At 28.7% G+C, this 72,089-nt stretch overlaps 1 long non-coding RNA gene across 1 annotated transcript; it reads right to left on the bottom strand.

Moving 5' to 3' along the window:
- Positions 1–22,346: 22,346 nt before the first annotated feature.
- Positions 22,347–58,646, bottom strand: LOC139905736 (uncharacterized). Its single transcript, XR_011780763.1, has 2 exons — positions 57,513–58,646; positions 22,347–22,641 (listed from the first exon to the last, which is right to left on the bottom strand). It is a non-coding gene; the product is annotated as an uncharacterized lncRNA (long non-coding RNA).
- Positions 58,647–72,089: the final 13,443 nt, after the last annotated feature.

Genomic DNA, 72,089 nt, shown 5'->3' with positions numbered 1-72,089 from the left:
GTTAAACAGACTTTAAAGGATCATAATATGAGACCATTAAAATTTGCAGAGGTCAAGTTCAAAGGTCAAGGTTACACAAAGCTTAAAAATTGCATAATTGGTCATAACTTCGAATCAAGTTGAAAAAAATAACTCAATTTGATTTTAGGTGGAAGTTTCTTTTTTATCAACAGAGTGTCCATTCTAGTTTAGATTATGGATTCATGGTTATAAAATATCGAAATCATATATAAAAACTATTTGGATCAAATACAGTTTTATATTCCTAAAATAACAATTTTAATATTAAGGTGGGTAAACATCACAGGGAGGTACACGTGTTAGGATTTGAATAGATGTAACAGAAGTTTAAGTAATTAATTATAGTGTTGGACAGGAAAACGTGGGCTCGAAAAGTTACTTTAAAAATACTTTAATATTTTATAAATTTCAATAATAAAAAAATGAAAACAATACTAAATAGCCCTTTACGGCTCTCCTGGTGGTCCTTTCAGCTACGGAGAAGTCGTGGGCGAGGCAATTCATCTATTTGGTCCGGTCTTACTTGATTTTTTTCTCCATGCTGGACAGGAACTTCAAATCCCCCTTTAAATTGTATCTTAAATTTCCTAATTTCAAGGAGAGGCATTTTCCATCATTCTTCATTCTGGCCACTTAAAAACCAGGCTCCTGGAGCACTTCTCAATGTTCATAATCCTCACCACCTCAACTTAAGTATCTGGGAGATATGAGATGAGTGGTTTTTTAGCTTCTTGCTCTCTCATGATGACGAGATAAAGAAATATTTATTATGTTTAATAATTCCTATATTAAAAAGAAAATTAGCATTATTTATTTGTTCCTGTTTTGCTGCCCAAACCCTCTACAATGTATAAGAGAGGAATGAGTAGGGAAAAAATATTTATTTAATTATAGAATTTTAAACAAATATTTTCAAATTCTGATTTTTTTTTTTTTTTTTTTTTGCAAATGTTAAGAGTTAAAAAATTTCTTTAAAATCAATTCAGTTTCAGTTATTGATATTTTAAAAAAAATCTTCGTCTATGATTAATTAACCCATTAATGCAGATAACTATCCTTAGATTAAACTTTTAATTTAGCTAGTATTGATGTAAATAGGAGAAAGAACCTTTTTTGTTGAAAGAAAAAAAAAAGAAAAAGATGGCGCTCATATGATCACAACAGGTTACTTATTATAATACCATAATGGAAGCGTATTTCAATTAATTTGGACAAGATTTATGAATAATTCAACCTATAGTATAAAATAAGTATTTTTGAAAAAAAAAGTGGTCGAAATAGATGGATGATTAGAGCATTTTGTATTCATTGTTAAACTGGAAAAATTTTGCGTTCGATTTCAATGTCTCATTACGATTTATGATGGAAACAGACAAAATTAACTTTGGGATCTCTTTCTCTACAAAAAATATTTAAACTTTTCTTAACTCTTTTTTTTAATTAATGGTCCATTTATTAGCACGCCATAGGAAGAAAAAATATGTTGAATAAAAAATGAAAATATATATCTACTAGCACATATTTATATAATATGTACAATGATTTTATAATTAATACTATTTTTTGTCAGTTTTAAGAAAATATTTTATTTTCATTTGTAATTAGATTATATCAAAATTCATATATTTGAAGGTATTTTCTGTAATGATGGATATAAATATTTATGGATCAATATGATTGGTTTATATGTAATATATAGTAGTAGTAATAAAACCTAATTGATTGCCGACATAAATAATAAATAAAGCAGATAATAATTGAAAATATAAATATCCATAAAGAAACTGCTATATCATCCAACAAATAACTTCATTTCAATACAATGGCCAATAAGAGCGCCCTTTAATTGTCATGATGTATCTTTTTGTTGATGTAACAAATATAAGAAAATGTAATACCAAATCCATGAACCGATGATAAAAGATACCAGATGTAGGAAAAAGTCATTAAATTGTTAGTCAGACACTTGCTCTCAAATACAACTACAGTAAATTTTCTTATTTTTATCGAGTCCAGTTCAAGTCCTCAGGTTTACTTTGAATTAATTTCAAATCCCTAATTGTAATATTGGGTCCAAAATAGCGTTAAACCCTTTCATCATTTAATAAGTATAAGGCTGCTTTAGATTCCAATTTGAGAGGTCAGTTTCAACTATCTAGTTCAAGTTAAATCAAAGACTTTGAGTCGAAAGTTTTCAAGATATGGAATCAAGTACACGCCGAGTTACAAGTCTTGAGTCCAAGTCTTCACATTTGAAAGATACCTACAACCATAATTTTTACCCTACAACTACATACATATTATAATCTATACATGAGCTTTTAAATCCTAGATTTGAGCATTATGCCAATAATTTTTTTGTACAAAAATTTCATGGATGCAGTTATAAATAAAATATGTCTTTAGCCAAGGGTCATGAAACAGAAAATATAGAAAAGTTTTTAGTTTTGTAAATGTATTGTTTTTGTAATAAGGCTTGCTTATATCAGTAATTTACTAAACTTACAAGTTTACAAGTGTATTTTGGATACATAAAGCTAAAGCTGATCTGATGAAACGTCATGAAAGCTAAGCTGTTTTCCTCCAAAAACATATTCAAATTGTTAGGGTTAATATGACTGTGTATCATTATATAAATCATAAGTTATGAAAATGTCTTTATTTTTTTGCTGACCTTTTTTTTACAATTGGTAATCTGAAAATGAATTTTCTTTTCCTAAGCTTTTGTTATTATCTTTTAAAACATTTGTTTATTCTCATAAAAGAGAAGCTCCGAAACACAAACTGTATGATGTCACTAAATATCCCACTTCAAAATGAGAATGAAATGCCCCTGGAATAAATTTACTGGGAATAAATTGCCACGGATGAATTTACTAGGAATGTAATTATCCGTCACGAGATAAACAACCCACGGAAGTAATGGAGGGCTTAAAATAAGTGAAAAAATTTTTCAAAAGAAAGAAAAAGTTATTTTTATTACAAAATAGGAAGTGATGTTTGATATATCTACCTAACTAGCGATCGCAGCTTAGATAGTTTCTTATCCTGTCATTTATAAAATTAATTTGTTGAGTCTATCTAATGGCAACAAAACGTTTTAAGATGTAGAGCAATTTTAATTAGTTATAAAAATCAGAAATCTTTTTCTTAGAGTACAAAAAGCGTTATTAATCGGTAAATATATTGTGCGAATTTAAAACGTGGAACAATATAATCATTTATTTAGACTTTTTGTCTTTTGTTTAAACATGATAGCATCGTTGACATCCTTCCTTTTTGATGAATGGTCAATTCTTTTATGTGAATATTAATTAAAATTTTAATACATAAAAAGATGCTTATCGAGTTCGTGACACAAGAATTGATACATATGAATATAATCGTAGGGGAGACTGGGTTAAGTTCCAATACTACTTTGAGCATGTTTGACTCAAATGCACCAAAATTTGACACAAAATACTTAGTGGAAAAAATAAGTATTTGATCCCTTGACGATTTTGTAAGTTTCTACTGACAAAAAAAAGCAAAAAAAAAAAACAAAACAAAAAAACACGGACTATAATTTTAGTTGTAGGTTTATTTTAACAGTAAGATAAATTTAATGAACAAAAAAAGTGTTTGAAGGTAAAAAATGTTGACTTTAACTTCAAGAACCCCACTCCCACGGCAAAGGATTATAAAATTATTTTGTATAGGATATTTTTTTCTAAGGAGAAAGGACTACTTCATCGCATCTCATCTCCATCCTCTTGGGAAGACACTGAAAATGAGTCGCGTAATGTGTCTTTCAGTACTACAATTTCCAAAACATAACGGCCATTGAAACAAAGTAAAGTGGCTTAGCCAGTCTCTGCATAGAGATAGGACGGATCTTAGACTTTGTGCCGAAGTACCCAGGTACAATATAAGTGAGCATGTATTATACAAAAAGTTCTGAGATCCAATACCCAAACCCGTTTTGGGTTCTCGAAATTTCAAAATCTTGAAAAAAAAACTGAGGGATTTTCTTGATTTTAAAAAGCTTAAGGTATTGCTTAATATTTTAACTAGTTTAAAAAAAGAAAATATCTATATCGAACAGAACATCTTTATTTCTCTTGATTGGTACTTGGTGTGATATCTACATAAGAATTTGTATTGCATGGTTATTTCAATAGTAATAAAATTGGATAATCATTGTTTCGGCATCTGTAAAAATGTAACCTTAATTTAGACCCCCTATTTGGTTTTGCTGCGAACTTTGTGTAAAATGTCAATAAAATTCGAGTTAAGTATCTGTCTAATTTTGGCTTCGGATCTGGATCTGAAAGTTGGGGTACCCAAGCTTAACTCGAATATTTACGTCTAAAGATCTGATCGGACCTGGATTCGAGAAAATGTGAATCCGTCCTATCTGTATTTCTGGACCTCAATCCCATAGAAAATATTTATCAGAGGACAAACATAGAAAATCGTTAAGGTTTCTGAACTATATATATTAACAAAGGCAAGTCTGTCTCTATGTCGGTCTGTTTGTCTGATATATTACTCATATATTATTCTTTTTCTATAAGATATATATTATTAAACCAAAATGTGAATATTTTTATCATTATATTCATGGACGCCTAATAACTCAAAGCTATGTGAACGATATGTCTGCTAGATAGAATATACAATTCATTAGTTTTTCCACGAATTACATTCAAATGAGATCTGCCAAATGTTGCAATTGTTCCTAAAGCAAAAGATATGGCTGCAACAGTTTAAAAAACTTGAATTCGAGTTAGAAATAACGGAATAGAGTCACCAAATAATATTTCTTGAGTAACTAATTTTTAAGGATTTGAATCATCAACTTCCAATTTGTTATAGTTGATCAAAGAAAAATAAGATTTATATTAAAAATCACTGATCACTATTATTGATTTGAGAAATTAACTCTAAAGAATACGAGGAAAATTGCAATACTTGTTGCAACTGTCCTCCTTGTATTGATCCCTTCAATAATGCCACAAATTCATGCCCAATGAGTGAGCTTGGAAATTCTTTAAAGTTATACATTGTAATAGAAAAGTAATCCCTAATCCAAATAATATTAGTTGCAGGAAAAAAAAATTGAACACAAAAAATACGCTTATTCCTAAAGTTGACCAAAATATTTGATTTTTTTCATAATCATCTGCATTATATAATATACAGGGTGTTAAGATCAAATCGGTATAATTTTCTGAAATTTTTAATTTGTGAATGATGTCATATTTTCCTAAAAAATGTATTGAACAGTACATAGTAATGATGAAAAGAGGCTCTAGCATGTAATTGCTTCCAGCATCAATCACAGTTTGGATCCGGGCCTGGTAGGAGGAGAAGGCTTTGACGAGGTATTTCCCTGGCATGTTGTTCATTGTATCCTTGTTGAAGGTAATCAGAGAGTCCTTGATGGCATGAGCTGTTTGATTTGGTTTTAGATTCAACGAAGCCCTAGACAACATAATCTACCACATAAAGATCCGGAATGGTGGGGGACAATATTTCCTTCTCAAAGAAATCATATCAGAGCTCACTCAGCAACTATAGTGAACTGTCTGAGACATAGCAAGGTGGTGAGTCTTGTTGCCAGAACCAAGGATTGAGATACTAGTGACATTTGAGACCAGGTTATTTGAAATCTCTATGTTTTTGTGGTCAAAAATAATCGTCACAACATCGCTCCTGCTGTTAAATTAATCTTCTTTGTATCTGGAGCAGCTGTCACCATGATGACCAAAATTTCACTAAATTTTTTTCATACAAGAACGTCTCTTGACACCATCATACAAATACATTATAACAAAATCCCTGGTGCACGCAAGCACCGATTTGATATTAACTCCCTGTAATTGTGTTATAAGCATTTTGCCTATAGATATTTTGATGTTCGAGAATGTGTACCTATTGTAACCTTTCCAAGCAGAAGTTATATCCCTGGCATCCCCTACTATGAAAAATGAAATTAAAATTTACATTAATTAATAATTAATTTATGATTACATACCTCTACCTAAGTAAGTAATTGCATGGATACTGATCTATGATCTCATCTTTAACTACTTTCATTTCCTTATACATAAAAGTAATTATTTTCCTTCGTGTGAATTGATATAATGTTTTACTATAAGTTTTCAATTCATGGAAAAAAACTTTAAATATTTAGTGCTTTTCATGGCTTTTACACTTTCTTATATGAAATGGAAATTTAAGCTATGAAGAAGGTAACTACACAATTTGATGTTTCAATGCTCTACTAATATGTTAGACTGATGAGATTTACCAATGCATACATTGTTCAAAGACTTTATGAAATCATTGCTTATTCCTGTTATTCCGGAGGCCTAAAAACCAAATTTTAAATAAGTAATTATCATTTTTTCTTTAAAAATGAGTGAAAACAGGGAACTATAGCTTTGTATTTGGATGCTAAAAAAAGATTGGCAAATCAAAGGGTTAAACTTAAACTTTCTTATGTCTCACTCTACAGACATAACGAAATTTTTTGTTTCATATAAAACTAATTTTTGATAGCCAACTGTTTGTTTTTTTTTCTTTATATTTCAGTAAAAATATTTGAAGATAACGATATATTTTTTTAAGAAAATCGTCTGACAAAAGAAAAATGGACACCATGGAAATCATTCTGGCTCTGTTAGAAATCTTAAATTGAATTTCAATGCCTTGAAAAAGGCTGTCAATACCAACCTACTGAAAAGTCTGCAGGCCCATGCAGTTGACTACAATTTTTACAAGATTGTTTTCGACTCTTTTTAAAACATGGACTAAAAAATCCTGGGCTTAACAAAAAAAAACATGTTTTTTTTTCGTTCAAAATTGGCTATTTTTATATAATTATTATTTTTATTTGCTTTATGGAGCAGAGTCCCCACAACACTTTTCAAGCCATTGCTTACCTTGAACAGAATTCTCCACTGTCAAGAAGTAGTGTAAAATTGAAACATGTAGTTGTTTTTAATCTATTGCATTTGAAATAAAAAAGTAGCGTCATACTTAGTACAATAACTCACAAGCTAATGAATAAATTGTAATGCAATTTTGATAGTTGTTTTTTAAAGGTTAGTATAAATTGAAAATGTGGTGAAATAACAGAGCAACAAAAATAGCACCATCTATGTGTGAAGCCTGGCACTTTTCAGCCCATGTGTTAAAAAGTAAAAAAAAAATATAGATTACGTATGACCTCATCTTTTTATACTTCAATGAATAATATTCGAATTCCTCATTTGTATGATAATTGTATACAAATAACGGTACGTAATGTACCCTTTGAAATGCGCCAAAACTCTGATACTTGATTGTAGCGGAGTCCAAACAACACTAGTAAATATTTAATTTTATAATTTCAGTTAGTTTTTTATTGAATCCGTTCAGTAAAACCTCAAGTATCTTTTACAGACGATAATACTTTGCCTCGGGAAACGGATCGGCCTTTTTTCTCACGATATTTCTTTTTATATCATTTTCCAAGTCTCCAAGATTTTCATTTCCATTTTCAAGTTGATTTTCATTTGAATTCATATCAAAGTCAAACTAATAATAGGGAACGACCAAAAGCAAATTTTTAGATCCAAAATAAAAAAAAATTATATTTTATGTTTGCTTATATTTATTTATGTCAAAACCCTTTTCTAAATCTCTAAAACCGTCATCGATAGGGCCGTTTGTCCCTTTGTTAGGAAATCAAAGTAAGTTTTCTCTAAAAATGACACTATTATTTATTAAAGTATTTATCATTCTTATAAGTAAGATAGTCTTACTATTACTTATAGATTGAAGATAATGTCACTGGCTCATATAAATTACTAGCATGGGATAGTTTTTGCTTCCGATTAAGACAAAGCCGTACACATTTTGGGCTAGATACATCCCTATTTTTGACAAAACTGATTATATGACAAATCATCGTCTTCCCTGTAGACGAAATATTCTAAATTATCTATTTTATTCTTAATATAAGCCAAAGGTATAGATTAAGTAAGGCTTATTTTGTAACAAAATACAGCTTAGCTAGAAACGATTGAATGTAAACCCCATTAGTAGAACTTAAGAACTCAAATATCAAGGTTATTTATTAGGAATATCTTCATAATAAATATCAATGTTAGAACAATATATTAATTAATATAATTTCATTTCTCCTGGTAACTATAATTTTTTTTTTTGCTGGAATTCCCAAATAATAACATATACACAATAAAAAATCCCTTGGGGGATCAAAATGAATAAGATTGTTTCACATTTGCGCATATTCTACATTGGCAATCTTACAAATCCTCTTACCTAAATGATTTCAAATATACATACAATAAGGATTAGTCTAGTCCGGGTATTAAACATACCCGCAACATCAATCTAATAGAAAATACCCTCATATTATTCACAAAAACTGGGTTTCTGCGAGTAATTAATCATAGATATAATTGATAAAATTAAAAAAGAAGTATTCGGATATCAATTTATTAACGGGTAATTTCGAATAGTTCTCATTTAGAATAAGTACTTATATACAAGTGATGACTACATAAGCACAAGAAAGTGACGTCATCATCTGTTTTGGCAACTCAGCAAGAAATGCTCTTGATTACGTCACATATGACTCTAAATTGTTTGTTTTCCGCCGTCTTAATCATCACCAAGGATCCTGGAACCAATTCAAATGTAAATGACCTATGTTATAAAAAGGATGCCGTATATAGATAACAATATTATCACGCAACTTCGCCCTGTTATTTTCTTTCAGAAAAAAGGTCTTTAACACAAGCCTTGATATGGCGCATATGAGTGACTTAGTTTCATTTGTGCATTATTATGTACTTGTTAAGTTACCTTGTAATTAAGGATTAATAGGTACAAACAACTCTAGTATTGTGCTAGCCCTTATTTATTCGATCAAGTCCAGTGTAGTCGTAAAACCAGTTCTATCTGTCCTTATGACTATTCCTTAAGACTGTTGATCCTTACACCAGTAAGTAATAAAACTGATCAAAAAAAGAAAAAATATTGTGGTGTAAACCAAACTTTATAAGTCTTAGTACTCACATACAGAACTGAACCGTACTGGACCAAAATTGAACTGGACGGGACTACAGTCTTCAGTTATAAATACGGATCAACACTATGTTTCAGGGCTCATTTATTCTCTTCGATCCAGTATAGTCTTAGGGCTGGTCCTATCAGTCCGTTGGACCGGTCCTTAGGACTGTAAGTAACAAAGTTGATTATGAAAAGAAGGAATAATATTAAATGACGTCATCGACGACTTAATTTTATAAGTTATCAGGACTGATATGCAGGACTGGACTTGACCTAACTGAGACTGAACTGGACTATAGACTCCAGTTCTAAATAAGGCCCGACACAACACTACTCGCAGATATTACAACACTCGGGCAAATACTTGGTTCTACCCGAGTGAAAAGTTCAATTACCCGTGTCAGGAAGATATGGGTTCCAAGAAGACAATAACCGAAACCCATCATTAATATACAATGATTCATTCATCACCCTTGAAACCTTTCATATTCAGATTTAATCTCTTGAACCCCATTCCTTGTCAACCCCCATATTTTCAAGTCTCTAACTAGGTATATAATATCTAAAGAAGCTTTTACTACCTTCTAGTACGACCTCAAAAAGTCTATTTATTTTCCACATGATATATAATAATAATAGAGAACACACCCACTAACATTAGTTACCTGAAAATGTATTTTTTTTTTTTCCTGAGACCAATACAACAATTATCATTAAATTACTTACCCTAATATCTTATAATATTTTAAAAAGTATACACACTAAATGATACATTATGATGATGGTCTGTTTCGAAAACTTTAAATTTTTTCGTCAAAAGCGTGGGGCTTGAACAGCATAAATATATTTTATCTTTCTACTAATTATACCTGGTTACAAATCTTGTTTATCAGTAGTTTTGGATTCGATTTATGGCTATCGAGTGCAGTAGAGTTCGAATTTTTTAGTATTTAGTCAAGTCATGGTGGAGTAAATGCATCGGCTAAATAAATATATTATTTTTTTATTGAATTGATAAAATCTAAGATGAACAATTAAGTCAGTTCGACTTTGCCATGTAAACTTGTTAACATTACAGCTGCATGATCAATATTAATTATATTTCTTCTTTTCGATCCAATGTCGATTTTTGGATCGTCTAAATTTTTTAATGTTCCTTTAATTGGTCAGATATAGCATACAATGATTAGTATAAGTTAACATTATATTAGTTCATATACTCCATCTAGCGGCACTGGAATGAACTTGCAATTGGGGCCAAATTATATAATGTTGACATCAGTGCGTCCGTTGGATTTACTTTATATTTTGTTGGGGGACACTTTTGTCATAATATTGTTTAAATCTAGTGTTGTATTGGTCTTTATTTAGCATTCAAGACCGTGGTCCAGTCCAGTGCAGTTTCATCCAGTAACTTTCCACTTGTTGGTCCTTAAAGATGGTAAAATTGATCCCTCGTGACTTAAATGAGGGTGTTTTTCCACCTTTTAATTATTCAGTTAAATAATATAATAAATTATGTGCAATTTTCTTCATATATGTCTCATACATCTATGTTTGGGTTAAAAAAATATTGATATATTTATAAAATAATTCCAAAGGCAGGCTTTAAGGACTAGCAGTCCTAAGGACCAGTCCTAAGACTTGTCTGGACTGAATAAAATTTACTAACACAAGTCTTGTTTAATCTTTATAACAATTACTTTTTTTAAAAAGACAAAAAAACTTTTTTGAAATATTATAGTTACATTTTTTAGGAAAACTACGCTTGAAGAAATTACTATCTTTCTTTGTCAAACTATAGACATGAAAGAGACTAAATTTGAGTGAATAACATTTTTTTTAAAGACAAATTGAGAAATATGTACTTTTTTTTCTTTTGACAAGACCAAAATTTCGTATAAAGATTCTACAAAAATTTTGTTAATGTTGAGGGGGAGGGGATTCCAAGGGCCCTATGGTTCAGGTGCCACTAACTTAACATGACCTAGGAATGGTCTTTGAAGCCCATATACATATTTCCTTCTCTAGGAGCGACAGTGAATCCAACCCTATGCAAATTGAGTTAAAGAGATTAATTTCTCCCAAGTACCTTGTCCGCCTGATCTTTTTGATTATATTAATATATACTTAAATATTCAGAGCTTTTATTATTTATATCTGAGTTTAGTCGAGTTCTTTTTTTTTTTTTTTTTTTTTTTAATTCGTGTATAGTTGATTGTGTTTGTACTCATATTTGAGTATAGTCTAGTTTTCATACTTCAAATTTGAGTTTAATCGAGTTTTTTAGATAATATTTCGCTGTAGTTTGAGTGATTTTCAAAAAAAAAAATCGTGAACTTAATCAAAGATGATTTTTTTTTCCGAGTTGGATTCATACTTGAATCCAACACTATTTGTAAGTAAAGCTAAGTAATACAAAAATAATAGTTATATAAGAATATGTAGGTTGGTACATTAAGTTAAACTTAATGCATTAAAAAAAATTTGTAAAAAACAAAAAAGTCTTACTAGACGTTCTTACTTGTACAAAAGATATTCACAAATACTTACTTTTCAGTACATATTATCCGCCAATGGCATAGTTCAATAGCCTCTTCATATGTATAAAATATAGCAAACTTGAAGCCTAGATCCTTTCCCTGCAAAATAAATAAATAGTTCCCCTTTTACTCGCATTGGATAAAGAGTAGTCAATATGGTCAGCGTCATCTAGCGTTCAATATATGCATTATTTATAAAAATATAAACTCAATATATATTTTGGCAAAGCCAGTGAGCATATGTATTATTATATTAAATAGATATTCAAAGCAGATATGATTTTATAACTATATAAAAATAAAATATATGTTCGTTTTTGCATCAGGGTTTTATCTACCTCTATTAGTTCAATAGACCATGATTATGTTGATCCTATAGACTGATGGATAACCTCAGCGATAGGCATACAATTAATGATGAAAAATATATATTTTTGTAAGACATCTACAACAAATTTTAATATATGGTAAGGTAATATAAAAAGAAAAATCAAGAAAAGGAGAAAATCCCAATTTATTATTTTACTTCATTTATACATACAGTTCAATATTTTACAGACATATTTAAGTCAATAAAAATGAGTCTTTCTATTCAAATTTATAGGATGAGTTAATATACCCTAGAATATTACCTATAGTTTAAAACATTTATTTGATGTAAGAGACTTATAACGGGCCCGATATGGCTTTTCAAATAAAATATATCCATTTCTCATTCTTTTATTGTACAAATTAATTTAAAATGCAATTTGCAACTCTTCCAAAGGACTAATAATGATAAATTTGCTTATAAAAATTGACGATAATTCGTGGAAGAAGACAAAGGTAATCTAAACTCTATTTTGAAAAAGCCCATTTTGGCTTGCTTTTGTGTTGACGGGCCAAATATATTTTAAGTGAATGAGTAATTTCCTGAGTGTATATTGTACATATTTTTGGGTTATTTATTGTTTTATAGACCCTACGCTAGAGAGCACTAAAATAAACTGTTAAGATAGAAAGAGAAATGAATAGCTGTTGAATAGAAATATTCAATCTTATTTCTTAACCCTTTTCCAATCATTCAATGAAGGCTTCGAGGATTTATGAGGGCTTTAATAAATTTTGACCCTGGAAAGAAGTGGATAAACATCATGCTTTGTACATTCCATTCATAGGTTGAGGTACAACAGAGTGTTGTAAAATAAAATCCCAAGTAGATAAGTTAGTGGAATTCAATGAATATTGAGTATATACTCCAAAATGTATATGTAAATATGGTGCAAATTTGCAGAAGTCGAAAAGTCCATATACTGTACGTCCAAGTCGAGTCGCATGTCGTTACAGAGGAGTCAAAGTCCTTGAATATTTTCATAGGGCCCAATTCAAGTCCATAAGACAGAAAATATATTTTAAGGAGTATCAAATGACTTTTGAATATAAATAAGTTCTAAAGTGATTGATTGTGTTAAGTTCCCCCCTCGTCCAAATTGCCATTGTACTTATAATTTAAAAAAAAAACCTTTATATTGCAAGTTCAAAATCTATGATAGCAAGTATTATCTTACTAGTAGAACTCCTTAAATATTTTTATCGATCCCTGTCATTTATTTGGAGCTCATTTATAGTTCATAATTATCTATTAGTTTATTTATAAATTAAGATTTTTCTTGATCCAAGTATGTATTCGTTATCAAAATCAAATCAAAAGTAATGGAAATCGCAACACAAACACAATTTTAAGAAGTAGCATATCATTTTTCCTTAGTATTTTGCTACCTTTTCGTACTCGAAAAGGGTTTTTCCCCTCTAAAATTTACAAATATTAGTACTTAAGGTATGTCTAGTGAAGATGAAGTAATAATATCGGTTACAAAGTGATTGCATGTCCAGTAAAGTCTTGAGACTTTCGAGTCCTAGTAAAGAAAATGTTCTTAAGTCAAGTATAGTCTCAACTTTTAATTTTCGAGTCTGTGTATATTCTCGACTCTTTGATTCTGAGTGTAAGTGTAGTATCTTTTAGTCTTCAAAATAATAATACACTAGTATAAATCTCTACCTCTCTTTATACATAAGTAATTAACAGAAATAAGCTTCGTCCAATAGCAACGACTTATAATATCTATTATATTTTTTCATTGAATAAATAATTGATATAACTAAGTTAATACAAATACTATATAACAAGGTCAGTCTTCATAACTGGGATTATGCATTATACATTAATTATTATTCAATGCTTCAATCAGGTATTGAATTACAATCTGTTCATACTCACATATTACGAACAATAACTACATTTTGGAATATTTCTTCTTTCTTACTACTCCTAATATGTAATAACTAGAGTTGGATTCGAGTTATTATTATCAAGATCGGTACAGTAGTTCTATATTGATTCAAGTTCAAAGTTTTTGAGTATTGAGCAAGCCGGATGTAAATCAAGGCATCATACAAAAGAAAATATTATTTCATTGAAATCATAAAATCTAATTTGAATAAATTGAGTCGTTATATTAACTACATACTTTAAAAAGGCAGTTAATTATTATTCATCAAAGATCATTATAGAGAAAATATTTATTTGTATAATAGGAAACTATTTGAAAATTTGTACCAATATAAGCAATTCAAAGTAAAAAGTAAATTAATTTACTTTGCATATTGTAAAGCTATTATCATCGCATGATCACGGCCAATTATATTTCCTCTTTGAAATATAACTTCCCCAGTTATAGAAAATAGTGTTGGGCTTCAGTCTGAAAACCTCAGACCGGTCTGAGAGTATAGATATTTTTAGTGGACCAAACTAATTATGTTTTTCAAAGATTTTGGATCTGGGCCCGTCTCAAAGGAAAATTCCGTCTACATTTGTAACATTTAAATTTTGGTCTTACTGATTGTATAGATGAATTTTTGATGATGTCATGTTTACTTCAACATTGTTAATCTCTGCACAATAACGTCATATGAAGCTAAATTTATGCACAAATAAAATTTGTATAACTCATAAGTCAGGATAAGGGAGAAAATTAGTTCATAGATTGAGATTGGGAAAAATTGGTCTATATATTTAGAGCAAAAAAATCAATTTACAATTAAATTTCTGTCTATGGTCTGAGATCAAAATATCATTAAAATTGTTGTAGAAAAAATCACATAAGATCCTATTAAGGAACAAAATTCGTTGTTGGAGTGAGTCTCAACACAAGTATAAAATACACTTTGGCTCCGCAAAAAAGTTACCCGAATAGATAAGTATTACATGTATTAAATTTAAAAAGAGTACCAATCTCTTCACTGAGTGTTCCACCACTTCAATGGAGATGAGATATATATGACTATACTGTTATATTTAAATTTTTGACAGTTCAAACTCAAGTTTAGTCAAGTTTTTAAAATAAGATTTAGTGTGAGTTGGAGTAATTTTCAGGAAATAGTCGAATTCATTACAATATTTACATTTTTAGTCAGTAAGTGTGCAACACAATGTAGTATTCGTGATCCTATTTCTTGTAAGAGAAGAAAAAAGGAAAAGAGGTTGCGCGATTTCATATCTATCTTTGCGAAATAAAGTCGTTTTTTTTTAATGGCCCCTTGTTATGTTTCTGCGGCATATAATATTATAATATGTATGAAATTAGTTGTAAATACTGTTATTTACAATAAAAAAATTATTGATATTTAAATACACATTATGCACATCATAAGTGATTATTTGTTAATTTATCATATAATAAGTGAATTTTATTCGATTTACATATTATTAAGTGCCTAAAAGAGGTAAGTATGTATGTTAGTTATAAACGAAGATGATGGTTTCATTAGATAGTTCTATGATATTAACAAAGGGAGTTTACTATAGGTATATTTCATGTAGATAATATTTACATCTCTCTTTCATTATAAAACATGGGATAAAAAAGCGCAAAAACAGGGGTCATATTTGTGCGTGATGCTATTACTAAAAACAATGGAACGGCTCGTAACTTTCTTAATAGATCTTTCATAAATATTGTATACATCTGTACACATATATACTCAAGGAAACACTGGCAGACAGGTTTAAATCTTGCTCATAAATAATATTTTGAGTTTATGATTTAATATAAATATTAAGTTATTTGGTGTATTTTTAGAGATAGTTCAATGTTTGCTCCTTTTAAATGTTCTTGTTTTTTTTTTGGTCAAACTAAAACTTTTACCAATTTTTGTACTGGGTGTTGCAATAACTCATGTATATTTTCGAGCCAGAAGGTTAAGTTAAGGTACAATGATTGTTGTGAGTTATATTTGTAAATATTTTAAGAGATAATTAGGAATATTTATTTTGATGTTAGGGAAAATACCTTTGAGTCAATGTAACATGCACAATTGCCAAAAATGATTAAAAAGAAAAATAGTTCTTGCAGACTTTTTGAACACATTTGGATTTACGTAAATTCAGGTCTGGTGGTCATAAGTTTTCAACTCGTAAGATTGTTTGCAGACTTTGGACTCTGCGTGTATCTAAATTGAAAAGATGTACATATATTGAAATCTGGGCTCTGAGGTGGGCATAATTACCTTGTTCAAAGTAAAACTCATTAGCTCTTATATTAATACCAATCACAGGGAGATGCTTAAGGTCGTATCCCACCTCCAGGCTCTTTGATTCATTGTAGATTGTACTCTAGGAAACTCCAGTTTGCTCTGAAATTCAATTCTAGGCAATCTCAATCGGATGAGGTCGGAAATCTCAATACGTTTTTTGTATTGCTCAGGGATATATTTTTTGAAACAAGATAAATTAAGTGTGTACCAACTGCTAACAATCAGTTCTATAAGTTTATATTTGAAAAATATCTTAAAACTTAGTGACAAATATAATTGAAAGATTATGTATACCCCATATATGTTATTCCAACTTTGCCCATCATTTCAGTTGCACAAACTTCCTTTATCGAAGTCACTTATAATCTAAGTAAGGTCCACAATGAAATAAATGTTTATTACAATGCAATTCTATACATAAACCATTTAATTAATGTATGTATGTCAGAAGACAACAAACCCATTGCACTGATGAAAATACTTTTTTGATGTATTGTTATACTTGTTATGTCGTCTTCACATCTATTTGAGTACATCTTCAGCTAAATAAATGATGATTAGTTTATTACGAAATGATAAATAGAAACATCCATCAAATCAACACATTCTTCACTATATTTCAAAAGAATTCCATGTTTATATTTAAGTATGTCTTTGACAGGTTTTTGCAAAAATAAATTATCGTATGCCATACAATTCTAATTGACGAAAAAATCATTTGATTGTGCAAAAACATTGATATTTGCTCCCCTTATCACTCCATTTAATCTATATCCCCCAATATCTTCAATGAATACTTTTGTGTACATGTTTAGAACATCTACTTATGGTTTTGTGTGTACAGGATGTGTGCGTTTTTCATGGGGTTGTCCATGGAATGAATACACACAACAAAAATTCTAACTTTCTCTCTTTGCAGTAGGAACAGCCTCTTTTTCTTTATATATGTATATTAGTGTTGGATTCAATAAAAACTTTTTGAGTTCGGTAGAGTTTTAAAGTTCTGCGTTGAGTTAAGACAGGAAACTATATCAGGTGGAATGGGAGCTTTTGAGTTCTGTATGGAGTCGGCATGATTGAGAAGGGACAATATAGAAATTTTTGAATTCAATTGATTTCGAGCTTTGAACCTATTTGTCTACTCGAGATGTTGTTACAACAATTTACCAATTTTCTAGATTACGGGCAAGCTTCAATTTTAAGTTCTGCGTTAGAGTCCACATAGTCGTGTGAGGAAAATTTTGAAATTGTGTTCGACTCTACTTGTTTGTATGAGGAAGATTTCCTAATTGAGTTTGAGCTTTTGAGTTTTTGGACAATATAAATTTTTTTGAAAATGGTTTAGTTCGAGTTGTTTTTTTTGAGAATATCTAAAACACATAATTTATCTAATGTGGCAGTTTCTCCTTTTTAATAGAATATTTACTACTGGAAATTTGACTAATCATCGCTGAAACTTTAGATGTTTCGATTATTAACTATAGTTCGACTTCAAGTTAAGTCGTATTTTCTAAAAAAAAAAAAATTGGGGGCAAGTTCCAGTCTTTTTGATCTGCTGCATCCATACGAGTTAGCAATAGAAGATATTTTAACAATATAAAGGTTGAATTAAATATTTATTTCTTTTTAAGGGCAGGGAAGTTTTTTCTATTAATTTTAAGATCAAATTAATTTTGTGTATAAATTTCTATTTCTTAAGTATTATATTCTTATATATTTTTCAAAAATTTGGAAGATCAGTAAAATATTTTAACCATCATATCATAAAATTTCATGAATCTGACATTAACCATCTATATAATATTGTATCCCGAAAAAGCGTACTAAAAAATTAAAGGATCGGAGAAAAGGAAATCGTAATTTCTGTCGAAATATTCAAATGACTTCGTTATTTAAAATTAACAATTGCCCTAAAATATATTTGTTTTAGAATCGTTTAACATATTGATGTATCAAGACAATATACTTATCTTCGAAAGTTTGGTCTAGTTCAAGTTTTTTCTGAGAATTTTTACAACATATTTTGGGTGTCTTCTCTTTATTTCTTTTTTAATACCATCAACTCACATTTCAATTAGACATTATGTAATAATTATAACTCAAATATTTCGAGAATTATAATAATAATTCAAGTCTATGTTAGGTCGAAATTACTCCCCGAAAATATGAATTAAAATAATTTTCATAAAAATTTCGACAAGGTAAAATCGAGCTTTTTTAAGCAAATCTCGAATCCAACACTAATATATATATCTATGTCTTCATCCTCATTTTAAACACTCATTTATAGACATATATACATACTCGCATTATGTGACTAAAATGATAAACTCAAGGGAAAGAAAACCATAAAAAAATATAATAATATAATGAACACCTTTTTCATAAGTTTCCATGGGGTCCACAACCACCACTAGGAAGTCAAACAAAAATGGAGGCATCTAGGTACATGTATGCTTTGCAATAAACTTAAAGAATGATAAAAACAAGAGTGGTTTTTTTTTAAATATTATTCTTCGTCACACTACGCATATACAGGGTGGGGATTTTAAATCTGCAATGTTTATGGGTACTATATATTACAAATATTTTCTCAAAATTAATGGATCAATTCCCAAATGTTTTGCTCTTACATGGCGTAGTCCAAAGTGAATTCAAGCTCTAAATGTAACCCCTTCCATCTTCAACCATACCCTCCAACCCAGAATCCAACAAAGATGTAGCCGTGTTATGAGCACGTCTTTCTCCGCGACGCCCCTTACATAGTAATCCAAAAGGTTCATTTCCAGGAAACTAGGAGTCCACGTGTTCATTCATTTTAATCGTGGATTCCATTAATTTATTATCCGTTATTTAACTCAAAACGAGCATTCCTTGTAGGTTTTCCCGGCCAGTTAGTCGCCTTAAAAGGCTAGGAAAATTAAGAATCAATTGATTTGGGCAGCTTTTCAAAATCAATAATCTTTTTGGGCGTGCGCCCGGGATAGAAGAACATAATAAGTACAGCACAGCGTTCATAAGGAGAATATCTCAATGATTTTGAATATTTTTTTACACAGTTTTGAATGCTGAATCTGAAGAAAAAACTTTCGTAAACGTAGATTTTAGGGTTGCCACGATATTAAGCTTTAAACTTGTTCCAGATTGAAAATTCCCACCCTGTTTATGTACTTATCAATATTCATTGTCGCACAGCATTTGATGTCTTTTTGAGATAATATTTCCTTTTTAATACCATTGGTTTTTTCTTTTTGTATTTTCCTTATAGAAAAGGGTATATGAAAGCTTGCACTTTTTATGCTGATCAAGATTTAATATTATATTGTACAAAGATAGTAGCACATATGTAAGTATATTGTGAATAATATGTGCGAACAGAGAAACCAAGATTGAACATGATTACATTTTGACATATTTTTAATCGAAATTAAATAAATTCAAAAAGTATTTATTCAAGAAGGCTAGAATAATTTATTGGGTGAGTTAACACAAAAACAATCTGGAACAAAAAGAAAAGGTAAAATGTCAAAATTATTTTATATTAGCGCATAGTAATGTCCTCACAGTATAAGGATAGGTTGAAAATTTAGTGGCATACATATATCCAAAATACAACATATCATGGGTCCTTGCTTACGTCTCTCAAACAATTATTCTCTTCTACTTCCTCTCCGTTGATGGGAAATACAAAATGTTACAAATAATTAAATCAGAACTGACTCGAGATCCTCTATTCTGGCCTATGCACAGTGTGGATCCTAAATAATGTAACAAATTAACTTCAAATTAAACTTATATAACTCAAATAAATAAATAAATGTTATAAATTATTAATTAATTGTCCACAAAATTTGGTTATTACTATTATTATTTTTTTTTGGTTAACCTTCATTTCCAAGAGAAAAGAGAGAATACAGAAGCAGTACATTCCATAGTTTGTTGAAGTGTGTCACCCCTCCCAAAAGTGCATTAATTTTTTTCTGTTGATGTTCTACTCTACCACTCAAAATGATTTGATTTTGGTACAAAAAAAAGAAGATTCGCACTGTAGGATCTATTAAATGCACAAACCAGAGTCAGGTATTGATTGTCATTAGCTGGTCCAGTAAGGTGCTCATTACCGTTGTGCCCTCAGGGGCTCAAAACTAACAGCATTGAAAATGTGGACACCATCCTGGAGAAAATTATCACTCTTTCACGTCTAATATGATGCAAAAGTTGTATGAAACTCATGGAACTAAAAAATATGTTATAGGCATTGTACTCAAGTTTCTGCGATGATTTAAGATACCCAAGAATGTTAGCTGTACTTTAAAAACTAAATTTGATAAATTTGAAGAGAAGTTTATTTATAAATTTGGTCTAGATGGTCTCTCAAATATAATGTATCACTACTGATCTTTTTATTGTAATCATAAATTTTAGCTGCTTTAAGTACAATTGTAGCACAACAAAAGGATTAATCAAAATGATCTTTTTTTGATAGAAATTGAAAATAATTATTCGTCGAAGAATGCAAATATCTTCTAAACTTAACTTCGAGAAAAAGATTCTACATTAATTTTATGTTGACCAGCCTTATATATATATATATGCATATACTTTTAAATAATGTATCTAAATACATTTTCTTTCTCTTTACAATACTCCTTCAACCCTTTAATGAATATTTAATACTTCATCTCATTTTTTGGGTATTGCAACTTGTACAATTTGCTTATTTAAGTTGAAACTTTTTATATTTTTAAAAACCTTTATTTATAAGTTTTTTTCTCATTTTATTAAGATTACAAATATACTTCAGGGTCATTTCTGAAATAAAAAAATCATGCTAGCTTACTTTTGTGTTGATCGCCTTTTATATACAATATATATATTGGTACGTCAATATAAAAACAGCCTTGAACAAAAATCAAGGAAAAGAGTAAATCCCAAATAATATTTTTTACTTCATATAAATACATTTGATTCAATAATTCATAGGCATATTTGAGTGAAAAACAGGTTTTAGATAGAAATTGCTGGAATGAGATAGGATAATCAAAATTTTTAGCTTTAGTTTAAAACCTATATTTTATTTCAGAGACTTATATTGGCTCCGATATGACCCCCTCAATAAATTTAAATTTTGTTTATTTTAAAATTGCAATTTGCGACACACTCAAAGGGTTAACAAGAATACGTTATCAATAGAAATCGACGATAATTCGTCGAAGGGTTCAAATTTAATCCATAATCAATTTTGGGAAAAAATTATTCTAACATCCTTTTGTGTTGACGAACCGTTAACATATCGTCAATCAAAATTACATACACATATTATGTAGATATATCCCTTTTAAAATCGTCTTTGGAATAAAGCCGACAACTTATCAAGTCAATGGAAATATTGAATTACATAGCACATACAAATTAACAATAAATTATTACAAATGATATAAATTGATAACTATTTAATCCTTAGTATATTAGTTTATTGCAATGTTTCTGCTTATGACGTATAAGAAAAAAAAATCTATTATATTTTAGGAAAAACTTCTTGCCCTTTTTAAAAAATTTATATATATATATATTTATTTTTACAATGACTTTTAAAAAACAGAATCCTTATCTCTTTTTTTGCGCTATTTTTATCAAATTACTTCTTTCTGTATATATTTAAAAACTGTATCCAGCACGGGGCTTCACATTATAAAAGGGACCCCTAAAAAAAGTGCTCCCTAATAAGTGGTGCTGATTGCAATCAAAGAATATAGTTTACCAATATTTTAATGATGAATATTGTATTTTGACACAAACTAGAGTATACAAAATGGAAACATTTGTTTGACAACTCCCTTGGATTACATCCGAAGGTGTCATCCAATAAATTTATAACAATGGGATAAATTAGTGAGGTTATATGAATAATACGTTTTTTTTTCTATTTCCAAACTTTTAGATGTTGTATCATTTAGTATATTTGCATTATTAAGCAGCATACTCCATCTTTCTTCAAAAAAAAAAAAAAAAAAAAAAGAACAAGAAAGAATAACGATAATGCACTCATCCCATGCTGCCATAGTTTATCAAGAGTCTAATCTATATCATATTACTTTATTTCTTCCTTACACACATTACTAAAATGAGCACGACACTTATTTATAAATTCATACTATATTTTATTTTATTTTTACTTTTTTTCTATTCACAGTGTTCGTAACGTTGATAGACGATATTTGAATGAGCTCTTACTTAAAAACTTAGAGCAATTATAATAAGTGTTCTGAACGTTGACTGGTTGAAGTTGGAGGATTTTTAGTTAAGTTGTTAACAATTTCCATATTTATTCTATAGTTGAGAACTATCAATGGTTTTGTAGTCTTTTTTTCTTATGCCTTGTTGGAGAAAAGATTGGGAGACTCAATAAAAATAATGACTTGTGAGGATTTCGGATCTGAAATAAAGAAAAAATTGTTTATTTTCAAATAAATATTCGATTTTGATACAATTAACAAATATTCAATATACAATTACAAAAATTAGAAAACCACGGATACTAAAAGACATATTTTTCAACATATTTTTAGTCCTTCCGTCTTGAATCAAGATATATAAACCCTAAAGTATCCAACGTCGTATAATTGACCATGAATTTTTGTTTTTCTTAAATAATTGTTGTACATCAACATATAAACAAACTTGAGCAAAATTCAAGAAAATGAGAGTATCCAAATATTTTTTTTAAAATTCATATTAAGTTCAATAATTTACAGCATATTTTTAGTCAATGATAGGCTTTGTACTCCACTTTGTAGGATAAATTAAGATGGCAAAATATTTTCAGTATAATTTAATATCTTTATTTATTGAATTATGATTTATATCAATATGACAATTTAAATAAAATTTATGATTTCTTATTTTTTTTTTTTTTGCAATTTTAGGTACTTTAAGTACAAAAATGATCCCTCAAAGGGTAATTAAGAATAGTATGTTGATCGAAGTTGACGAATATTCGTCAAAAGTACAAATGTAATCCAAATTCAATTGCGCGAAAAATCATTTTAGCTTCCTTCTGTATTGAAATGCCATATCTTTCTTTTTTTGAATATGACGCGTTGAGTTACACAGCCTTGTTGTTACTAAAACATTTAGACAAACATAGCTTTATTAATAAAGGTATAAAAAAACCAATGGGTCGTTAAAAAAGAGGCTCAATTATGATATCACAATCTATTCAAGGCGTATGTTATTATATATGTATGTATATAAAAAAATTGCATAAAATATATTCATATATACATATATGTACCAATATCAATTCGCATACAAGTAAATTTATAAACCATAGCAAAATGAAACACACATACAATAGATACTTTGCTATTTTTTTATATGTAATTTAATATATAAAAATTTAATTTAGGAAATAATAACATTATTTATATATGTACGTATAGAGAACGACGAGGCTCTCTGTGGAACAAATTCACGAAATAAAGTCATGGTGATAAATTAAATTTGACAATAAAGATTTAAAAAAAAAAAAAAAGTATATACATATATCAGAATAATATATTTTTTATTGAAATATTCAATTTAATAATTTTTTCCTTCTTTTAGTCTTTAGGTTTATATTCTATGATGTATCATTTGTAAAATCTGTCTTTTTTATAAGAATTACATTCCAATATATACTACAGTTTTCTCTCGGAATACCGTAATATCTCAGGGTTTCACATCTACGATAAATCTCACATTAAATTATTATATAATATACTTTCATAAAGGACTTTTAGGGATGGACATGTTGGCACACAGCATACTAGATGTACCTCTTTTGCAATCAATTGAAGAAATTGATTGATATTCCATGGCTTAAGTTTATCAAGCATGTAAGGTATCATCCAATTCTTTTTTTATGAAATCCATCTTTTCTAAGATTGTTCATCCTTATTACATGCCTCGGTTTTAGAAATAACTCAATGAGCAATCCTACAATGAGAAATCGAATTGCAACGACAATGCCTTGACCTAAATTTGAGTTTATAAACTTATCGTAGAATGATATGGTAAACCCAAAATAAATATGGAAACTAAACAAATTGAATCATTGATCACCCCTTCCTCACAGAGTTACAACTTAAGGTTGTGTATCCCAAAATTATGTAACAAACAACTCTATCAAAGAATAGCTCGTTCATCACTTACTATTTAAGATTCTACGTTGCGAGTCAGATTGGGTTAAATAATTCAAAAAAGATAACAGTGTTCGATTATAAAGAATGATAAAAATGAAGTTTATCGAGAATTAATAATGGATGGATAAACTAAGCTAAAAATTGATAATTTCTTCTCTGTTAGTGAGGTATTACACAACCTGGAGATTTATAAAAATGTTTTTTATTCTTATGAAACTAAATTTTATTAGCAGTGATTTGTTGTGATTCTATGCCATACTTTATTTATTTTGATAATGCCTCGTTTAGGAATTATTCGTGTATTTAACAATTTTTTGTCAAGGCTTAGTTAATTTAATTTACTGTTTTGCTTAAAAGCCGTTCCTTTGTTGTAAATACTTCCCAATTTTTCGACAGTGACCTCCAAGATAAAGGTTGGTTGCCATTGTTTTAAACTTGATTTAAATACAAGTCTTCTTTCTTCATTAACTCATTTAATTTAAACAAATAAGGATCAGTAAACGTCAAGAAGACAACATTTGGTGTAGCAGATTATATCTGTTGCATCTGAAATTCATTGGAGCGGGGTCCGTATGATCAAGGTTTAACTGTACTTAAATTCCAGAGTATTTATTATTCATTACCGGGATCCCATAATATACAAAGAATTATAATATCCCGCTCAAAGACAATTTCCTTTGGGAATGGGATACTTTAATATACACAAGACTGTCCCGTTTTTGGGCTAGTATTTTTTTCCCCATGCTCAAATACCTTTTTTTCTTGAGACAACCAAAAACGAACATTACCAAAGTTTGGAGTCTTTCAGACCATTTTTGACGTAGTACAGATCACATAACATAGCAATTTTAACCTAGTTGAAGCAATTGAATATACTATACTAAATGGGAAATGCTCTCTTTTCTTCTTTTAATTTTTTCTTCCATAGTTGTTCAAAATAACGGTGATTTTGTTAGAGTGGAATAATTATGAAATAAATCAAAATAATCGAGTAATGATTGTCTTAAGAAATAATAGATTTTTTTTTGTCCATATTTTCTGTCTTTAGTGTATAAATTAATAAAATAAGTCATTTATTTTCCTTAGGAAATTCATTTCACGTTTGTTTTAATTCAATTCATGTTTCATTTAATTTCTATTCTACTAATAGAAAAAAAAACCATAAGTTGGTATACAGAAACAAAGAGAAAAAAGGAGTGCATATTCCATGTATAGATTATTCCTTGGTTGAAGTGATAGTTATTAAACAAAAAGGAGGAACTTTCATGGAGGTTCGTTGAAGGTGGCAGGAGAGAATTATAAATAAATAATTTTTACTATAATTTTTTTGTAAGGGTGAAAATTATTTTCCAAAAAATAGATCTTAAGATTTTTTTTAAAAGAAAGGTCATTCGGGCAAATTATGAAGAAAGATGTCAATAAATTTAACATTTGAAATTTTTTTCGAAAAAAAATACCTTTATTGTAAATAGCTAAGGATTTTGAATTTATTTTACAAAAAATTTTATATTTGAACTTTTGTTCCAAATTTTGTATTTTTTTTGTGAGCATCTGTCGATTTTTGAAAAAAATAGATTTTTGAAATTTATCTCTTAAAAATGCAATATTTTATTTTTTTTTACGAAAAAAAAAAAAAAATCCAAAACCCAACCCCTTTTCCAAAAATTAAATTATTCAATACAATCTGCTCAATATTTTATTACTGATAAATCTAACACTAAAAAGTACAATTGTTGACTCATAGCATCCTATTTAGAAGGGTACCAGAGGCTTAAAAAATTACCCATTTAAACTCAAAAATAAAAATTAAACGGCCAGTATCACTCCAAAAATGATCGGAGAGGTGTCAAACTTTACCAACGTCAGTTTTACTGTTGTCCTCAACAGACAAAGTCTTTGGGCCGTGGAAAAAAAATATCAAACTTAAATCGGGACAGTCTAATATACATATTAAATAAAAAACTACACTTTGTCACTAAATAAATAAAACCCGGTAATAAAGTCATCATAAAAAAATTAAGTTACTTAAATAGGTGATTAATTTGAGGAACTGAGTGAGGTACATAATAAAAGATTGTGTGTTTTTTTTTAAAGGTGCTATAAATCAAATAACTCAAATTGATCATAAAACGTAATTCATTACATCGTAAATAAAAAAAAAAGTATATAGTATACGAGAGAGTTGTAAAGAGAAATAAAATATTTCTGTTAATTCACCGTTGGATGGATGAAACGATTATAACTATTAGATAATGTGACAATCTGTCAATCAGGGTGTTATATGTATGTAAATGCTTCTCCGGACGTTCTAAGAAAATATCTAAATTGATTAAGAAATACATTAATTACTTTTTTAGGTAGTAGTATTTATCTATTCTATTTATGGTAAGTTATCCATAGTAACTCCAATATAGCATGATTAAACTAAGATTACTATATTATCCGCAAGGTGGTGTGACAGCCTGTAGTTTGGGAATGTAGCATCATTTTTTTTACAGCTATATTTGAGTAACATGCACCTATATTTCATATTAAATACCAAATATTATTTTTATCATTCCGTAAGTTGTAACATGTCTTGGTCTCCACGACAACTTGTGTTGGATTTCGGTCTAAATCGGTCCGACAAACCCTTAAGTTTGTTCTTAATCGGCCTCATATAAAATTTGTTTTTAGTCCAATTTTATAGAATTGTTATTGATGTCGTGTATTTCCAAATTGTGAACATCAATAAGTATATTTCAATTTGATAGTTTTTTATTCATTAGGTCCATACACAGTACAAAATAAAGGCTAAGCGTTATTTTTATTGGGCACCATCCTCACTCAAATGATGGTCATATAAGGAAATACTGACGCTGAACCTTTGTTTAGAAGAGCTTCAACAAAGTCGAACTTTTTTGTATGTAAGATGTCCAACTTTTCTCTATAGCCAATTGACAAAATAACTTTTTCATTCAACTCTCTCTCTTTCGTTATCTCAAATATATATTTTTTTTAGCGGGGAGTAAGACATAAAATTATGCATGTCTAATGAATAATAATTTGACCAGCCATAATTATTGTTAAGGTAAGTTATAATAATAAACGTGATAATAACATTAAAAAAATAAAGATTTGACTTGAGAGTATAAGAAATGGCTATTAGGAAAAGAAGAAACATGGTTTAAAAATTGAACCCCAAGGCAGATACTTTTTTTCATCATTTGACTCTCTCTTTTGATTGGTTATACGTAAATAGTATGCTTCATATTGAATTAAATATGATTTTTATTTTCTTTCTACGATATGTCAAAGAAACCGCACTAAATAACAATAGTTTTAAAATTGTTTACTGCACTAAGTTCATATTTTTTCTCATGTAATTACATAAACATTTTATTCTCCTATAAAATCTCAGCCCTATTCCTTTTTATTTTAGGTATTAACTCGAGGTTGTGTGAAAGAGTGATCATAATTTTGATAATGTTCTTTTTTTTTCATTATTATTTCAACTGTCTTTCATTCGAGTCTTTTTGGTCGTATCAGACGGTCACACCTTCATACTACTTTGCCGTTCATGTCCTTGTAATATTAAGATATATCACGTCAAAACAGAGAAGAAAAAAACCTTGTAACTCGAAAATAATAAACACCTCTCACATAAACATGTTTTTCTATTTTCATTCAAATATATTTATGTAGATGCATGACTTTTTTTTATATTTATAGAAACGCCTCCTTGTTCTTGTGCGTTTTTTATTATTTAAACATGGCTTAATTACTATATCTACATATTTCTAGTGTTAGGATTTGGTTTGAAAATGGTAAACCGGTCTATGGAATTAATATTGGGGAGGCGGGAAAATATTGTTCTTAGAAATTGATTTAAACTGATTATATCAAATTACGTCATAACCCAAGATGTGAAGATCGATAGAATGAAATTATCCATCTCGAAGAGATAGAAAATATTGTTCTTATGAAATTGATTTAAACTGAAAAAAATGGACCAATACATCTTAGCCGTATTGCTATACAATGAAGTCACTTGGGTATGAAATAGGAATATATTTCACGTTTTTAATTTATTTTTGAATAAAAATTGGTTTTATTTATCTCCCTAAAATAATCATTTATTTAGTACATTACTAATGATATCAATATTCACGACAGTTTCATTTGAAATATCTATATCCCCAACTTCTTACCCAAATGACGTTATTAGAATATTGTTTTATTTCATAATGAGAAAAAACTATATATTGGAGTGGGGAGAAAATTGGTCCATAACGTGAGAAAATCGTTTGAGATTATTTCCATTATATTTCAACAAATGCAATAATATACCCATTGCATGAATTATGTGAATAAATTTTAAAAAATGTCATATATTCATTTAATCTTGCACTTCCAAAAAGTAATTTTAAAATTGGCCAATCGGTTAGCGAGATATGGCTTTATTTAAAATTTGAACCACTAGGTGGTGTTCACATATTGAAAAACTTTAATCACAGATTTTAGAGGTCATATTGATGATGGAAGTATGATTTTGGTATCAAATTAGTTGTTTTTGGGGGTGAAAAGCTTGAATTTGATGGTGTAATTAGTGTATAACTAAGAGAAAGCAATAATTTTCAATGTTTTTATGTTTCGAGAGGCATATCTTTGGAGGAGCCCCATTTGAGGATGAAGGATTGGATAAGAAATTATGATAAAAATATTTTTTGATTTTGTGAAGAGTTCCATATTACACTAAAAAAATATTCATGTTAGTTACTTCATTTAGCACTAATTCAACCATGCAAATCTAATGTTACTTTAACATAAAACCATTGAGTGAATTTTTGATACTAAAAGCATATTTCTATCATAAATATGGCCGGTTCTAAGACTGGAATATCCTGTACATTCCAAAAAACACAATTGTCCCGCCAAAAATGTTAATTTCTGTGCCATAAAATTGTCCTTTATAAAAGAAAGGAAAACTGTCTTCTATAAAGGTATCGAACTTTGAGTTAACCTCCCTTCCAAAATACCTAACAAATGTCCTGGCTAAGTTCTTTCAAGGCCATATGAATTGCATACCAACGTCCTTTTACTTCCTTGAACAAAGTTGAAAGGAGGTTATGTTTTTGCCTCTGATTGTTGGATATTTAGTCAACAGGGCTATGAGAAAATTTACGGATCAATTTTGATTAAACTTGGTTAAAATTTTGATGGATCAAATATAAAGGTCAAGGTAAAACAAAATTTTACAAATTAATAATTGACCATAACTTTGGAATAATTTGAGATACGTAACTCAATTTAATTTTAGGGGGAGGTTTTGCACACTACAGAGAGCCCCATTCTTGTTGTTTTATTGTTTTAGTTGGAATAGTATCGATACTAATTTTGGTACTGGTACAAATTTAGTGGTATCGTGCCAAAAGTACTCTTGACCTAATAAATGGTATTAACCCTAATTTCTTCCATGCAAAAAGTTTGTGTGTTGTTTAATGTCTTCATTCTATGTTTTTACGACATTATTCATGCATACATATCTGGGTCTATGTATGTACTATACATAACATATATATTTAGACCCTCAAAGCATGTGTGTATTTTGGACTTGTAGAAGTTTGATAATAAAATCATCATCAATTTGTATTAACAAAAAAAAAAGTATATTTACTGCCAAGAAGTATCTATCTATCTAGGGGGGTCCATAAAGTTGTATGTATCGTATATAAATAAAATTATACGTAAATATGATTGCTGTTTGTAGGTATACAAGATATATATATATATAAGTGTTTGGACTCGGTCCGACACCAATGTGTTCTTAACCCATCGTTATTGGAATAAGATTGTCCATACCCCACATTTTTAAAACTATCGTCTTATTTTTAGAAGCCCAAAAGGGATATCTTTATTCCTAATTATAACAAACCTATTTATTTAACTTAGTAAAATAGAATCACTAAAAATATCTGACATGAGTAATGAACAAAATAAAAATTAAAGACAAAACGACATAAAAACAACTTTTTGTTCATTTTCTTCTTCATCCTGCACCACCCTTTATAAATTAAGGTATTATCATACTTAGCTGAAATGATACACAAAACGAAATGAGGTTGATTTTACTACATTTCTATGTTATTATTATCTGTTATATAGCTAAAATTCAAATGTTTATAAGTTGAAATAAACAGCAATTTTCCGAGAAATTACTCAAACGTCGAATTTATTGTTGTCTTGTAGCATCTGCTTGAATAAATTATTTATTGTATTTTTTTTATGATGGCATATTCATTAAGATCCCTAGGAAGATTCCGATCTGTGCCTACTACCAAATCTGCTTTTGAAGTCTTGACTAGTAAATAATCTTTCATTTTTTAACATATTCATATTAAAGGATTAATCTTAACACATTTGTAGAGAATGTTTACAGATATTTCTAGTTTTTTGTAACAGAATGTTCCATTCTTATTTGGATTATTTCACTTGTTTTTGTAAGCATGGCTTAATGAATTATTCTTTCAAATGGCATTGAATTTGCTACAAATGGTTAATGTATGTATCCCACACAACCTTATCAAAATGGATAAATATTTATTTTATTCAAAAATCTTAAAATTACTTAATAGTTCATGGAGATTTTGATCAAAATGAAGTTATAAATTCATTTTTGATAAAATTTCTATGAAATATGTATTATTTTTAGGGTAGTCCCATTATATTTTAACAAATTTTAACTGTCGGTCCTCGTTATTTATCCTAAAAATGTGGATCGTTTACCCAGCCAAAATAATATATCTATTAAGAGCGTTGCACATATCTTGCAAAAAACATTTTGTATAAACATTTCAAAAAATGTTTATACATCGATTCACTGGCTGACAATATAATGTCAGAGTTTCTCTACCAGAATTTATCAAGGATTTACACCTACGAAAAATTCCTGAGAAAAAAAGTATTTTCCAGTAAATGTTAATCATTTCATAATAAAAGCTTCCATTATGTACTTCTTGGAAAGTTGTTTTAAAGATTAACTTAGAGATAAATGTGTTATCGTTTCATCTGCAATTTAGGTGATATGCACATCCACAAAAAATATTGCACCACCAAACGCATACATCAAACCTAAAAATGAATATTACACTATATCTTAATTAACTTTGGATCTTTATTGATTTTTTGAAAATTTATGGTTTCTATTGTTAATTATAGATATATTTAATATTTACTATCTTATCCTGGAATTCAAAGGATGCCAAATTTATGTAGATATTGGTCTCACAGGATCTATCTGTAGGACAATTTTTAGAAGATGATAACGCTTAATCAGTAGGCTTAACCAATTATTCTAATGGAATCACAGGATACCAAATTATTCTATAATGCTGGTTCAATTAGACTTATTCTTTCTTGGATTTTAAAAATTGGTTTGATGGCATCTCTCTTAAGTACAAATTTCCATTTAAATACTAGTAACCTAGAAGTATCAGCTTTTTTAAGTGATGGTACACTGTGCTCCATTTAAAAAGAAGAAGAAAAAACCAATATTGCAACTTTTATATTAATGTAAAATCCTACTATTAATATGTGATACACTGGTAGCAAAATTAGGAATAATTTTTAGAAAACCATTGGAAGTCCACAGATCAAAAAGTAAACTAAACAATATGTAGTGGCTTTGAAACTACAGTATTGTTTATATCCAATCCAGGCTAAGAAATTGGAAATTGGTGTATCTATTTTAAAGTCAGAATTTTTTAAATTATTATATTGTTCGTGAATAATCTATCTGATATATAAATTTTTTTTGTATTCTTGATACTTTTAATGTTGATTCATTAGGACTATTTGAGTGCCAGAATAAATTTACATTTTAAAGAAAAAAAGTTCTATATACTCAGACACTCTAATAAGTAGTTCTAATCCAATCAAGGGTTATGAAAATCATTAGTATAAAGTGTTATTTGGAGACTTACTAAATTCTTGGCATACCTTATCTTTTCTCAAAATTTCCAATAATATTTAAGTTTATAGACTGGTTTTCGAAAAATCTCCTTGAATGAGAATGTTCCAAGGAAATGAAAAACTTCAGTATATATTTAGCTTCAATGCACATTAAGATGTTCCGCTTGAAGAGTGATTTTTTTTTGCTACCAATTTTATGGATCCTATAGATGAAAAAAAGGATGTTTGCAAAGTTTTAGCCTTTAAACATCATTAAATATATTCTAGAGTTTTTAATTCCCTGGAAATTGCTCTTCAGAGAGATACTTGGATCCCAATTTTCAAGAAATTGGGATCCTGGAAAATTATTAGTAGATTGTTAATTTCTTTAAATATTTGCCTAATATGTTAGCATACATTAGACATTTTAAGAAAATTAGAATATAATATCCAGATGGTGAAAAGGATATTATTACATTCAGCTCGTTTTTTTGTTATTATAAGCATAATTATTTCCATCAATGCAATAATCGTACAAAAAAATACATTGATCTCATAACTTATAATTTTCTTCAAAGCTGACATTTCTCTATATGGGTTCATCGTGCTTCAACTATTAAAAAAAATAAAAAACTTGAATAACTGAGAATACATTTGTAGATAATTGAATAATACATGCGAGCTGAACATACATAGAACGGGGTAAAAAAATAAAACAACTATAAAAACGTCAAACAAGTCTGAAATATTTATGAACAAATTTGAAGATATTTTGTGTGTGTGTGTTCATTGTTCAGTGAGGAATAAACACAGGGTGTAGAGAAATATTTTGTATGAATTTCCCTCAAAATAGGTAAATATTTGTGTTGGACAATAGAGTATTACACAAACTCTAAAAAACTCGACTTTACAAGTAATGTCTCGAATGTTTGGAAAAAGTTTTTTGATAGGGATATATTGGTACACAATTTTTGATGTCCTGTCTGGTCCCGTCCTAAATTTTCATGAGGGGTCTATAAATCTGACGCTATCATACATATTTTTAAGTTCACGTGTTGACAAAATATTTAAACTTATTTTGTTGGTAAACGGATGGACTTTACTCATGATATTAGTAAAAATGATGCCTTGTAGATGGTACTTTAAAATGCGATAACTCTTTCAAGAACCAATAGGAGGACGAGACAGAACTAGACGAGATAGTTTTTAAGTCCTATATTAAAGACTAATATCACTCTTAAAATTATTTTTCCAGATGATACATTTTGTAAAAAATTGATAGCAATTAATTGATATTTTTTGATGCAAGTGTACTGATTACTGTACCTACATTAGTCAACAAATTCTGGCCTTTGGAGTTAAATAATGTGTTTCTGATTGCTTTTACATCAAAAGATATGAAAATAGCCTTTATAGATCCAAAAATCTGTTTTCTATGTTCTACGGACAGCAACATGTTATATAAAATAAATAAGACTTGAAGCAACAAAAACTTCATAACTTTTGAATAATGAAATATTCTTAACATTATGACAAACTTTAATTGTTCTAATTGTGACCAAAAATGATAAATTATTAGACTTCTAAACAAAAATTGTATTTTTCGTAATATTCTTGAACTTATGAGGCATTTTCTCCAATTCAAAAACATTAAATAAAATAATTAATATATTTTTAAAATTTGAAAATGTACACTTACAAACTATATTTGATTCCTTTTATCTTTTATTTCTGTCTTTCAAGGCAACAAGTAACTCCTAATTATGTAAATTTTGTAGCGTAATATTTAAAAAAAATCAAAAACCATAAATTCTAGATTATCAAGGATTTTTTCATTTTTCAAGAGCTAAAATCAATCAAGAACACACCAACTCAATCCGAAGGTAGAAAAATTGAAATTTTGTTGACTACAATTATGAATCATATATCGTATATGCCAAAGGAAATAAGCTACTTCTAGCAGAAATACCTTTTTTATTGATTAAGGAGTATTGATAGTTATGGTCAATGGTGGTGCAAATAAAAAATAATTAATTCAAATACTAATACAATTAGAAGACTTTTGAGTCTGGAACAAAATTTCCAATCCAGCAGTAAAAAAGACTACTAAAATCGATTTTGAAATTCTTGAGAATTAATCTTGTAACTCGAGCACTATGATTTTGAGGATAAAATATCAAATAGACAATTTTGTGAGAATTATTCAACTTCCCTAGAAAAATTATTTGGGAACTTCATCCTGACTTATCAAACCTTGAAATATCCGAGAATTTTTAATCAAACTTGTTTGAACAAGCCGTACAATAGGGCGAGCAAGAGGGTCCAGGGCCGTTACTATGTTTGACAGATTGTTTGTTTTAAACAGTCAAATTTGTCAAAAAATAATAATTAATATTGTAGCACAAAAATGTTGCCAAAGCTTTAGTCAGTAGGGAAGGGGAGGGGGGTTAAAGGGTATCATATAAATCCTGCAGTATAGTAAATTTACTTGGGACGTGGGAAAAAAAAAAAAATCTTTGTAGATAAACTTTTTTGTCATATATACAAAAGCTTTTCGCATTTGGAAAAATAGCTTTGTATTTTATGTAAAATATTTCTCAAGTTAAATCCCTCACTTCCAGAGCATGATAAACATTGTGTACTTTTGTATTTAGTAAGAAAATAGACAAAACATAAAAATCCCATATGAAAAGGAGAAAATTCAACCAATATGTTCAAACGTTAATATTCATAACTACAGATAAACCTAAATTAATTTAATTCATGCTTTGTGTTGGAAAACATAAATATGTAGAACTTCCTTATATAATTTACTAATATGGAATTACATATTTTTATAAACTACTTACATTATTTCATTAATAATATTTCACTGGCAATTATTGAGGAAGGCTTAAATGTTGAATTGATATCCATTCAATTAAAAAAAATTTTTTTTTACTTGATTTCTTTACTCGCTGAGGCATACTTTCGGTTGAATTACATTTCGACGAATATATAATTCGCAAAGGATCATTTGGGACATTTGGCTGAAAAATTGTATTACATTTATTGTTATAAATAAACATTATACAATTGTTTGTTTTAATTCAATTTAAAAAATAGTATAATTAATTCATATGCTAGATATATAAATTAATGATTGTTCGTTTGTAAAAAATATTAAATATATAGGTATATTTTTTAATGATCATTATATTTACACAACTCAGTCGTTCGAATCTCTACCGTTGTTGTACTTTAAATAAATTAAATGATATAGAAACACGACACCAATTTTAATGGAAGAAACGTTAATCACTTCTCCGTTATCAATTAATTATCATTCGATATGATGGATTATTCATATTGGAAAATACTCATGGATTGATATCATTTATTCGACACTTTTTGTAATAATTTAATTTGGTTAAATGTCGTACGTATGGTGGCCAACTTTATGGAAGTTCACTGTTCTTGCCCTTATTATTCCTGTTCGTCAATCTATCCTTTAGAGCTAATCAAAAATATACTTATTTTAATTGGGATATGTTCTTGGATTTTTTCTCATGCTTTAAGATGTGAGAAGCTCGAAAATCAATTGGAGGGATCTAAATATATTGTATATCCTGAATGATCGGTCTTAAAGTTTTTCAAAGATGTTATTTTTTATGAGTTTGTATAGTTATTGAAAAGAATTAAAGTTATAGATAAAACACACGATTGAATGCCAAAAAAGACATTCAACTAATATATTATTTGTTTTGACTAATACTTTTAGCATATTTTATTATCCAAGTTTCAATATTTTCCAGAACAATGAAGGCAAAGAGAAAATTCTAGGTGCGCTAATGGCAGTACTAAAATGGTATACTCTCATCTATCAGCATTATTTCCTCCTTTCTCAAGCCATTTTTGGGAAAAATACATTAATATTTTCAATAGATTATACATTTGCCTCCATTTCGTATTTTCCGATAACTTTTATAATACTAATATGAAAATCTGAAAGATATACCTTTTATAAATTTTGTTAGAACTTATGGTAAAGACGTATTCCCTCTTAATTAATTTTTTCAGATGTTATCTATGTTTGATTTATATTTTTGTGAAATAAAACCCATAAGAAAATGATTTGCGAGCTGCTCACATCTTAAAGCATGGGGCCAATGTGGAAATATATCAAAATTCAAAACAGTATATTTCTAATGTCATACTATCACTTTAAATTTATTACAATAAACAATCGTATACATAATTAAATTAAATATCCTTTTTAGGCCAAGTGTATCATATGATCTTTCGGGAAAAGGTCCGTTCGGTAAATTTTCTTTCAGATAATTTTCCTTCAGCAAAATGTCCGTTTTACAAATTGTCCATCGGCGAAATTTCATTCTGCAAAAATATTTTCGGTTGATTGTCTTTGAACCCTTTAGCCGTACTCGATGCTGCTACACTCAACTCAATATTATATTACTCGAACTCGATAGTTATAACTCGAATCCAACACTAGTTTTAATTGAATGTGTCATGTTTTCAAGAGAGAAAGAGAAAGAGTCGTAGTTGCCATAAAATGAGAGGAAAAAATCATGGCATTACATAAAAAACCACATGGTGTGCGAATTTTAAATGCATAATTTAATATAAGTAATACAAAATTGCATTATTCTACTCAACACCCCGTGTGATCAGACACCAACTTCTTTCCCCCACTTCATGCTGTTATTTTACTCTTTTTTTCTAGATACATACATATAGTTTGTAGATCTATGAACAACCACGATACGATATATTTTTGGTCCCACAGACACACACATAGCAAACGACTCATTCATTGGTCAATCAATCCTCAGTGGACTCTTTCTCCCTCTGTATATAACAATGACAATACATAGCATCATTTAACGGAATTTTTCATTGGATCTATCGTAACAATGGAAAAATATTTTTTTGTTTATTTTGTATTGTCCCTTTTTAAAAACACATCTGTTAAGAGATTCAGGATATACGTATATTTATAGGTTACATATAATGCAAGAATTATTTTTCATAAAGTTATCGTGAATTTCTATCAACAAGGGTTTTCTTAAACAATCCCTTGGAGATGCTGTAAATTGCACTTAAAATATCAAACAATGATTATAACTTTTGCAAATTTGTTGATTTATAGTTGTTATTTAAAAGGGTCATATCGGGGTGGAATGCAGTCTCATAAGTTGAAAAAGAAATTGAAAGTCTAGCTCACAATTTTTGGATAGTACAAACCATCCCAGATATTTGAATACAAGGCCTCTAATAGACCCAAATATGTCTGCAAATGATGGAGCTGAAAGTATATAAGCAGGAAAAATTGAAGTATTTTTTTATCGATTTCTGTTCAAGATTTGTTGTTGTGTTCATTTACCACATGTTTACATAGATTAGGTGTTCACAAAAGTAAGCAATTAAAAAAAAAAGATTTTTTTTTCTATTCCTTTATTTTTTAATTGCTTACTTCTGTGAACAAAAATTTGATTAGCTCAGAATACCACAAATATTGAATCATTTTTAGACTAATACAAGTATAAGGTTTTTTTTTAAATAAGGTAAGATTTGGGTGTACAAAAATAAATTAATTTATAAATGATAAAAAGTACATACAACTAACAATTTATATTTGTAATGTAACCATTATTATGCATAATTAATGTTTTGCATAGATTAAGTCTCTCTTCAACCTAGCATAAGATCTAAGTTCTTCATTTCGAATTTAGTAATTTGAATTCTTTGGAACTCGGAAATTGGTTCAAAAAAATATATTTTACAAAAAATCACCCATAATATTTGTTTTTATACGTCTATTCGACGTATAAAACATTCACAAGGTTAATACTTATCATTTTAATCCAAAATTGCTTGAATATTTGGGCTATTTAAGGTACGGCATTACAGAACAAACGGAATAGAGACATGTACTACCCCAACTGGGTTTTGACTAACCCCAGGTTGGCGTGGTGGTCGACCTTTAACGCCTTTTTAATTATTAATACATCAGTCAATTGAATTATGAACGTTTAATTGAAAATATAATTTCATTATTCTCCTCAGACATTGTTCTCTAACCTCATAATTTATCCTTATACATTTCATTTTTTGGTTCCAATGCCCTTATACGTTGCGTACACGACATATTACAACATAAATCATTAATATAAGAAAATTCAAAGCATCCCTTTTGGCATGATATAAAGAAAAATTTGATTCAATTTCTTATGTCTTTCTATATAAGTTCTACGTAAATACCTTAATAAGAAGTAGATAGATAATATATATTATACATATATGTATATATACGTTTCTTTTTCTTTCTATATGTTACAAGGATTTGTGCAGAGGGAAATGAATAGCTATAAAAAAGAAGACAAGGAAAAAAAGTAAGGAAAAAGAAAAGAAAAGTTTATTTCTTTCAAAAATAAGACTTTATTTTCTTATACTCATATAAATACAGGGATAGATGTGTATGTACATTTCTTTAAAAAAAATATATATATATAAATGGATATTAGAAGAAGAAGAAGATCCCTCCAAATCCCTCTTTTACTTGCTTTCCTTTTCTTAAAGGGGGGGGGGAGGAAAGTTTAATACTTTCCAATAGAAAAACATACTTTGCCCCCTTTTTCCATATATATGCTATACAGGGTTGTATACCAAAACGTGGGCTCTAAGTTAATGTTAATTTTCTCATTAATATAAGAAGGTTTCGTGAATATTTTGAATATTTTATGACATCCTGGTTAAGACATTATTGGTGCATAAGCAAGCAATACTAAATATTTCGTCCTCTCGTCAACATGACTGAGCAAAAGTCAAAAAGTAGAGCATTTCAAGTCTTCAAGATCCTAATGAGACGTGGCAAGGATTATAGACATTGTGAAGTGCTCAAAGAGTCTGGGTTATGAGGTGTCCAAGATGAAGAATAATAGAGAAGACCTCTAAAGGAAAGCAGGAAGTGGAGTGTAAAAATTAAAGAAGGATTTAGAATTCCTGTCCACCTTGGAGAAAAAGATCAAGAAGGACTCCACCAAATGGATGAATCGCCCTCTCCAATGACATATCAATAGCTACTTGTACCATCATGAGGGACGTGAAGGCTGACTTGGGGTTGTCCTCCACGTCATGCCACATTCTGACAAGGTTCATGACGACCAAGAGGCACGAGAGTTCAAGGTTTTAGTACCCAACACTGTATATGTATATGTTGTGTATATTTTATAATTTTTTACATGTTGTAATTTGTATGAACTTATTGTTTATGTTGGCAATAAAAAATATATTCGACATATTAATGATTTAATTACTAACCTTTTAAAATGAAAATTACAAAATTGATAGACATTTATTCTGTAGTACACTATAAAGTTCAAATATGTATAGTTATAGTAAAAATAGTCAAAAATCTATATTAATAAATTAAAGTTTGACTGTATCTTTGAATCAAAAGACAGGCAACTGTATAACTGTGAGGCCTCAGTTTATTTACTTCACATTATAGCTGCTCGCAAATAATTTAATGAAATTAAATACCAATTTTACATATCCAAAGCGCTTAGAATTTATCATTCATAATCATAAGAAATATGTATTCAATAGAAATTTATATAATGAAAACACAAATATCATACCTAGAAATTGAATTGAAAAGTGATTTATAAATAAATTATTCCAAAGAGGACGAGTTTGTTTTAGTCTACGTGTGTTAATGTATTTACAATATATGTACAATAAACTCAAAGTAGCATTAAAAACAACACACACACATATTTATAGACTAATTAATACTTTTATTATAATAATGATTTTAATTGGTTGAAGTAACTCATTTGAGCAAATCCCTATGGCCAAACTTGAAATATATAAATGCAATTTTGTTTATTTTTTTAATACGTACGTAAGTAATATAAACATATTCTAATTAAGTTATAAAAACTCTTTGTTCAAAGGAGTAACACAACTACTGCCTAATTTAGGGATGGGTCCAGTTAATATTCGTACCCAGATTTAATACATATATTATTAGTAAAAACGGGCACGTTGCTGCGGGTATTTACTCCTTGGCGGGTAATTAAATGTATATTGATTTATTGGTGAGTACTAATTCATACACAGGGGATATTTGACATATTATATCTATCATCATAGACGAGCAATTTCGCGTATTTTCTTTTCTGTGATTATGTGACCAACAATATATTTTATTGATCAAAAGTAAAAGAGATACGGAAGGGCAAATATGAGGTAAAATTAGTAGTATTTGGATAATTAATATGTTCCATTTAGGAAATAGTAGGTCCTTTTTAATATTTAAAAATATCCCTAGTTATAAATATTCGAGCAAAATTTATTTCCCATCTAAAAATGATCTTCTCCTACTCCAATTATGTTGATTGCAATATAATTAAACATTTTACATTGATATTGTTGTGCAAAAGGGGAGGCAATGACATCTTGGCTCCCCCTTTTCCGGGGAATATATTCATCACTCAACAATAACTAAGTATTATTACTTTTTAATGAACGATTAATGGCTACTAATAAAGAAAAATGAAGTAAAAGGTGGCAGACATATCAATAGGACTCTGAAGAAAAAAATCCTTACCAAATCATTGTTATTCGATTTTTTGGTTTTATAATTTTTTCAAAAGCATTGCCACCTTTTTTTTTTAAATTAAAAAAAATACCCATGTCCAAAGATCCATTACCAATTTCTACTCAATTTGAAAAAATATAAATGCCCAAAAACCCATGCCCACTACTACCTGTTTGATTGTATGTTAGAGCGAGACTGATGCCCATTTAAAGAAAAATACGAGTAAAGCTTAACCTTTATTTTTTCGTTGTGTGTATGGATCTAATTAACATTTAATAAACATATACGAAATGTGTTCAAATAGTAAGGTGACTTTTCAAATTTTCTCGGGCAAGGCGTTATTTAGTATAGCAAATTTTTTCATTTTTTTATGTTCATACATTCAAAAAAGAATAAATATTCATTTTTTTAAGATTTATAATTTGCTTAGTTTGTTTGTAAGACTCATAATGGTTCGAAGTATTTGTGTGTAAGGCTGTTTTTTGCTATTCAAGAACATGGATTTATTTTCCACTTTTAAACTTAGAGTAATTCATCTTTTAATTTGAGAGTCTGACCTAAAAAGCTGACCTTACTATCCCACATAATAGTTTGATCTGAGTGTTTGCAGAAAAAAAGTCTTCCAAACCTCTTTAATCTTCATTTTAATAACATTCCAAGACTTTTTAAACACCCTGTACGCATGTAGTATACGAACAGAAGAGAAAGAGAAAAATGATTTCTAAGAGGAGCAAAGTGTTAAAACATTTACATAATATTATAATCTATACACTATGTACACTCATTTCCAAAGGAAGGAAGGATGAAGAAGAAGCAAGGGGGGGTCCAAAAGAATAAGAAGAGGAAATATAAAGATGGAAAGGAGTATGTAAGACGAATAAGGGGAAGAAATAATTGGATGGATATATATATTATATGTATAATATTCTTCTTTTTCTTAAAAGGAAACATATTAAATGGTGGAAAACAGGACGAAGAGTTGAAGGGGGGGGGATTGTACATATATGTATTTATATATAACTTGTGTTTTGAGAAAGCTCCTAACACAACTCATACACGCGCCTCTTCTACCTTCTTATTTTAAGAAAATAATTTTATAAGACTTTTATAAAGGAATTCCAAAGGAAGGGAGGATATTTTCTTTTGACTTCTTCTTCATTGTATGATGATAATATACCATAAAAATAGATATCCTTTGGGAAAAACGCTTGGATAGTTCATTCTAATATTTAATGCATGAGTGTACATGTAATTCTAGGGTATTTAATATATCTATGTCTTGAGACTCGATTAGTTAAAAAGCGAACTTTTCTTGACGAGGGATATTTCCATGAATATCTAAATTTCAGACTGTGGACCAAAAAATAGTCATGTCGTGAATCGATGTTTCATTGGCTCCGTATTATTGACCCAATTGTACAAGTATGAAATAATTAACTTAATATGACGTTGTTATAAACAGATGTTTAGAATATATGTAGATCCAACTGCCATGATTTTATCAAATATTAATCGAAAAAATTGGTTTAAGCTGAATTTTAAATGAGATCAATGATAAACCATCTTTTGTGGGGTCGTTCCAATTACCGGTTCCATTGGGGTACAGGGGTACTGATGTAGTTAAAACGGTAATTGAATTTATCTTTTATTTAGATATGATTTTGACTACGGAACATGTCTGACTATCTCCTATAAAAACTCAATCAAAATCCAGCTTTTTTTTTACAAGAAATTTTTTGAAGTTGTAATATGTATAAGTTTTTTTTATCTTTTTAATGGATTTTGTATAATTAAACACATTTTGTAGGAACTTACACTTCAAGATAACTTTTTAAAATCTTTCGAATGCTGCAATATTTTTTTAAATTATTATAACCAGGAACTTCTGTTAATATAATTATTTAATTTTAAAAGAGGGCCTTGAATCGAAATTATACTAAAAAAAGCATGATAAAAAAGGCTTGAAATGCCAAACATATAAGAATTTTATGGTCGTCTTTTGTGCTCGATGGCTTAATTAAGAATAATAAATGTGGTTTTTATTCGGTGGGCGAAAATGCTGTTGCATAGTGTTATTAATGTAAGAAAAACAAATATATCTGACGTCATTTTATGAACCTTTTGTTAGCTGATACGTTGCATAATCATGCGTGCATATTGACGGAGTTCACGAGGTTACTTTGCTAACACAAAATTGCTGTGTTATTGTCAGTTGTCGATTCCTTTGTCTCACTTGATACGTCATGGCTACTTCATAATTTATTATTTTTAATAAATAAACGAAAAGTTATACTACACTTATGCTCCGTTTACAAAATGACAGGGATACAATTTCTTGTTCATTCCTCGTTGTATATATATATATATATCAAAGAGAATAATAACAGTTGGTATGATTGACTTATTTGGGTATCTACCAGATGATTTTAAGCCTGTTTTTGTTCCATTTTTACGGAAAGCTTGTGTGATACCATAGAGGTAACGACTTGCTCTATTTATGTATTTCTCTAAAGCCCACACACATGATTATTATGTTCATATCAGACAAGGATTTCTATAGGAAATCTCTTCATAAAGATGCAATAACAAACAAACATTTTATATGAGTTATTGAGGATGATTTCATCACTACTAAATTTGTAAAGAAATACAGAGATAGAAATCATACTCGTACAACATATTATGTCTGTATGTAGACAATTAAAAGGAAAGATGAAGAAACAGCATGCCTTTGTTTTAAAGATATTATGTTATTATTTTTTTTTGCAAAAATGAAGAAGTAAAAATCATACTCCAGAAAAATACACCTCTATAAATAATAATATTTATTATGATAACTATGAAGCTATGCACAACCAAGTACCGACGTAAAGGTTTGTTTTGATAAGAAACAACAAGATTCTAAACGATCATGATTACGATCTTGCTGCTTCTTCTCGTTTTATACATGCAAGTATATTTATAGTTACATTAGGGTGTCCCGAGGCATATAAAATAACTTTTCCCTTTAAATATCAGACATGCATACCCCTTATATTTTTCTATTTGAAATTAGTTACAAAAATATGAATTTCCCCTTAAAGAATAGTAATTTTCAACTTTTCCACAGGCGGTATATTTTTGCTTCAAGTAATTTTTAAAAAAACAATTTTTGATAACCTTTTTTTGTAGAAAATAAATTTATTTATAACTTCACGGACCCCTGGACAGATAAGGAATTACTGCTCTAGAACAATAATAACTATGATTGGAAAAAATAGTACTTACAGGCATGTTCAAAAAAGATATCGAACATTAACTGGGGCATCCTGACAATTTAAAAAAATAATTGAAAAGCAGCTTTGTTGTCATGACGTTTCATTAGATTAGCTTCAAGCAACTGTGAAATTAAGGAAATAAACACAAATTCCACTCGGATTCTAGAAATGATATTATCAGAAATTTTCTTGAAATTGCTTTTCTCTCTTCAAAAAGTAACAGCTTTAGAAAATTAAATAAAAAACACTATTGAAGTCGCAACTATAAAGTATACCACTCATTTTAATGTTCCTTTAAGAATTGCACTGATTAAGTATAAGTGAACATTATAGGTAGTATTACATTTACTACATCTGACCTAGGAATTGTTTTTGAAGTTCATGTACTTTAAGTGTATTTCCTTCTTTAGGAACGACTTTTTTTTACAATTATAAGGATAACCCATGTGCACGACTTGAGGTTAAAGTTTGACTATTTCACAAATATTACTTAGTCTTAACTACTGAATCTTTTAGTAAATATATTGAAACTTGTCGTATAAAAATGTCGTATGTCTAATCCTTATCATGTCTGAGTGATTAAACATTCCCTGAATAGCTGTTTTAACAGTTCCCAATATTCTTTACAGTGCGATAAAGAAATGATGTTGATTTTATTATTAACATCAATTGTAATGGTGGTCCTACAACAAGTCTTCCATTTTGTGAAATTGCTCCAAAAATACAATGGAAAATTTATTATCATCTATTTAATCAATTAAAAGACAGACGAAGGACTAAGAATTCTTACTGACTTGTCCGATAATAAGTGCTTTTTACCTGTTAATGACATTTTAGTACTTCCTCCGCACAAGTTATAGTTAAAATGTAAGCTCAAGTTAAGCTTAGAATGGGTTATCCTTGTTTTAGAGAAGAAGTAGAAAATTCATATGTGTATAAAAAGCTTATTAAAAAAATAGAAAAATAAAAGAGAGATGCATAATATTAACATTTTAGTTTTTAGAAACATCTTAATATCCATGTATGATGGGATATCAGGAGAGAGATAAAATACATAGAGGGAACTCACATGTTGATATCTTCAAACAAGGGACAGAACAAACCACCTCAAGTGATCAAAATATAATTAAATTTTTGTGAATAATAATAATTCCTTCTTCATTATTCTCTGAGGGAAACACATTACATATATATTTACACAAAAGGGGGATTAATAGAAGGAGAGAGAAAAGAGCTTTCTTATTCCTGACTCAGTCAAGACGAAGATGAAAACGAAATGGAGGAGAAGAAAGAAGAAGAAAAAAACTCAATACATACAAATAATGTACAACAGTTGTAAGAAATGATGTTTCACCCTTCCTCTCCTTACCTCAATAAATATATGTATAATATTTATGTGGTCCCTCAACACAAAACCAAGCTAGAATGATTATTATCAAAATAGAGTATAGAACCTTTTCACGATACGTCAGCATTGTTGTTGCCTGCCAGTTTGTGGGCCTATACAACCAAGTTAAATAATAGTGAAAACCCTTATTTCGTTCATATTTAGGAAAATAGTACTCCTATGGATGTCAAAATGGGACCAACAAATAAAAGAACTTGCAAAATAATGTACAAATATGTTATTATATTCTCATATCGTTATCTATTTTCATATTGTAGATAAAAATTAACTATAGAAATGTAAAAAATAACAATATTTTTCTCCAATTATCTTACTTCTCTTGTCCCAATTTGAAAAACAAAACAAAAACAAGAACACATTAATTGTACAAATATAGGCATTCTTAGTATTTATTACTTAGATTTAATTCTAATATAAGTGTTTATCATTGGCATCAAGTAGTATTCAATGCAGATGTTAAGTCTTTTTTTTTATTCTTAAAGCCATTTGATGGAGGTCAACCAAGATTTATTGGAGATTTGTCCATTTAAAATGTAAAAATATTAACGCTGAACTCCTAAAATAGCGTCTTCTTCCATTAGGATGTCACTGAACACACTTTATAGATGATTATATACATATATCGGGCCCAAATTCAGTTTCATAAACCAAATAAAAGATTTAAACTGCAGTTAAGATTCTAAAGTACCCCAACTCGTCCCAGGAACTTGCATACAAAGTCTATAATATTTGGAACAATATCTCTATGAAATATAGAGATAGTCTATTGCATATTTTATAATCTAAAAATATTAATTGGAAATTTATCCTTTCTTTAATTTTTGTTCAAGATTGTTTTTGTGTTTACTCACCATATATTATGTATAAGTTGTGTACAAGTTCTAACTTGTATAAACAGATTGTACAAGTTATAATTTATACGTCTTATAATGCCTTGTTTACTTATTATATTATTAGTTGTTGTAATTAACAACTATTAATTAATCATTTCATTTGGATTAATTAAAATTACACATTTATTATGTATCTTGAAGTTATATAACTGTGGACAGATGAATTATATTTTTAGCTAACCATCAATTAATAAATTTCAACCATCATAAAAATGTTCAAGAGTTGTATTATCCTCATCACAAGTTACATAATAAAGTCATCACTTAAAATGCTGCATCTAATTTTTTTGTTGTTGCAAATTGTGTACATACAACATAATCAAAGATATTTCGAAGTAATTATCTATTCTTCCTCTTCACACCTACAACGTTAAAAACCCTCCAGTATAACTATATATACTTTAAATAATAATTCTGTCTCACCTATGCATATTTATGACTGATTGCATACTATATATATATATATAAAATATCTCCTGTCTGCAAGGCTTAAGGAAGAGTTCAAGTTCTTAGTTATGTGGGTGATACATACAGTCAAACCTGGTTTAACAGTCACCTGTTTTATGTGTGTCTTAGCAAAAAGCTGCTATCTCAAGTTTTCAAACTTATAGTAGTTACAAAATATTCAAGAGTTCATCTGTACTAAGCCGTCACTTTTTCAGTTTTTCTTGGCTGGAGGAATAATACAGGTTTGACTGTACATACTTTGTTGAGCTAGTTAATTGTATAATTTTCTTTGCAATACATTGAAGTTTTATATATAGTCATAATAGTATGAAATAATCAAATATGCAATACACAATCTTGGAAATATTTCCTTTTTTATTTACGAACTAATGATTATTTTTTAAACGTATCACAATTTTGTTATGGATATCTTAAGAAATGGATTTTTTTTGGTTAATTTATTTATTTGATGTTACCAGAATAATATCACCAGTCAATAAATAAATATACGGAACAAACTAATTACAGTTCTATAATTGGTTTTTTCGCACCAAATATGTTTTTTTAGAAATTTTAAAATACATTTGACTAGTATTTTGAGCCTCTTGATAGTTTTATATTCCACAATTTAAGTTAGTAAAAAAAAAATGAAAAACTTTAAAAAAGTTATTTCTAAAATTCTTATAAAACTAGTTTGCATGCAGAAAAAATAATTACGGATCTGTCAAGTACTACTATACTTTAAGATATGAAACCTTAAAGATATTTAAAAGTAAAACTTCTGTAATTCACTAGACGATTGTTCAAATGCAATCTCCACTTTCATTTCATAACTACTTTACATACAAATAGAAAAATAGCCTGAAGTTAGTCAAAAGAAGATAGAGAAAACAAGAGTACGTTTTCCATGAATAGAGTATTCCTTTTATTAAGCTATATTTAGAGATTGGACTTGTGTAAGATCCCAAGAAGAAGGCTAGAGCGAGACATACGATATTACTGAATTATAACCATTGGTAATTTCAGCTCCTTGATATACTGATTATTTTTTGGGTAGGGGGGAGATAAAATGAATTACTACAATAAAGAGAGGAACTACTTACTATTAGTGCGGGAAAAATCTTTTATCTATATTTAAATTCATATGAGTAAACTTATTTTATTATGCATTGTTAAATCAATTTATATCCATGACAGGCAAGAGTTCTTCTTTTAGAGGGAGATGGTAACACACCCACGACCTATCAAATAATGAACAGAGCACACTCACCAACCGTTTTTTTTTCTTTTTTAATCGGTAAACCTTCTTAAGGTATGTTATACTTGCATACACCTATACACTATAGATGACCAAGTATTCCCATTTATATTTAATGAAAGAATGCACTTAAATTGCTCCCCCCCCCCTCCTAGTCTAAATTAACTCATAATATAATTATGAGTTTTACTTCTCTCTATAAATATACATTTTGAGAGAGTAAAGTCAATTCACCGTTACGTCATAAAAATATTATTATTTATTTATTTTCTTATTTAAAAAAAGAAGAACTCGAAGTTGGTTACTTTGAAATTGGTAGTCCAAGAAGCAAACTAAGACAAAGTGAAGAAGAAAAAAAAAAGATTATAAGAAAATCTACTTTTTTTATCTATCTTTTACCTTTTTAATGTGAATATTAGTGTTTTTTTCCCCTCATTATTATTTTTTTGCACATGGGATAAATGAAAGTCAAGGGGGGGGGGGTGAAATTAAGATGTTTTACGATCCAATTAATATAATTACTACAAGGCACTATTACACAATTATTTGGAATTTTAATGCAATTTGGAATCATTCAATGTATTGAAGGAAATAGCAGAGGTGGGAGAAAGTCCCTACATTACAAGTCCAAGTCTAGTAGAAAGTTTTGGTATTAAGAGTTTTTGGTCACAAGTGCATAACTAATTGGAGTTCTTAATTTTCTTTAGAGGTCATTTCATTCCCATAACTATTTATTTGTTGGTTTTAGTCTTATGATATTTCTTGAGTCCAGTACATACTTTTCTATAAAATGTACTTTGTAAAGTATTTTATATTTAACGTGTTTAAAAATGATGTTAAGTCTTAGTCTTGTAGCTCAATATCAGTTTGGAGTCTTTGATTTTAAGCTCAAGTCAAGTCTTAAATCCTTAAAATACAGACTCCAATCCAAATTGATTAACAACTAACTATTTTAGAGCAAATTCCACCCTTATAAAAGTTCGCTAAAGAGCCAGCTAGAAAATTTTAACATAGTCTCAAGTTTTATCCTTCAAGTTCAACTCAAATCTTTAAAAAACAGACCATAGCTGCAAATCGATTATCAACTATATGTTATAGCTCAAATTAAGTTTTGCTCCCCTAATAAAATAGTAATGTATATGTTTGTAAAATGTGTTAAAAATATTATTGAATCCCATCAAGTCTCAAGTTTTAGACTGCAAGATATTATCGAGACCCATCAAGTCTCGAGTCTTTGATTTTGAGCTCAAATCAAGTATCAAATCTTCAACTAAATGTTTATTATTTTTCAAATTGAAGTATCATTTAAGAAATATTTTTATTCAGATACAATTTGTTCAAAAAGTTCTTCGTAATACAGACAAAAGCCAGGGCAAACTCTCAAGCCTCTTATTCAAGTCCCTACCTCATTTGAGGAATAGTATGAAAAGAACCGCTTTAATATTATGATCATCCAATCACATGTTTCAAAAATATTTAATCTCAAAACCATGAAGAATCAAATACACCTAATAGTCTTCCTATTTTAATTTTTATTTTCTCCCTTTTTTACCCTCAGACACCCGAATCTCCTTTGTTTGGTGAGGTATATATATATATTTATGTACACCTCTAATTTAGAACATATAAAGACATTAATTTTATTGGTCTTTAAATTATAGTTTTTAAAGAAAGAATAGAGTGTATGTTTGTACAATTCGCATATGTATAATGTAAGTATGGAGCTCTGCAAAATCCTGCAGTCTCTTTTTCACTCAAAGCGGAAACTTTTAATTTAACTCTAACTCCATGTTCAATACAATAATTATGCGAATTTTTTAATGTTTATTTCTTTAACAAAGAAGTCCTTTCCTTTATTACCAAAGTTTGCAAATAATATAATTTACATACATTCATATATATATATATATGGTATATATAATCATCAGCATGCCAAAAAATATGATGCTTCGTAAAAACAACAACAACAACAAAGGCTTAGAACTTTAAAAATAGTCATACTGAGCCCTGCTCAATGTAACAATACACTCCTAAAAATGAAAATAAATTCAAGGGCAATAATCATTTCTGTACAAGTTGTAACTAGTATAAACAGATTGTACAAATTAGAAATTATACATCTCATTACGCTATATTTTATAACCAAATCAGTCTTTTTAATTACCAAATATTAATTTAGATTATTTTTTAATTCTAATCTATTAAAATGACTTATTTATCGTATATAACATATTTAAAAGAAATGAATACTTTAGATTATTTAATGGACCACAAGATACTTTTTATTAATTTGTAATTTTCATTAATAAAATCCTAAAAATACATTGGACATATAATACCATTTCAATACATAATTACAAAGTACTTATTTTGGGTTATTGCAACTTGTACAATTGGCTTTAAATACTAATGTCAACTTGTACACAAGTTATATAACACTGATATGTGACAAAGATACTTTTAAATGGTACATGGTAAACTAATAATTCGTATTACCATTTCATTTTGATTAAATAAAACTATATATTTATTAAATGTTTATGAATTATAGAACTGTATACCCTTGGATAATTATAGAATGTGCCACAGAAAACGTCTCATCAATTAATTAATAAAAATATATTTACATACCGTATAATATATAAAATATCTTGTGGAAATTTAATCATTGCATTATTATTACATAAAATACACTAAATTTTTCATTCAAAATACTCCAACTCAACTTATATTAGCAATTTGTACAAGTTGCAATTCCTTTGCCTTAAAATGTATTGATTAAAAACAATATTAAACATTCCAATTTCCAACTATTTATTTGTACATTGATAGCTATATAATTAATCCATTATATTCATTAATTTCGCTAGAGAGTAAGGTTGAAGGGATTTTATTTTTTGGTCACATTGTGATTTATCATTTGATTTTGATCTATTATAACTACATTGTTATTATGCATTAATGAGTAATATAACACCGGTCATTTGAACATTATAAAGTACCATATACATATATATTATTAGTAATGTGTATTAAAATAGTCCAAAATGGCATTAGTAATATACAGATAATCCACTGAATAATATTCAATTAGAGCATTATTATCATCTTAAGCACTGTTAATCCTTCACTTAAAATTATTGATCTCCTTTTTACTTGCTACTTGTACAGTTTGTTTATATAAGTCACAACTAATACCAATTCCTAACTTCTACACAACATACATGTAAATACAAATATAAGAGTTGGCGCGATATTTGACAAACATTTGGTTCAATGAAAACAAATAAGAAAGAGTTTATACTACATACATCAAGAAAAAGTATAAAGCTATAATTTTTAATTAAATGTTTTTTTTGTTTGTTTTTTTGCATAAATGTGAAATATATTTGTTCATACGTACACATTTATTTTTTTACCATTCTTTATTAATGATTTAAAGTCACAGATGGTGTAAACATAATTTGATATTATATGTAAAATGGTAAATATGTATGTATTAACATGAGTTAAAATTCAATTTATATCTAAACATATATACAAATGTTAAATTTTAGCATTGAAGATGTATTCATATATTAGGGGTGGCGTTCACAGGACTATAGTTTGGGAAAGGCTTGGTTTCTGGAATTAAAAAAAAAATAATAATATTAAATATTTTTGGAAATTTTCAAAAATCTACAGCTATTCACCAAAAAAATTAAATAATTTGGAAAACAATTTCATATATTAAATTTTACAGGATTAATTTTTTACGAAAATTTGGATATTTGGGGGGGGGGGCTACAAGCACTCCAAACACTCCCACTATAGACACCCCTGCCTGTATATACATACATAATAACAAAAGCGAAGGGCAAAAGGTTACCCAAGTCAAATTCATACTTTAATTGAGAAAAAAAGCTATTGTATATTTATAAAGAAGTAATTATGAATAATTATAATTAGTGACGTATTAATTCTACGTTAATTGATGAAACAATTGCATATTATAATATGATGATATTTATGTTAAAAAAAAAATATTTTTTTAAAATTTGAGGGCAATGAATTTATGTACTAGATATAGATATATCTATATCTAGTACATAAATTCATATATATCTATACATATATATTGTGTAACTTGTACAAACAAAATATACAAGTTAATTTTTTTTTTTTAAATGAAAGAATACCACTTATTGGTATAGGAGGATTATGAAATAATTGAATATTCTATGATTCTATTAAACAATATATTAATGGTGTAGTTTTTGAGTATATTAATAAAAAGTACTAAAATATAAGTTTTCTGGGACTCATAATAATGTTCAAATGCCCACCTAGTAACTAGGTTTGTGTCAGTCGTTATTCCGATCAAGTTTAGTCCTGCATCTCAGAGCTAAAAACTAATGTTGGTTCTTGATGAGGTCACTGAACTTAATGTACTCTCATTTTAAATCAGTTATAGTAGTACTTTCAGTCCTTAGGACCGACCCCAATGACAAATAGGACTAGTCCTGAGACTAGACCGGACTGGAAGGCATAAAATATATAAGGATACCACTACTAGTAACCATGTAATTTTAACAGATCAAAATGAAATGATAACATCAATTAATAGTTATTCCTTATAATGACCGATTTTGTGATCTCTTATTTTAATCAATCAAAATTAAATGATAGTATCAATGAATAGTTCGTAATTAAACGGATGTTGTAATAATAAATTAAATATTATAAATTGTAACTTGTACAATCTTCTAGTACAAAAAAAATCGATTTCAATTCTCAAATTAATTTTCTTATTAGGTTGGTACACATGTCTACAACGTTTGCGTTGCTAGTTTGTTATTGACAGATACAAGGGGCACATCAAAATAGGTATAATGTTTTTATCTGTTTAAAACAAACTAACAACTCAAAATGAGTGCTAATGATAGTCCACATAAGTTGCGGACATGCGTACCAACATAATAAGAAAATAAGTTTGAGATTCAAACAAGAATTGAATTCGAAATTAACGCTCCCTTTTTTATCAAAGTAGTTGTGTAGAATTTGTAACTTGTACTATATCTTTATAACCTTATTTTCATTGAAAACTCATAGTTTCACCCATAAAAAAATATACCAACCATTTGACCACATAGTCGATAGATAATATACATAAAGAATAAGCAGTTATTGTTATTATGTTTGGCTAAATTAATAGCTATTTTGACTAGTCATTAAGCCTGTTTTATATTCCTTTTTATGAGTCATAGACTTTAAAGATAATTTCACATTACGTACATACATAACACCTATATCAGTGAACACAGACTTCAAATAAAATATATATTATGGACACATATAAAATGTCATAAAAAGTCAAGAAAAGGGGTGGCGTTATTAAGTGTTTATTCAAATTGTATCATTGTCAATCATTTGCTTGTTTCTTCTATAGACGTCCTATATTGCATTATAATTGAAGGAAATACTATTTGAGGGCTCAAAGTTGATATTTTTACAACATACAAAGGATAAATCTCCAATAAAACTTCATCACATGGCATTATAAATTTAAAAAAAAACGTTGCACTAACATTGAACACTACTTTATGCATATGATAAACACTGATTTTTGAATGAAATAAAAATAATATGCCTTAAATGGCGATATTTGTACAATTTTGTATTTTTTTGATTGATTATGGACAATAAATGTAGGATAATAAGAAAAATATCTTAATCTTTCCATTCTAATTGTTTATTTAAATCTACAACACGGAAAATGATTGTAAACCGATGGAATAACATATTTTTAATACTTTTTAGGGTAAAATATATTATATATTAAAACTAGGTGAAAGAGAAATAAAATTTAGATAGACTTTAAGTAATTTTATTGGTTCGTTATATTTTGACATCCAATAACTTACTATTTACTATTTTCCTTAATATCAATACAAAAAAAAAGGCTTCAGTTGTTATGTAGCTTAATAGTTTAAGCCACCAAAATTGCCCGCCTTAATTATTCTGATGTCACGTGAAAATGATACATAGAGCTTTTGACGAGACATAATGCATTGACAATTTCGGCCATCTTAAGGGGCGGGATAAACAATCAAGCCCATTTATTATAACTATTGCAGTTTATTCGGATGACACAAAGATTTGGTTAAGGTAATTAAAGGCACCATTGAAGGAAAAGAGGCATTGTGACCGTCAATGGTCTTGTTCATAAATTTGACAGCAGCTAAATCAACATACAGCGATCGATGGAGGAAGACTTCACCCTTAATACCTACAAGAAAACTCCTTGTCAGGGTTTGAAACCTTTGGATTGAGTAAAGGGTGTGACCCGGTGCAAAATCCTCCTCAACAATCTCAAAAACAAGACTGTTAGCCTCCCAACATCCCCAACTGTTCCCCCATGGACTTTGGTTTTTAGGGACCTTAAGGAGAAGCTTTCAGGAGTCCATTATACAACCAATGCCCAACTGAAAGCCACCATCATCACCGCTTGAGCGACTTAGTGTCGAGCTTTGTCAAGAAATACTGTGCAAATTTCCGCTCCAACCTGTAACTTGTCATGAAGGCAAAAGGTGGCTATTTTGATTGAGAATGTAAATAAGATATCTCTTGATTGTAACTAACAATAAAATTTTCGAAATTTGATGATATTTTTATAAATAAATATTTCTTTTTAATTTCAAAAAGTGTTGCATTTCAGACGGAGGAGTATGATAAAATTTTATAAAAAACAATTTGAGTAAGTTTCACATAACAGTATTAAAAATTAATGGATTTTATTTAATAAAAACATAAAAGTATGTGTCTCCAACATGACATCACCATATATAATCCAATGTGTATGAACAATTAATGAACCATTATATTTGCAAAGATCATGTATGTCTCTCAAATTAACTTACTTTTACAATTAAAATATTTATTTCTCTTAACTACGATATGTTACAAATCAATTTGTTACGTCATTGAAGACCCTACATACATGTACTATTTATATAGAATAGCCAATACGATATCTATTTGTTGTTTTGGTTTGATGAAGAAGGTACAAAAACCAATGTAAACCGTGCAAAAAAACAAAAACAAAAAAAACGAGGGATGATTGTTCTAACCACTAAACAACGTACATAGAATTACAAATATATCTATATATATAAGTATTTATAACTTTATTTTTTAAAGCCTTGAAGCATAAAGAAAAGAGAAAAATCCAAAAAAGACAAAAACAGAGAAGATATGGACAATGTATATTGTATATATATTAGGGTTGGATTCGAGTATTACACAAACTTGAAAAAAAAAATCAAGTTTACTAAGGTCTGTAATTTTTTTAAATTACCCCTTCAACTCTTCCTACAAATATTATTTCTATAAATTAAAGTTTTTTATCCTTTGAAACTTCCCCTTCATCTCTCAAAACAAAGAACCCCCGGTTTTTTTTTCGACTTAAAATTTTTCAGGAGATTTTTAAAAAATTCTATGAATCGTTAATTTTTGTTTCTACGTTAAGTTAATTAAATAACTCAATATAGATTTCGTTGTTAAATTTTTGACTGGGATTTTTTATTTTAGTATTTTTATCAAACCCCACTATATGGTGGAGATTAACTAAATTGTTGTAATAAACAAATAAGTATACAAATTACTAATAAATACAAGGTGGCACCACTGTCCTCAGGTAAGTAAACAACGATCATGTATAATTATCACCTAGTTTTGCTGCTTTCTTAATTTTATTGACACAAAAATATTATTTTTGGCTTTCGTATTTTGCTGTTATAGATCAAAGGTCTCCCATCTACGGCCTTTTGGTAAAATATGACAAACAATGTGTTCACTTCGGTACGGAATTTGATATATAATAGTAATTGACTGCCTTATTGAAGTCAGGTCAAATAGACGATTTAATTATTGAATTTAGATTTTATAAATTTAATAAAAATATATTTGATCTTACAAGTACTCGAACTCGATAGCTATAACTCGAATCCAACACAAATATGAATATTATATGAACGTACACATAGTGTATTACGCATTTCGCGAATATTATTATTATTAGTCTTTTTTTTTTGCATGCACGCCCAAAAAAGATATCCATAAATTAAGAACAAAAAAATGGTTATATCATAATTTGACTGGCAATAGTGATACGTTGAAGTGGAGTTTGTCATATTAAAATAAATATCTAATTCTTTTTTTGTCAGACAAAACAATAACCGAGACAATTCAGAAGCAATTTTACAGGCTGACATACATAATAATACTATATTTATATGTATTTAGAATATACCATGTCCAAGTTGCAACTTGTATAAACAGATTGTACAAGTTGAAAGAAGCAAAGGCTTTAAATTATGAATTTGGATTACTATTTGTGATGAAGAAAAGGCAACAATTAAATATTCCATAGTTGGTTTTATATATATTAGTGATGAAATTCCTGATTATTTTTTCGATAAGTACTAATTAATTATGAATATCATGTGGTAGAGTATAAAGTACAACTGTCTACATATATCAGGGCGTTACTTTGCTGAAATACTAATTTACACTGTATTTTGTTGTCAGCTGTATAACTTTGTCTACTGTTTCTTCTTCTGTCCCCCCATGGTATCAGTATTTTGAATGCTGACCAGCTGAAGACGAATGAGCTCCGTCAAGGACTGCCAACAACTCCCAACAATCATGGAATAGTTGAATAAGCTAACTACCAGCTGATTGTGTGCATTTTTCTATGTTTCTTTTCCGATGAAAGGTTGCGAGATACAATAAAGTAACAACTTGTTATATTACACGTAAAACTGTATTAAATATGTATTTTAATAGATCAAAATTCTATAATGGTATAAATGAATAAAAGGACTCACGTTGTGATTAAATAAGACTCTAGAAATTGCAACTTGTACAATATACAATCTGCTTCAAAGTTGCAATTCGTACAATCTGCTATACAAGTTGCAACTTGTACATCATATATCTATATCTATGTATGAGAGTGAAGGGAGTTTTCAAACACCTTCTCATAACAAATTATGTACAGGTAAAAATAAAATAAAAACCCTCCTCTTCACTCAGTATTCGGTTTAATTAAGTTATTCCATACTCTTAAAAAAATGTATAATATATGTATGTATTCGATTTTTCCGCTCCCATTTGAGAAGAAGAAGTTAAATAAAGGAAGAGGAAGATAGAAACAAAGAGCATAAGGGAGGCAGCAGAAATATGTACGTAAATGGAATACGAATTATTATTATTTTTTCTTATTTTTCTTGTTATTACTATTTGCAATTCCAAATCATGGCGTATTATTAAAAAAATAGAATTTACCTTGCTTCGTGGTTTCTTTTGTGTGGTAAGTATGGACTTATTCTGTATACCATAGGGTTGTATTATTCCTTAGTATGGTACCTAAAATCGGCCCGTTCAGTCAGTCTTTTTGATTGGTCCTTGAAAAAAGTCCATAGTTTGAAGGGCCTTCTAAAAGACACCATTTTCATGATTAAATGATCAGCCTCTTTAATGCTAGTACTCAAAGGCGACCAATTGCCATATTTCGAATAAGACTTCTGATAAAACATTATAAAAGTTGTAGACGACATGAAATTTGACAGGCACCAAATGGGATATGGCCTATGATTCTCCCTCAAGAATTTATTAAGTCAATAATACTCACGGCGTTTCTTCACAAACATACCAATTTACACTGTATTTTGGTATCGGCTGTCAATTTCTCTGCTTCTTTTTCCCTTAGCAATGTTAGGAACGTTGATTTGTTGACAATGAATTAGCTCTTGCTAAGTTGTGAACAATGCCCGACCATTATTGAATAATAATTCCAGAGTTGGGAAAAATAAGCTAACTACCTTATTTTCTGTTTATTTTTGGAGGAAAGGTTGCGAGGTTGATTTAGTTGGCTCGATGAAGCCTAAACTCAGGCGATTATTTTTTTCTTGCCGATTTTTAATAATAATTGATGCACTTTATTTCGAAGGCAAGGCTTGAGAGGACAGAAGGGAGAATACCATTTGACCAATGATGATAATTTTGAGCATTTGGCTTTAAAAAGGTACAAAATAGTCACTAGGATCGTATTGGTACTTAAAATAGGACTTTAAATAATCAATCAGTCTTTGAAAAATTCACAAAATTAAGAGAGCCCTCTAGAAGGTATCCTTCACTAGTTTTATAGTACATAAAGTTCCTCAGTGTGTCAATTGTAGAACTGAATATTGTGTCCTTGATATCTTGATATCTAAAATGACGTCATATAGCCAAGTACATTTCCATGTGACATTTTTTTTTTTTTTTTACTCGGACTCGTTTAAGATTTAGGACAAAACCGGACGTCAACATTTTGAGTCCAATACATCTAAAATATAGCAAATTGTCTTTTTGTTGCATCATGATGGACAATTCTTCTACCCAAAAGTTACTACTCTATGTCACCTCCTTTTTTCATCTCTGAAAATATGGAATAATTTAGATCATATGAAATAAAATACTTTTAAAGGGATATATTATGATTTTTTTGATGAATTTAGATTGAAAATCCTCATTCTTTTAAATACGGTGTAATTGTAAGCATAATATATATATATACCAACTTACAAGACAATAAAGTTAATAGCAAATAGGGCTGTGAAATTGACCTAAAAATTTACTTTTACTGATATGAAAAAAAAGAAGAAACAAAAAAGTAACTTCATATATAAATAGATCGGCAATGAATCCGAGATTTCATTTATGAATATATGTCATGTTCAACTTGGGATTTGTAAAAACAAATTCCCCAAGTTGCAACCCAAAAATATTTTTATGAAGAAATTAGTATAGACATGTGATGATGATATAAAAATAATTGAATACTCTATAGATGCTCAATAAATTAATGGTGTAATTATGGACTATTTTAACTACTAATTAATTATGAATATTGTATGACATATTATAAAGTTCATATCCCCAGAATCATAAAACTCATAAATACCCATCATAACCAAGTAATTTTAATTTGTGAACATTGAATTGATAGCATTAATTAATAGTTGTTAATTAAAATGACTGATGTTATTACTCATTAAGACGTAAAGAGTTATAAAAGTTGTAACTTTACAATCTTATTATACACGTTACAACTTGTACATAACATATAAATATGAATATGATTCAATACAACATGATATAATTGAATACTTTTTGCCTGTTAAGTAATAATAAATATTTTTGTAAACAAATTTAAGATGTAAAAATGATGATGTGATATCAACCAGGAATGCCAACATGGAGATTAAAAGTATGCAATGATATGTAAATATGTATTAATACGTTGAACAAAATGATTAGTTTACCCTAAGGGTTTTAAGTAAATTCATTGTATATGATTGAAACATAACAATTAATTTAGCATAGACCGTTCTGCTACTTATAATAATTGTACAAAGTACAATCTTTTTTTTACTCATTGGATTATGTATTCACAAAAGTAAACTTTATATTATACGTCTTATCAATTAGTAATTTCATCAATAAATAAAAAATAAACCATATATTAAACATCTAAAATAATCTCTATCATCACATTCTTTAATTATCGCAAGTATATATAATAAATTCTTCATTAAAAAACCTTTAACTCGTTTTTGTAATTTGTACATAACTTATATAACATTGATGGGGAAGCCAAAGGTACTTACTATGAAATGTTCTACAATGCGATCATCATATACACTTTTTGCCTTAATAAACCCTTTTTATAAATTTAAAAAAAAAAACGAGATGTTTTGGTCTTTGACTGTGACTTGATTAAAACCCTTAATTTGGCAGCTAGGCCGCTCTTACATACATAGGTGCAGTCTTCATTATATGATAAGATCCTAGTCATTGTATGTATAAAAATACATTTTCATTAACATATTATTTAGAAGGTAAAAACAACCCTATATAAATAACAAGTGATAATCAAGTGGGCTGAGTATTCAATTTAGAGATAAATATGCATATATATACACATTAGGGGGAGGCTAGTGCCTAAAAAATTATTTATTTGTAAATTTTGAACAAATATTGACAATGAATAATTTTTATAATAAAAAAATGTAATTTGCTATTAAAATAATTGTTTAATGAAGTATTAAAGAAAAAAATATTTTGTATATGTTGTGTAAAAGTTGCAATGACTGTACAAGATACAATTTTTTCGTCGCCGAGTGCATTATTTAATTGCAGCATTTTTCATATTAATTACTAACTATTTATTGAGTCTATCATTTCCCTAATTTTTATTAAAATCACCTGGTTATTATACATTTATGAATAATATAACTGTTGGCATTTGAACTTAAGAAGGTCCCACAAAATACATATATTTTAGTAATTTGTATTAAAATAGTCAAAAATGGCATTATTAAAATATCGATTATCCATGGAATTATTCTTTTTCCAAGTGCTATAAATCCTTCATTTAAAAGGCTTCATCTTATTCTTTTGTTGCAAATAGTACAAAATCGAAACTTCTACAGAATATATATACTGCCTACACCCAATGAAGTATATATTGTCATTTTTTGATGATAAAAGACAATTTTTTGAACATACAATACTAATTTTTTGTAATAATTGTGTTTCAATATAAAATATTTATTTATCAAAAAAATATACTAGATACGTTCCAAAAACTCGAAAATGTGATTTTGATAGTGTCGTTTGTTCCAAAATATGACAGCCTTTTGTGCTCAAAATAAATATCAATATACGTTATTCAACAAATTCCTCAGATGTGGTCATGTACAAGGTGCAGAAGAAAAAAAATTCGCAAAAATATGGTATGAAGAAAAAATTTGAAAGTAAAAGTATCTTATTATACCAAGACAGGAACCCTTTAGGGATAACTTTTATTTCATTATGTATCTCTTTTGTTTCAATGATAAACTACACACAAGCTGTTAATGATGTACTAGTCATGAAGGTTGTCTCAATCCTCGGCGATGGCGGACATCAAAGACTCTGCACTGGGTAAGAGGTCCTATTGGTATTGCACTCCCAAACACTTACACAACATAATTCAATAAATAAAGATCGGGGCTATTACTGGATTAGAAGTAAGAGTGTCAGAAATCGACCATATTTCAGGCACAAAACTCTTGAATTTTTATTTTATCCTCCGCTTTCTGACTGTCTTCCCTCACCTTTACCTTCAACCAGGGCCTTCCTGATATTAAAGACATTGGCCAAGGATTTGTCAACAATGTTTACATCGGTTTTTGGGCCATTTGTTCGCAGAGCAAGTTAGACACCTCTTTTTTCTTTTGTGTTCCTGTTTATTAATTTTCTGGTTTAAGTCAATTTCATGGGCATAAACAAATAGGTTAATATCAAAACTTTCAATTGCTTTTTATAAATGAATATTAAGAGAAATAAATAGCGTTTAATTAAATTCTATTTTTTTGGTAGTCAAACACAGACTACTCATTAATAATGTTGAGTATGTTTGGACAAAGTTGGGACCCATACACTTCACCCTAAGGGTCATAAGTTATAAAAATGCCAAGGAAGGTCATACGAACCACGCAGAGACGACAGGAAAGACGTACTTTTTTACAAGATAAAAAGATACATGCATGATTATTTTTATCACAATTCACGTTTTAATTAAGAGTTTCGTGATAAGCTGATAACATATATACATGGAGGGGGGCTGCAAAAAAAGAAGACGTGTATGAATAGCTACTAATTAAGGATATATAATTATGTACACAGATGATACATAACAGATAGGTTGAGGAACTTAGTAGATAGATATACAGCAAGACATAAAAATCCCAGCAGTTTACAGACAATGTACTCCTTTTTTTGCCCATGTAGTTAAAAAATGACTATGCAAGAACACTCACAAAAAATAAATAAGTATAATCTAAGAAGCTTTAAACACCCTGTTTTTTTTTAAGTTTTTCCCTTCTTCATCTTACTTAAAATTCCAAGACTTGAATTGGGCCCATATGTTATTTAAATTTTATGTGTTTACTTATTTTGTATTTTAGTTAGTCAATAAGGGGAAAAGAGCGAGAAAGAGAACAATCCTGTATTTCTACATGTGTGGTCCATCAACATAAAAGCAAGCTCGAATGATTTTTTAATATAATTGAGCCTGGATTAAGTATATATATTCTTCCACGAATAACTATCTTCATTTTTATCAACAAGAATGATTAATTATTCATCCTTTGAAGACGCCGCAAATCAAACTTAAAGTAGCATAAATAAATCTTCCAAAAACTGTTAGAAATTAAAAATTGATTTATATTTTTTGAAAGACTAAATCCGTACGGAATGAAGTCTTACATATTAAATGAAGGTTTTAAGGAATGTTTAATTTTTATGAATATCTCATTTTATTGTATATATTTGAAAATGCAGCCTATAATTAATTGAAATAAATCCCTGATATATGTGACTGCATATGATGTAAACCTGGGGTAGGCAACCTTTGAGACATGGAGTGCCAACTTCAACATTTCTGATCAATGAGTGTGCCATTATCAACAATAATGGTAAAAAATACAGACTAATTACGGGAATATGTTCAAATTTGCACGTGCCAGTGAATATGCTTCTGCGTGCCATAGATTACCAACCCCCGATGTAAAGTATAAATTGGCTTCATCGAGGCCAAATTAATATCTTATTAATACAATATATTAGATATAATAATATGTGAATATCGAGTTTATAACTGACCAAAATATAATATTGAAGTATTTGGCTGTATAAACTGTAAATAAGATGTAAAAGTATACATTGAACATTTCTATTTTTTTTATTTTTGTTAAATATTGTTTTTGTGTTGACATGATTTATTATATTTATATGTTTACAAAATGAGTACAAAAAATAGAATTTGAAACATTGAATGAGCAATAATAAGGCAAAAACAAGCAAAAATGATTTCTTTGGCATTAGTCAACCTTTTGCATAGTATTCTTAGTATGAAATGCAGCCTTATCAAATTACAAATAAAAAACGTGTAATGCAATGAATTCCTGCATAATTATTATAAATTATAATAATGCACTCCATGAACAAGAAAAATTACGCAAGGTTGAGTTATTATATATAATGTATTCTTAAAAAATATGAAGAAGAAATTGATCGATATTAATGTTAAGAGGGGGGGGGGAAAGAAATGCAATATATATTTACTACAAAATATCCAAGAAACAGTCATTTTCTTCGTTTTTCTTCTCCTCCTTGGCTCTATTCATGTTTTTGTTATTGTAATAATAATACTCCCTCCCTCCCTCTCTGTATTTTTTTCTTCTTTTTTTTCTCTCTATCTCTCTGTTTTTTCTTCTTTCTTTTCTATCTCTCTCCTCTTACATAGGTCTAACGTACTGGAAAGAAAAAGAAAGAAGAAGCAGTTTCTTCTTTCTTTTTCTTTCTATTGCGCTACCCTTGTGAAGAAAGAAAGAGAAAAAAATGGAAGGAAAATCTAGTCAGCCAGCAGTATGCCAAGAATTAGCCAGTCAGCAAAAGCGTCCTCTACTGAGAATATATAGAAATAGATGTTTACAAAAAATATATTTCTATGTGAATAAAAACTGTCTTTATATATATACAGTTTTGTTCCTTTGGGATTAACTAGCGAACGGATTGACCAATCAGCCTAAAATTTGGAAAGTAAATACTTGATTGCGTCCTTCGTAACCAGGTTTATTAAGATTTTACATTTTTTTGGGCAAATAATCCTTCAAATAGCAATATATTTTTTGACTTATTATTGTAATGAACCATTTATTATATAAAATTATTAAAAAAAGAGTGTAATTATATATTAAGTGAACCCCCCTTTTGATAAATCAAAACACCCTGAGGAGGTTGTTAAATATAAATTTATTTTATAGTGAAAAAGTAACCAATGTGTTTGTATGAAAAAAAAACAAGAGAAGTTTTTTTAACAATTTTAGTTTCTGTTAATATTTGATCTGCTTCCTTTTATGTGTTCAAAAGAGACAAAAAAGTTTTTTTAATTCAGAGGGTTTATTTTCTTGTTACCTTCAAATAAACTGTTAACAAGTTTAGATACATCTGTTAGTGCTATTATATAATCTCAACATCTTCTTTGCATATATATAAATGTCGTGTACAAGTTGTAAGTTGTCTAAGGAAATTGTACAAGTTACAAACACAATATAAGATTAACACTTTTAAAATAAATTTTATAGTGTATTTATAAAGAAAATAATAGAAAAATGGAATCGTCTATAAATGGTCGATACATTAATGGTATAATTATAAACTATTGGTAATTAAAATGAAGGATGTTTTAAAAATTGAATAAGATGTTATGCACTTTAAAAAATGAAATCTTGCAGGCGTTTAATTCAACTCATATTAAAAAAGAAAGAAATGGAATTACTTTATATTTTATTTAAGAAAAAACAAATGAATATCCATTTCGATTAATTGTAGTAACAACTTTTTTTATTTCCAACTTCCAATTCTTGAGGAAGTAGCCTCGTGTGAGTGTGTCCATGAAAATGGAGAGTCACACGAATAATTTGTTGACTATGGAGTTATCTTCAATGTAAATAGGGTAAAATTCTATATTCGTCTAATAGATTTGGTCAATGAATCTCTGTTAATAGTTGAGAATATTAAAATTCCTCGTGCTATTCTAGTTAAATAGACATAGTGAAACATAGAAATTGTAACTTGTACAGTATGCTTATACAAGATACAACTTGTATAAGCATACTTCAAATATATAGATTTAATACATTTTACTTTTGGCAGAAAAGAAAAACATTTTTTATCGACTATGACATAATATATTGTATATTTCCCCCTCTCTACTTTTCATAGTCTCAGTGCATCCTTGTTTTCTTTCTTTTTTTTGACTGCTTTAAAAAGACAAATATTTTTACATATAAATAAAATCAAATTATACGGTTCATTCATTTTTATAGTCGAGTTTTATATTTTTTTATTTCATTTCTTTTTTTAGTTTTTTTGATGCTTATTTAAATTACAAGGACATGATGCCTTTCTCAGAATCATATATATATTATTACTCTGCACTATTTTTACAAAGGCAAAAAAAGTATTTGACTACTATTTACATGGTGTATCAACGTAAAAACAATATTGAACAATAATCAAGAAAATGAGAAAATCCCAATTGATTTTCTTCCTCCATATAAATACCTACATCCAGGCCAATAGTTTATAGACATATTGTCCATTGTAAGTGTTATCTTCAAATATCTGGCTTGACTTCCAATACCCAAGTATTTTAACTATATTTAAAAACATTGATTTGATTTGTGATACTGTATTTGGGCCCGATATTACCTTACAAATATAATCAATCCATTTTTAATCATTTTATTGAGCCGCTTAATTTAAGCTAATTTAGGTGCATATCCAAAAGTTATATAATAATTGACGATCATTTGTCAAAAAATACAAATGTAATCGATACTCTATTTTGAGAAAAATCCTTCTTGCTAACTTTAATTTGACACACCACGAAAATGAATAATAACTTTCATGGTGAATACTTATTTGTATATTCTTTCAATTGAAGAAGGATTTTGGCAAAAACGTTGTATATATGTATATGGGTAATTGTGTTTCATTTATTGACGAGTTTAACCCTATAAAACACAATTCTATTTTATTGGTAGATGACTTTTGAAATCCTGGATTTGTGCAGTTTGACAGTTTTTTGGTACAAAAACTTAATGGGTTCAATAGTAAATATTTAATCAATGGATAATTAAAACCTCAAATGCAAGGTTCCTACATAAACCTTCCATCTTATAAAAAAAGAGTTAAAACTACGTATTTTTGGAAAACTGAAGTCTGTTACTGAAGAAAATCATTCATTTTACAATATAAACATCAAGAAAAACAGTCAGTTATTTACTTTTGACATTAAAAAGCTATCTTTTTCTAAAAAAAACAAAATTGTTTTTATTTCCAGAATTGAACAAGGATTCTAATTCACAAAAAAAGCAAAATAAATTGACCACACATTAAACTAGTGAATATGTAAGGGTTAATTGGATTTGATACTTTAAACGCCATCTATTGCATTGTTTTAGCATTTTTGTTTACAATCATAGTACATAATAATAGACGTTGGATTTATACTAAAGATTTTTGAAATACTTTTTTAAAAATCTATGTATTTCTTAAATAGAGTGAGAAAGTTTGTAGGGGGTTTGAGCGGGTATTGAAGAGTGCATATGCATGTATATTTTTATGACCCTTACATAACAAAGGGCTTGATTTTGTATGTTTTTATCACTCTTCAAAAAGACACACAACTAAACAATAAATAACACAAAAACTATTTTTACAACACGACAAATTACAGCCTCTGCATATCTTTGACACTCTCTACTACTTTTATGATGCCTTGACTCACTCATACTTATAACTTGTAAGCAATAACCCCTTATTCATTGAATAACAGTACTAGTAATGTTCATTGGAGAACAGAATAGTACAATGCCCCGACATCTAGTGGTAAAAAGGAATAATAAAAGAAAAAAAACCTTTTAAATACGAGAGTAGTGGAGCACAGGCTGGGTAGTCACGGAGAAAAGAGTACAAGGAGAGTGTTTGACTCCTCCTTTTTTTATTTTCCTTTTCCGCTCTCAGATTTTGGCGAATTTTCTGTCGCTTTTCAAGAAATTATTGTACGGGGATAGATTTAGCGCGGAGTTAATGAATCTTATTATTAGTATCTTTTAGAGTGGGCCAAATTATTATATATGAGAAGGGAAGTGTTTGAATAGTGAGGCAGTCCCACATGGGAATTTATTTATTCATGATGAATATTGGGATCCCTGTTGATCCATTTTAAAATTATACTTTGATTTTTTGATATATAAAGTAGGGATATAAATGTAGCTATATAGTTCAGGGTAATATGTATCTAGAGAAGTACTCTATGAACCCTCTTAATTTTATTGAGGTAGTAATTCTGTTTCCCTTAGTAGGCCATAAAATATGGGTGAGATTTTATTTCTAAAAAAAAGAAATAATGATGAACTGGGTATTTAAATCTATACATTATGAGTCTATAATTTGCCTTTAAAATAATAATAAAAGTTGTAACTACAACGATGATGATGACTGCTTCTTCTACTGCCTCTGTTGTTGTTTTGTTATGGCCTTAATAATGTAGTTTTTATTCATTTAGTTCTTTTTTAGGAGAAGTAAAAGTGAGAATATTATGTTGTAGTATGTCTAGGAAGGTGTCTAGGGTGCTTTACGAGGTCCGAGATTCCCCCTTCAGTATATGTATAAAATATTGCGCTTTTTATAGCTACTTAATTTTTACAAGTCATTGTACTACGTCCTTCTTCATTGGTCATTTCCATCATTGAAATCCACTTAAAATGGCGGATGGGAAATTGTAAAGTCAGAGGAGAAAAGGATAACACTTTACATTCTTCTTCTTTTTCTCCTGAGGGGCCTAAGAAAAATAAAGTACTTCTTTCTAGAAAAGCCCATGAGGGAGGAAGATTTGTAATGAATTATCCCAGCGCCCTCTTTAAGCAAAAAGAGGAAATCCATACAAAAACGCCCTCTATTACCTTTATGCGAAAACTTTTGCAATTTGGGTGCTTCATTTGCAAAAATATACCTATATGTTGTGTACAAGTTGCAATTTCTTCGTTTTAAAATATGTTATTTAATTACAATATTGATCATTCTATTTACCAACTATATATTGATAGTATCATTTCATTTTGGTCAATTAAAATTTAAACATAGGCATTTATAATGAGCTACATAATACTCATATTTTAGTATTTTTTTATTCTTTTTACATATTAAAATAGTAAAAAATTAAAGGAAAAATATATGGATTATTCTTACATTATTCAATAATTTTATTATTTGGTTGCAATTTGTACCGACAAGATATTTATTTTTAACAAAAGAAATCCACATAAAAAAATTAATTTAAACATTATTACAAACTCCAAACTCTCATATAAATCGACTATAAATGAATATTCTTATTCAGCCCCGATACCTTAGTTGGTTTTTACTCCATGTTTACTTGTACTAGAAGATTGTACAAGTTGTAATTTGTATTAAGAGATTTGTATATTAATAGCAATTTATACGTCTTAATTTACTTAAACATAATTAATTTTGATTAATGACTATTAACTGAAGCTTTCATTTTGTGTCTATTAAAAAAACTTATTGAATATACCACTCCTAAGACAAATAAAAGTGTCTTATCTGGTCAAATTTCAAAAAACTATTTATCATTACTGTGTTAATATTCAGCTTATTCAAATCAGTATGTAATACAATTTTGTAATGCTTCTAATTATTGAGGCATTTACCAATTTAGTTATATGCTCGTTGGCAAGTCGTTAGTTTGTTAGGAATAACACAAACTTAAGATATTTTTTTTCTTTCCCTCTCTTGAATAATTTAGAAATGTCCTAATAGGACATTTCTATTCTAAACCTGCATTATTTTGGCAAATGATGGATCTTTGGACAATTATCAAATATACTGCATAATTAGTAGTAATTGTCATCAAAGTTACTAATAATTCCATTATAAATATATCCACTCCCTAATTAATATGTAATAGTTTCAGATCGAAGCAATAATATCAAAGATGCTTCATATAATATATGGAAGAATGTCTTTCGAGTCATGCGTGCTGGAGGTCTGGAAAAACATGTGAAGATGCCTGTTTTTGACGAAAGAGGTGCAACAGTGGATTTGTAAAGGCAGATAAAGGGAAAATATTTAACTCCGTCTCTTTTTAGAAAAATAAATTAATAGTAACTTTATTTTCAGGTCAAGTATTCTAAATTATTCATATCATTTTTTCAGTTACAACTTGTACAATTTGCTAAAAACAGTTTTATAACTAGTAGACATTATGTGTAAGGTAAATCATTCGAGATGTGAAAATGTTCTTATTTTAAGTGTGCGAGGATACAACTGGGAAATAATCAAACTGAATAAGTAAATTTTTAAAATTTTATCCTTACACGCATACAAATATGCTTATTTTCATAACTTTAAAAGTAATTTATTTGTTGCTAATATATTTTTGTATGACTGATTTACACAATTTGCTTGTAGGCATACCAATGTTTTTTATAGGTAAGGATTTGGTTTTAATCAAAGCCGAAGATAGAAAAACAAACTAAATGCAAATACCAATAAAATTCGCCAAAAAATAGCATCAGAAAAAAATAAGAAGAACAACAAAATCTCTTTATAATAAAGTTGCTAATTTATGGGCCATTCCAGTAAGCACTTTGTGTCAATGGGTTTTTTCCCCTTCTTATTCTTCTTTCATTTTGCGTTTACAAATATAACTGGGATTGTCTGCGGTACTGTAATATGAGTCAGTTTAAAATATTAAGGCAAAAGTTACAACGTACGTTTATAAAATATTTGATTATTTTGATAGTTAATTAAACTTTTGTTTTTGCCCATAAACTATGCAATCTCTCAAAATGGAAATAGAGCGAAAATTTTAATTGAAAAAAATTCCCTTAAAGTATTTTTATTTTTAAAAATATCATTTATTTTCATTGATCTTTTAATTTTTTAAATCGGCTTCAATACTTACAACCTTTAATTTATTCAGTATTTTAATTACCAACAATATTTTGATAAATCGGTAATTCAAATTCATATATATAAGTACCGGCAATAAGTGTATATTGCCGAAGGACACTGTTATTGCATTATTTCATGGCAGCTGTTGCAGAGAATACTTTATAATACCTACATATACAGGGTGGATATTTTAAATCTGGAACACGTTTAGGCTCAATATCTATACAACCCTGATATTTATGCTTATGGAGGTGTGCTCATCAGATTTAACCTTCAAAACTATATATGAAATAATACAAAATCCATGAGATGTCCTCCAAATACAAACACCGTGCAGTAATTATTGTGTGCCTCTGTTTCAGTCACAAGCCAAAGACGCAAATAACTCTATAGATAATCATGTAAGAGAGCTAAGATTGATGTTAACAGATCCCATGTCATTTTAGAATTTTATATTAGAGCAGTTTGTCCAAATTGTATAATTGGAATCAGATTTATTCGGGAAACCCAACATTTTTAAATATTTTATGTCTTGGGAAAAGGAAATGCTCGCTGGATCTGAACCCCTTGGACTACTATGTGTGGGGCGTCCTTGAGAATAAGTCCAATAAACGTGCAGATAACATTGTCGACTCCGTGCAGGCTTCAATTCTTAAGGCAGTTTCCCATATCCACTAGGAGTTTCTTATCAAGGCCTGTGCCATATTCAAGGCAAGGCTTTTAGTTGAAGGTTTTGGTGATGGACTTCACTATGGACCCCTACATATTAAAGCTAAAGATTTGTGAATCGCTGAATTATTTTAGGAAAATGAATAATATTTACTTTATACTCTAGTTTTCCGGATTTAAAATCCCCACCCCATTTATATTTGAAAATCCTATAATAATTCAAAAGTAATAAAAAATATGTAGCATACATTCCCTCCAGCAACAGCTGAAATTATTTTAAGTAAAATTTCGTCACCCCATATATATTATCTATGATTAGTACATGTATTTTTAATCAGTTGCTTTTGTATATATAGCAAGAGTTTTCAGTTTAAGCTCATTTGAACCAACAAATCCTGTTCATGTTCATTTTTACATCATAAATAAATAACAGAACTCAACTTTTGAGTATTAATTATATTTTATGTGAATTCAAAATTGGATCAATATTAATCGTTGTAATAATTTTGGTTATGTTTGAAGAAGACATTATTCAAAAACTGACTTAGGATTAACACTTTATGCATTTGCAATGTGTAACAATCACCTCCATCCACTTTAAGTAAGTAAGCAATATAGTAACATTTTATAAATAGATTGACATAGTCTTTCTAACTGATGTAAGCAAATAAACAACCTAATGCTATTTTTTTTTTTTGTATAAAAACGCTTTTAATAATAAAAATTGTAGTAATTTACGACTTCAATTAACTTATAATTTGACAAGTATCATTAGCAATTGGAAAGTTGTAAATATTTTTAACTATTTATAATGTGGATATCGACTGCAAATATGACTACTAATGATTTCATAGGTTAAAGTTTGGAGTATGATTTTCTTATAATTATATGTTATGTGTGACAACCAACTTCAATCCTCTCTAATTATATGATAGTTCTTAAAAAGAGATAGTCCTTCAAAACTGATACCATTAATAAATAAACAATCAAATATTAATTTTCCATAAAGAGATTGATTGACAAAAAAAAAAAAGGTACTCATATACGAAATTATAATTCACTAATAATTTGACATAGCATCATTAAAGATCGGAAAGCTCTATATATCTTCAACCATTTATTACACGTGTAAAGCCACAAATGGCATCATAGTAAGGGTTTGAAATAACTTTATTTTATAAATATAGATGTAACGTGTGGTTATCAAATTCATGTTCTAATTATGGGTGTCATTTGATCATTTCATTTATTCATACAGTCCTCCAAAACTGTGATCATTAGAAAATAAAAAATTAAATATTAATGTTTTGTCAAGAAACGCTATAAATGGAGAAAAAATTTAGTCATACAAGACTTTAATTCATTATTTATTGAGCGATCAGAACAACCAATATATTTTCAACCATCAATAATAATATACTGACAGCAAATAAGACCACAAATAGCGTCATACGGAAGGGTTGGAAAATTATATATTATTATATTTTAAACAACTCTGAATATATTTTTTAGGAGTGAATATTTTCTGTTTGTATACAGAGAACTGCTCCATGGAATTTTAAGGGTAGGGGAGATATATATTTTATTTTTTTCATAGCTTCCTGACACATATATTTC

This window comes from Lepeophtheirus salmonis, chromosome 6, assembly GCF_016086655.4.
Source record: "Lepeophtheirus salmonis chromosome 6, UVic_Lsal_1.4, whole genome shotgun sequence".
NCBI classification, from domain to species: domain Eukaryota; kingdom Metazoa; phylum Arthropoda; class Copepoda; order Siphonostomatoida; family Caligidae; genus Lepeophtheirus; species Lepeophtheirus salmonis.
The sequence above is the reverse complement of the archived record's forward strand: the minus strand, read 5'-3'. Positions and strand labels throughout refer to the sequence as shown.